General features: G+C 41.2%; 2 protein-coding genes across 2 annotated transcripts; both read left to right on the top strand.

Moving 5' to 3' along the window:
- The first annotated feature begins 33,857 nt into the window (after positions 1-33,857).
- Positions 33,858-37,024, top strand: LOC113016404 (uncharacterized). Its single transcript, XM_026159219.1, has one exon. The coding sequence runs from the start codon at positions 34,016-34,018 to the stop codon at positions 36,221-36,223; it is 2,208 nt and encodes a 735-aa protein (XP_026015004.1). The 5' UTR covers positions 33,858-34,015; the 3' UTR covers positions 36,224-37,024.
- On the top strand, positions 36,959-40,483 carry LOC113016549 (uncharacterized). The gene has a single exon (XM_026159449.1). It carries the CDS (start codon positions 36,959-36,961, stop codon positions 40,370-40,372), a length of 3,414 nt encoding a protein of 1,137 aa, XP_026015234.1. The 3' UTR covers positions 40,373-40,483.
- The last annotated feature ends 31,606 nt before the right edge of the window (positions 40,484-72,089 follow it).

Raw genomic sequence — 72,089 nt, 5'->3', positions numbered from 1 at the left:
AAGGCAGAGTAAGCCTTTTCATTACAGTTTGACACCTCACTGATGGCAGTAAGACCTTCCTTTTTTTCCTAAATGTGTAAGAATTCAATTCAATTCAATTCAATTTTATTTATATAGCGCCAAATCACAACAAAAGTCGCCTCAAGGCGCTTCATAGATACAGAGAAAAACCCAACAATCATATGACCCCCTATGAGCAAGCACTTTGGCGACAGTGGGAAGCAAAAACTCCCTTTTAACAGGAAGAAACCTCCGGCAGAACCAGGCTCAGGGAGGGGCGGCCATCTGCTGCGACCGGTTGGGGTGAGAGAAGGAAGACAGGATAAAGACATGCTGTGGAAGAGAGACAGAGGTTAATAACAGACATGATTCAATGCAGAGAGGTCTATTAATACATAGTGAGTGAGAAAGGTGACTGGAAAGGAAAAACTCAATGCATCATGGGAATCCCCCGGCAGCCTACATCTATTGCAGCATAACTAAGGGAGGATTCAGGGTCACCTGGTCCAGCCCTAACTATATGCTTTAGCAAAAAGGAAAGTTTTAAGCCTAATCTTAAAAGTAGAGATAGTGTCTGTCTCCTGAATCCAAACTGGAAGCTGGTTCCACAGAAGAGGGGCCTGAAAACTGAAGGCTCTGCCTCCCATTCTACTTTTAAATACTCTAGGAACAACAAGTAGGCCTGCAGAGCGAGAGCGAAGTGCTCTAATAGGGTGATATGGTACTACAAGGTCATTAAGATAAGATGGGGCCTGATTATTTAAGACCTTGTATGTGTAGAACTTGTGTAGAACTCTTAACTGGTTTAATTGTTTAGTTTTCGTTTACATGTGCACAGCTATTAACACGATGGTAAAGTGCAAATTATGAGGGCTTTAAGAAAAGATTTCTACTGCTGAATAAATTAACTTCCTAGGCTGTAGTTCAATGCAACTTTCATCCACTTTCGGCTTATTGTCCGTATCTCACTGATCCATCATTATAAAGACCAAAAGCAGCTACCCTCAGTAAAACCACAAGCTGATTGTACAGTGGTGAAAGAACTGAACAATCAAGCAAGCTAAAATTGGGTAATTTTCTCAGGAAATGCTGGAGAAAAAATGTATAAAGATTAGAATAAGCATTCACACAAAGATCTTCAATAGTACAACCAATAGAGTGTGGAAGGACACAGTCGCTTGCTGCGTTATTAGTCATAACAACTTTCCATCTTCACCAAAGCACAGGTCAGGTTTAACTTTTCAACAGTTGCCTTTCCAAGAAGAAGCAACATCAATGGAGGATCACTGCACCTGTGAGTCTTCCAGTGTGGATCAGAGAGCTTTTTAACGGTAGCTTGCCCTGCAGGTCAGCTTGATGAGCAAGTATTTGTGATGTATTCAAGAGTGCACCATGTCGTAGTCAGATATAACGAGATACTGTACACTGCCTGCAGAGTTTTGCCTCACTCTGTCATGGCATGTGGATATATTTAGCATATTAATAACTTAGGGATAACAGACACATTAAGCATGCTAATAGGATGCAGATAATATTTGTCTGCGGGCTTAAGGGACTGGCTTCACAGAAACGTGAGCAGATTTTTTTTAGTTGCTTAGGACCTAATGAAACTAGCTGACAATTCAAAGTGACAAACATATTCATGTTCCAGAGTAGAAAAGGCTGCTGAGTGCAATGGGGAGCTGTTTGGCCTTTGTCAGACAAGTTGTCAGCATCCAAGCCTGCACCATTAAAAAGGTTGTAGAAGAAATAGTTCAAGCGAACATGTAACATCTGTTAGAAAACATAATGCAAAATCGACAAGCTAGGCCAAAACAAGATCAAAAGTGGTCTAAAGTACTCACATATATGCGAGTGTGTTTTTCGTCTGGAAACTCATAGTGAAAATTTCCGTAGAAAAAAAAAAAATAAATTGCAATTGTTAATATCCAACAAGTGACAACATAGTGGCATCTTCACTAGATTTAAGTCTATACAAGATTTATTTACTTACTTATGCCTAACACCCCTCCAAGCGTCCTCCAAAATGCTCAAGCTGGAAGCATCGTCCCCATCCGATAACAGGTGTATCCCAACTTTGACACCATGTATTCTTTATTTTTTCTTTTCTTGTGGGTTCCATGTCAGGGCATGTCTTGTTAAGTTGTTGCCTGGCTTCCACAGCATATGTCTTATCCATCTGCATCTTCTCTTTCTCTACAGGTAACTGCTTCCCTTTTTCCCCATAGGTTCTGATCTTGTTAGGCCAGGAGACGTTCAAAATTTTTCTTTGGCACCTACTGATGAATATCTGTATCTTATTGATACATATTGATACATAGTTATAGAATATTCACAACATACTTCATACCGTGTACATTATAACATACCATAATAGACCCATTTCTGTAATATACTCACATATCTATATTATTGCTAATATATATTGTAATATATCTATATCACTAAAGCACTTCTGGATGGATGCAAACTGCATTTCGTTGCCCTGTACCTGTGCATGTGCAATGACAATAAAGTTGAATTCTAATTCTATTCTATATTGGTGGCCTTTGTTATCCTTTAAGATTCTACACTAATTTCACATTCGCAGATTCTGATCTGGGTGTGTTGCCCAAGTATTCTTGTGTTCCAGATGCGCATCATCAGGACTGAACTGCCAGGCATGCAGGATCTCTTCAGACAACGCTGCATGAGGAAGACGCAGCGGATCCTCTCTGATCCCAGCCACCCCAACCACAGACTTTTCACACTCCTGCCGTCTGGCAGGTGGTTCAGGAGCATTCAGACCCGCACTAGAAGACACAGGGATAGTGTAATAGGGATAGGAATAGGGATAGGGTAACCCACAAACCATCAGGCTTTTGAACTACTGACATTCTGTACACACCATTACGGGACTCTACATGCTGTCACTCCAACAAACGCCACTTAAATGTTCATTGCACAAGTTTTTTGCGCAAACTGTAAATACCAACAATTATCTTAAATTCTCTAAATATTTAATACTTTAGTATTTTTTTTGTTTGTTTTATATATTTTTATTATTATTAGCATTATTATTACTGTTATTTTTATTGTTATTTGAGCAAGGTACCGTCCCTACACACTGCTCTCTGGGCGCTGGATTGGCTGCCCACTGCTTCACTAGAGTGAATAAATAAAGTATACGTTATTATTTTCTTGTTATTTTCATCTTAAATATAACTGCACACTTTCTATATGCTCATGTAAAGCTGAGGAGCAGGAGCCAAAGAATCTCATTATGGATAAATGTGGCTACACTGTTTCTCTGTATATTACAATAAAACTTGAAACTTGTTTAGGCTATTCTCACCTTTACATCAGCATCTATTCCAAGGAGAAAAGCAACTGGACTTCTTTAAATTGCTCGAAGACATTTCACCTGTCATCCGAGAAGCTTCTTCAGTTCTAAGGTCAAATGGTGGAGAGTCCCAGATTTAAGCCCTATGGGAGTGTCCCCAAGAGGGGCATGGACTCCCTGTTGATCCTCTACCTAATCACACAAGCCAAGCTGTGGAAACGGGTGTAGGTCACAATCAGCCAAGGTTTTGGGTGAACTCATTGTCCTATCGTCTGTGAAGGTTCTCAGTCATCCAGGTCATCGTAGTCAAAGGAGCTTGCAAAGAAAAGCGTCTGGACTTCTTTAAGTTACTTGAAGACATTTCACCTCGATTAGAGGATCATCAGGGGGTCCTTTTGTCCCTCTGTGGGGGGTTACTCCCACTAGGTTTATATCTGGGACTCTCCACCATTTGACCTTAGAACTGAAGAAGCTTCTCGGATGAGAGGTGAAACGTTTTCAAGTAACTTAAAGAAGTCCAGACGCTTTTCTTTGCAAGCTCCTTTGACTCATTGTCCTATCATGTGATTTATTCATTGGCTTTATGATTATTTGCTATTTTAACATTGCATTCTCCATATCATAACACCAGGTATTTGCTGCAATAATTACATTATAGCTGTATAATGACTACAGCAGTGTACTTTTTACTTACACGGTCTAGACCCCTGGAAAAACAGACATTACAGACCCTTCTGTTTGAAATTCAGTAAATGCATACAGTGGTGAAGCCATTAGCCTATTAACCTTTTTGATATTTGGAGTCTAGCATTTAAGAAATAGGTCTATATAATGGTAAACAACAGAAATTGTGAATGCTAAAATAGAAAATAATAACCAACAGCACCAGTGAAAATCAATAAGAAAAACAGTTTTGTTTGTAATTCTGCTTTTGCCACGGGGCTCTTGCTGTTTCTCAGCAGAAATTCACATTCTTGTTATTTCTATTCCGTGAATTTCTACAATGGAAAAAGTTGAGCCTAATAATTATATTTAGAGCTATGAAAGGCAAAAGCTGATCCATAATGAGGTGTTCTGTGTTTCTGATGCCCCATTTGAACTTTTGGCTGCTTCGTTATTTCCCAAGTGGTCACCACAGCAGATGGATCCACATGTTGATTTGGCACAGATTTTATACAAGATGCTCTTCCTAACACAACCTTCCCATTTACCCCTGCCTAGGAACAGCACTAGCTTGTGAGTTTGTATCTCCTCCCAGTCTCAAACTAGAGATCCTTCTCATGTAAGGCAAATATGTTAATGACTAGACCATGGAGCTATGAGCCCAAACGTGGAGCAGAAAAAGAGATCATTTTATATTTTATAACTTTTTCTCTTTATGAATAGCAGAGGTAATCCTAAAGTGTTATTTGACACCATTAGTGATATTGTTCCTCCTGCTCCACCTCTTCTTCAAATGAAGATTACAAAAATTTTCCTTCTTTCTTGGTTGAAAAAAAAAATCCCTAACGTCAGAAGTGCTATTTCTCCATCTGCATCTACACTGTCTTTTCCTGCTACAGCGCGGCCTCATAGTTTAGTACGTTTTTCATCTGTTTCTTTTCCCAAGCTGGTAAAATTAGTTGACTCAATGAATGCATCCTTCTGTTCTTTCAACAATTACGTTTTGAGAGATTCTGCCTTAAAAGGACAGCTGGAGCGCATCCTCCTTTGTCCCTGCACCACTACTTCACACAGACTGCATCACAGACTGGCTGGCCTTTCCCCTCTTGTCTGCCCTATGGGTGTTGCTATTTGAGCATTTTAATCAGAATTTCAGCTGTGGATGAATTTTCATTTAAAAAAAGATGTCATTTTGTTCTGTGATTTACTTTTCCTGTAAATTAATCTCGATTTGGTGTCTCAAAAAACAGGAGGAAAAGTCTCGGCACGTCTTTTGTAAATATTAGCAAAACCAAGTAAATTGATGCTGTTAGACACACTTATGCAGTCTGATGCCATGTGGCTTTTTGTGCTAATGTTTGTTCCTTAATTTCATATATTAGGAGCAGGACTCTAAGGGAGGAAAAAATAAAGTAGAGGCAGAAAAAGGCCTGTTTTTTGTTTTTTTAAGGCTCGCCCAGATGTGATGTTTTGACTTTATCTTGCTGTAACAGCAGCAATTTAGACTCCTACCAGAAAAGAATATGAAAACCAACTGTAAGACTGAAAGCCTGTAAGAGAAAGGCAAAATTGCAGAAGTGATTATGTTCCTAGGTTGAAGATGGAGCGCATCAGCATACATCTGCACTTGCAAGAAGCTAGTGCCATTACTTTTCTTACCAAATGAAGACACAAGTGCTGTACTGGGACTGTGTGGTTATAAAATGTATGAATGCTGGTTCCCAGTGCTTCATATTAGTGACACTGTGACTTTGCTGTGGCACCAGAATAACCAGATAATCTGTTGTTGCTATGTGCCAACCTCTAGGGCTGAAAAATGAAGCCAGTGTGAAAGTGCCAAAAGCTGTACTTCCACTAATCGCCACTTCAGATCCAAAGAGAGTCGATCCACAAAAGACTCGCATGTTTAAATGTCCAGTTCAACAGTATTAAAAAGATTTACAGCTTTTTTGACCCCAGCTTTTTTACAGCTTCTTTTACATATGAATAGTTTCACATGAAGCTGCAAGGTGGATTGAAATTTTTCAGAATTTTTAACAACTCTATTGCTGTAATGAAAAGCTCCTCTAATTTTAATTCTCTGCTGTGTTTGTGGTGTTGGTGCTTTTTGGAAGATTTATTAGAATCATCTGACAAATACTAACCTTCAGAAAGTTTGTGCTTTAGTTTTTGTGAGTGAAATTCTTTTTTTTTTTAGTATCTTAATAAGCACTAATCAGCAGATGGCTCTGTGCTTTGTTCTGTATAATTTATGAATGCAGTTTGCTAACTATTAAAGTAAACCTCATATAGTGCACACTATTTGGAAATGCTTTGTAGTATGATCTGTGAGTAGGGGTGTAATTTCCTTGTGATTAAAAGGAATTTCAATTTTTTTTATTTGAAATTAAAATGTAATTATATGTACATATAAATACTTAATGTAGATACAAGAATAAGGAAGTAACAAGTCAGGAAACAGAAACAGTTATACTGTAATTTTACTGTAAATGAGTAGTGCAGTTTATTTAATTTTAAGTAGTGTAAAAACGACCTGGTAATTTTGCAGAAAAAGAAAAAAGTGTGCTGTACTTTTTGGGGTGTGGAATGGAAGAAGCTTCTCGGATGAGAGATGAAACGTCTTCAAGCAACTTAAAGAAGTCCAGATGCTTTTCTTTGCAAGCTCCTTTGACTACGATGACCTGGATGACTGAGAAACTTCACAGATATATTGGAATAGAATGACTTAACCTTCCCCAACTTCGGAGTATTTTGTGGGAACGGAGACTCACGTTATACTTTAAAAAGTTGTAAGTACAGTGTAAGTTAAAAAGAATAATAGTATAATCAAATACCATCATCCACATGAACATAATAATTAGTAAATAATGATGTAAAAAAAATAATAAAGCTGCATACATCTGCAAGCTGCTTAGCAACCCACCTCTACCCCAGCTCCACCTTTCAGGGTAACAATCATTCTTATCCTCGTTGTTATTGATATCTGCTCTGTTCTGTGCTGGTCTTGATGCTGCTGGTCTTGCTTCTAGCTTTTAACTTGTAATGGTAGGGAGATTCTAGAACATGCTACCAACTAATACACATATGTGTAAGTTCAACAGATTTAATGAAGCTTATGCCTAAATTCAGTAAGGAAAATCTGTAATCACTCATCTGCCTGCTTTCCTGGGCATTTGTCTGCTAGTGCGTTCTTTACATCACTTCCACTTTTCCACCCTGTCAAACTCAGGGCTGACAACATTTATCCATTTAAACCAATCAGCCTCCGCTCAGCCCACCTCCTCTCCATCTCTGCTTCACCTGAGTCACTCAGAACTCCGTCCAAGCATCCATTTTCATCTTCACCACCACCACCGTCTAGACTCCTATCACTGCTGGGATTCTGTTCTGCCACAATGGGTCATCGGAGTGTAATTGCCAAATAGATTAAATAATCATTCTACCTAAATAAATCATGTTCAATTCTCCCAAATGAGTTCTCCTTATTGAATTGAAGATCAACAGTCTCCTTTTCACTGTCTTTGACCTGAGTGGAATTCATTTTGGTAAGAGAACATTTTTGAATGATCCTTTGAAGACTAAACCATTTTTAAGATCAAACACCCGTGAGGCACTTTCATTTTCAGGTGAATTGAACTGAAGAAACAAAGAGGAAAGCACAACCGGTGTTATAGAGTAAGGCATATTTTCAGAGAAATCTATAGTAAAAACAAGACTGTTAAATGACAAAGAACTGATCTCAACTTTGGTGGAGGTTTCATTCAAACACATTAAAAAATGTTTCAAATTTGACTGAAAAGTGGAATTCATCACTCTTAACAGTGGCCCGAGGGAGTGCAAAGTGAGGCCGCACTTTGGCACTTTACTGCAAATGAGCCGCTCCACTCGAGTGGCCACCTGCTGAATACTGATGACGGTTATTGTGTTGTTTGACTTTCCACATGTTGTGGTTTTTAAGCAGGTGCATCATATTTTTAGCAATCACTGTAACGTGATCTCGTCTTGGAATTCACTACCACCATCATTCATGGTTTTTATTTGTATTTTTTCATCCCTGCTACCAAGTCCGATAAGGGGGAAAAGGTACTATTTCTTCCCGAGACTTTCCAGGTACACAATGATCAAATATTGCTCTAACTCACCCCGGTTTTCACAGCCTTCAAATTGTAGCACTACTGTTCACCCTTACTTCAGCCAGATCTCGACCAGAAGCTTTTCTAGGCTGCTATGATTTATATATTCTTGTTTTTCTCTTCGGTAATGTATACATTCACTAGCTGGTTCCATCACTTTGCACCGAACAGGTACTTTCAGCAACACAAATTTTACAACATAATCCAAGTCTCTCTCCTCTCAAAATATCTTTTTCCTGCTTCTACCTCAGTTGGATGTCATATATGCACTGTGTAGAATAATTTATGTACCGTGGATGGCTGTGTTCAAAGTCATCAGCAGAAGGGGAAAGTTTTGCTGTGCTCACATTAAACAGGACTTTAAAATGTGCGTATGCGTGAATTGGAAATTGGCATCAGATGTGGGAGTCCTATGTGCCCATACAGTGAAAATAATAGAACATCCAAAATGCAAAAAGTCAGGACCACAGTAGTTAAAACAAGATTTATTTCTATTTGCAGTAATGTCCAGTTGGTGGTTTTGTCTCCATTCTGGGACCTCCCTTCGTGCGACTGTAGCCTATAGAAAAGATCCACATAACTACAATGACACCATCAGTTGGTTTTGGACTTTGTATTTTGACATATTAGCATTAATGTTTTGGCTGCTGCCATGTTGGTTTTCTGGAGCCAGAGAGAAATAAGTGAAAGATTGCTAACAAAGCTTGCTAGTGTTAACTAACTGTATTTTTAAACTGTATGGTTGAAACACACTGACATGTATGTATTTAAAGCCTCAAGATTTTGTATTATCAGCTGTCATGTCATTTAAAGCCAGTCATTTAAGCCATGTCATTTAAAGCCAGAAGTTACTGTATTTGGATGAGGGGAACAAGTGATCAGCTAACGCTAACAAGCTTTGTTGGCAGACTGTATTTTTAAACTATATTGGTGAAACACGATGACACGACTATTTGAAACCTCATTGTTAGCATGCTACTCTATCATCCAAGTAAGTAACTTCAGGCACAAAAGATATCAACATGGCAGAAGCCAATGCTAAGTCAAGTCATGCTAGCAGGCTTGGTTTAATAATTGTAGTGCAGTGCAGTAGCCAAACAGACATATCTGCTAATTAATATTAAGTATTAGATTAATAAAGCCACTGAATTCCAGTCTCCAAAACTGAAGCAGAGGCTTCTATTAAATATGATCCAAAAGAAACTACTGCCCCAAACATTTCATGACTTAATTTAGTAGAGGTAAAGCCTGGCAGACAGCTATCAACAGCAGACAGCTATGTAAGTGACATCTGTCAGCCAAAGTTGGCATATCAAAAAATTGAAGCTTTACCAGGATTTGAATTGATGAGTTGCTGCAAACTTCACCCACTGTATTTTTTTTATCAATGGGAAAAACATTCACTATTATTATAGGACAAAACAAACTTTTTCATACAAGGCTGTAAACTGTCTTTTTGAAGCTCTAAAATTGAGCCTTTTAACACGGGAGTCTAAGGGACTGACTCTTTCTTTGAAGCCAGGCTGAAGTGGCCATTAGAGGAACTGCAATTTTGGCACTTCTATGTTTGCTTCATTTTTCAGTCCTAGAGGTTTCCACTTGGCACATTCATTTGAAAGTGGAGGCAGTGTTTACCCCATACAAAGCAGAACAGCCATCAGTCACAACAGACACGACACTGGATAAGTAACATGAAACAAAATGGAAATAGGAGGCTGGGGTGAAGGTGGGTGTAGGGGTATAGGGGGTCTTATGCATGAAAACTATTAAAATATTAGTTGTCATTTTGTGGACTTTTTTACTAAAATAACTGCATAATAAGTCTTTTAAACTTATTTTGATGATGTTTTGTCAGATTTTCACAGCAGGACTTTAGAATTAAAGAGAAAACTGTATGGACACACACTCAGTTGTTAAAACTGCCTAAGGTAACTGGCAACGTTACAATCAACCAATAAAATCCATTTAAATGTGGATGTTATTTTTCCTTAAAAGGATAAAAATATGTTCTGTATTGCTATCGTAGCACAACTGTAGTTTGTTCAAACATATTTTCCATTGTTTCCTACAATTCAGACATCGGACTCAGTTATAATTCAAGATCAATAGTGAAGTGTTTTTAGATCATTTGGGTAAAAGCAAAGGAAAAGCAGGAAATGGAGGGACCAAAACATTGGCTGGAAAGAATAAAGCACAGAAAAAGAGTAAGGATGCTTTTATGACAATGCCACCATTTCAACAATTCTATCACTGGTAAAAGGAAAAGTGAACTTGACATTTCTCAGACAGCACAAATTGAAACATCAACGCTGTTGGACCTCCTGCGAGGCACAGACCAGCTTCACAGCATCGCTCTAGCAGTGCATTTGTTTATCCGGAGACTCCCAGGAAGCTAAAGGTCATGTGTTTCTGAATCAACATTAGAAAATGGATTTGTGGGCTTGGGTATAGTTTTCCACAGTGCACCCCATTACATTTGCAGTATCCACTGCAGTTTGATCCTACTGACAGAACAAGTCACTTACTGGGTCAGCAAAGCAAACTCCATCAATTTCTTTTGTTGTTTTGTTTTTTTCTTGCCATCTACATTTATGTTATCGTATATCCAGCATGAAATTTTCATTTTCTGGTGTCTTTTCAAGCAGACGTCATTGCATATCATGGGTTTTACTGCTGTGTTTATGTTTTAAAGTTAAGCACAGCTCTCTGTTGATCTCCTTTGGCTTTTAATAAGACCCGATATTAACAGAAAATACTGTAGAACCATGAGCTGGATGATGTATAATCGTCATGGGACAATCCATGCCTTTGGATTGATTTTTTATTTATACATCCATCTACTTCTCTGCTTCTTTAATCCCATCTCAATTCCTATGTCTCTGTTTTGAAAGTATATATATAAAAACATTTCCTTGTCAGTCGTTGCAGAGCTGATTTTCTTCTTCACAGAGCATTTTTTATTTATGGCAACATAACTTGATTTATATATCTCATAGCAACAATAATTTGGGATTTCACACTTTCCTATTCATGGTTTCTGTGCCTCATGTACAGTTTTGTACCAAAATTCTGAATTTTTGTTGATAGTCTCGAGCAATCATTCTGAAGTTCTTGGACATTTGGCTGTTTTTTTATTTAATTTACAATTCAGTCCTACCTGAACATTTCCAGAGAAATATTTTTTTGTTTTTTAAGCCACTTAACACTGACCTATGAATTATTTAAGACAAGGATGTCAAACTCATTTTTAAATATCGAGGGACACTTTGACCTTAAGTGGGCCAGACCAGTAAAAACCAGTATTTTAATGTTAAAAATAGTTCAATTTCAATAGTAATGCTGCTGCAGCCCAAGTCTTTGGGCTGAGAGTGCAAGAAATAACCATGTAACTAGCTCATTGACTTTCCTGTAATAATGAAATAGAAAGTTTTTGTCAATTCACAGAAAATGTCTGACTTTTCTGTCTTTTAATTCTTTATCTATTGGTGTAGTATGAACAGCTGTGGGGAGGTATTTATCAATAGAAAATTGTCAAACTGTCAAAATACAGTTAAAAGTTCAAGATCTCTGCACTCGGTCATATTTAAAGCCATCCACTGATCCAGCAAAGGCCCAACTCAAAGGATGAAACACTGTGGTGTTTTACAAATAACAGCTAGCTTAGCAAAGAACCAGTTTTAAGTTATTTTGCAGCCTGTCACAGAAACATATCATTTGCTCCGATTTTTTTAGCAGAATCTATCAAACAAGTCAAAGAAGGTTTTAACTTCAGGACAGGCTGTCCCAGAAGGTCTGTGGTGTGTTTTGGGTGTGTGAGATGCTAGCATTATATTAGCCGATAACGTCACCCTCTCACTTAAACATATTCACTTGCGACGTTAAACTCAAATGGCAACACCCCTTAAGCCATAAAGCTAAAATAAAGTTTAGAAGCTTATTGCTCACTCACTGTTTGTTCGGTCCATTGTTTATATAAAGTCTATGATCTGGAAAGAAGCAGTGAAGATGAAACCATGGCCAATGGAGAAAAGAGCATCACAGGTCTTAAGAGCTTAGAGGATCTTGCATTCCTTTTTGTCTGTTTTCTTGTTGTTTTGCTGATTAAAGATCTTTTGGTAACTTTACTTTCAGATCTGCATTTTACTTCCGTAAAGGTTGGGTAAGCAGGTCTGTGCCCACAAGGTCAGCAGTTCAAATCCCTGAAGCAGCTTTGGGAGAAGAAAAAAAATCTGCAGGAAAAAAGTGAAAGCGTGAGTAATTCTCACCTCCCCAGTGGTCTTGCTAAGTGTTTTCTGTCAGGGCTTAAGCCCTGAATGTTTTGAGATTAGCCCCAAACAGCTTTTGATCTGGGAATTTAAATAAGTTTTACATAATTCTCACCATTTCACCTCGCACCGTCCCTGTCTTTTTTCTTTTCTTTTTTTTTTATGAGCACTGCCTGCAGAATTTCCACTGCATAAAATTGCAGGTGAAGTAAGAATCAGCACCATGGACATGGCAGCTTTTTTAAATCAGCTTTAAACCCGTCAGAGAGCAAGTTCAAATAGTTTATGTGTCAGTGTGTGCACCTTGTACACTGAAAAAAATATGTTGTTGGATTTACTTAATTCAATGGTGGACATTTGTTGCACACAGATGTTTTGCTTTGGCAGCAACTTAAACAATTGAGTTAAATTAACACAATTTATTCATGTTCAATAAACTTGTGCAATTTGTGTTGATAAAATGTGACTTAAACATGTTTTGATGAAGTAATTTGAGCTCTTGGAATATTTTAATCCTTCACAATTTTCTCACGTTATCCCAACACGATTCAATAACTTTTACCCAATACTACTTGGTCACTTAAATACTACATGTTATCTTCAAATTACATTTTGCTATTATATTCTAGTATCAAATACACAATTTTCAAATGGAGGCCTTATAACAGATTGTATTGTTCTCTTCCAAGATGGTTGCTGGCATCCACCAGTAACCTTTCAAAACAAAATGTCTAATTTCACTGCATTGACAGTAGGTAAAGAATTAAACTGACATTACTCCTCTACTGAATCTATATAAATCAACAGTTAAATAATGTCAGTTCTTCCGTGTTCTCTGGAATCAATCACAGCAAAGAAATTGGACTGTTTCTTTTGAAAAATGTTGGGAAAGAACAATACAAAACATTCTATTTAAGGCCTCTAACGTCAAGATTCAGTTAAACAACAATTATGACTAAACAATTTGAGGTAATGTTAGTTTCCATTAACATTAAATTAGGTTACTGAATTGGCAAACACCTTCCTATTAACACTACCCATTTTACCCCAATAACTAAAGAAATTAGCACTTGCAGGTCAAAACCTTTATTCAAGAGACGCAAAAATAACATTGATACAGTGACTGTCAAAAATTACAGCACTGATCATACTGTGACATCTTGGTTCAAAACAGCACACTTAGAAATATTCAACGTTCTTTACTTCAACTGAATGAAACTGAAAATACCATTTCACACGACCCATATGGGATATTTAGACTGTATAACTGTTCACGCTACATCTCTTCACTAGTAAAAGAAAGAAAAAATACAAAGAGAAATTTAAAAATGCTGCCAAACAGACAAACAGAACTTGTACAGAGCAAAAGGAAAAACAAACAACAACAAAAAACGGCTCGTCCTCATGGCAGTTGCAGTGTATATAAAAATGAACCCTGCGATCCGTTCCTGGAATTGAGCTTCAAAAATGCAGCAGAACAAGTGTGAGATTTAAATGTCCTCTCACCTAGAGCTGGTCACCTCACATGCATAACAGTGAGCTTTGTTGCAGGAGCAGTTTTGTCTTAGTTGTGAGCTTTTCTTGAGAGCTGAGTTGCATCCAACTCCATTACCACCCATTGAATCACCTCAAAAGTGTAGCAGAGTTGTGATGGGTAACTCATGTTGAAGGAATAAAAAAGGTCCAAACAGCATGGCTACTGCAAAGGTCACGTTATCCAGATCTTGAAGAACAACATCAGAAAAGTCATTGCCTGGTGCATCCTCTGGAGACAGATGTTCATTGTGGTTTTCTCAATCTGTGCAGTGGCCTCAGTCAAGTCCTGGTTAAACACAAAACATTTCTTTAAGATTCCTTTTTAAACTCATCTCTTTTGAATCTACCAGTTCTAATGTTAGAGTAATTTAAACCAATGCAAGCAACATAGTAAATAGCTATAGCCAAAGAGTGGCCTGCCATGCTGCCATTCATGGTCTAACAGAGTTTCTAAGAGAGGGTGAAAAACATAATAATTTCAAATGCTTTACATTAGTTTTTGTTAGAAAGACACCGGCCCATCAGAAATCCAGGTTATGTCACTCAGAAGATGTTAGAATTTAGACTTTCAGCCCCACAATTTGGTTAGCTGTTGGTCAGTTGGTCATTTTTTCAAACAAAAGCTAATATAAATATTGGTGGGATTTTCCTTTGTTCATTAGAATGACAAATTTAAAGTTTTTTCACACTGATGTGACCCCTAATACAGGGGTGGGGATGGGGCCTCAAGGGCCGGCGGCCGAGTTCACTACCAGGCCTCATGTGAACTTCAAATTATTAAAGAGGACTACTGGTCCTAACCAGTCCAATGAGGATCAAGTGGATAACTAAATGCATTTTTAAATGTTGCAAAGCCACAATCTACTCATAAAACACTCACCATGAACTCCTGCACCAAGATGTTGCAATTGTCTTTCACACAGATGCGGAGCACTTTGATGAGGGACTCCGAGCATTAATGTCATCCTTGACTATTATAACAAAGAAAACAGAGATTTGTGAACTTTTCAGTAGCACAGAAGAAAATGATCCCAGACAAAAACTCTTGACTTTTTAAACCAGTCAACATGCAACACCAGCATCTACAAAGCAATATCAAAAGTTCCTGTTTGACATCAACTTTATGGATATATAGTTTCCAGAACATTTATTTTTAAAAAAAGATAATTTTTTCTCAGTGGGCCAGTAAATGCATGACGAAAATTATGGCATCCTTTTAGTGGAATCATTACTCACAGGTAATAGTTGACTGTTTCAATGGATGTAGCATAAAAATCTTTTACTGACCTAATGCAATACATATACACTTTGTAGTTAAAGAATTTTAAAGTTCTTACTGTCATTATGGCCGCTACATCCTTTAGCTTTGTGCCCTGTTCCCCCGATCACTTTGCAAACACTTTCAGCAGACTGTCAGAGAGAAACTCAGCTCCGTCAGAAACCTTGACTGTAAAGGCATGGTGGGGATGCACTGGAATGCTGCATTTTATCTGAAATGACATAAAATTATTTTGAAATAACAGCAGGCACTGTGCTTGGTTAATCAGTAATGTTTTGTTGAATAAAAACTGTGTTTCCAGATCTTATGGGATTAAAAAAAATCCAAAGATGTTTGTTTCTGATTTGCAACCCAACAACCCACAAGTTACAACCTCATTTCAGTTCAAGTGTGCATTAATGCGAGTCCAGTAATCACCTTTCTGGCAATACATACAGGTATAAGTTAAACCTATGGCAGATTTTGGATCTCTCAGTTGTATTAATAGGGTGAGTATGCATGCACCTAATAATTATAAAAAACCTATTATAATTAAGTTACAGAAACGAAAATAGAATATACTTTCTTACCATAACACCTTGAACCCACAATCCATCAGCTGACTCCTGGTGAAATGCAGAATAGAGGTCATCTCTCAATGTGCAGCAAAAAAAACAAAAACAAAAGGACAGCAGGTGAGGGCAGGAGGGGTAGGGATGTAAGCTAGCATAATGCCGCTGATGATATTAGCTAAAGCTGTTCAATGTCCAAAATCTCACTAACACCACGGTGCAGTAAATACACAATGTAACTGAAGAGTCAGTTGACAAATCTATTCACACAGAAAACCAAATTATGTTATGAGTGCCTCGTAATTAGGTTTAATGTGATATTACGGCTCTTGTGCCAAAGACAAATTCAAATGAAAAAGCGCCAATTCTTTGACAACAGATAAAACAGCAAATAAGCTAACGGCTCTTTTTTAGCATGTTACATGGCGACACTCTAGACGTTTAACTACATTTGGCTGAATTATGGTAAAAATGAATTCAAAAAATCAAGACATACCAAAAACGTAGAGTTGGCTGCTCGACTTGACTGAGATGGATGCCTTTTTTAAACCACGATCCAAAGCCCGCGAGATGAAATCACGCGTGGTTTCACGAGATTTAACGTTGCTATCTTATTGACTTACGTCACCTGAACATGATATGAACAATTTAATACACCCTTTCTGCATATCATGTAGTTTTTACACTATATAGTTACATTTAACTTTAAAACATGAGGCAATTGTGTTAAATGCATGCAAGATGCTTACATAAATCCAAGAGATGGCCAGTCCCTTTTTTTCAGTGTACAGTCATCTTTTACTACATCTGAGGGAAGATGATCAGTTTAAGAAAAAACTAGTGTGCAAATCAGGAGCCATCCCTCGTTTTTTAAAATATAAACTAATTTTTAATATCTGTCGGAAAAACATCACCTGTTCTCTTGTTTAGTTAAAAACAATGGAAAATTCTAAAGATAACATAGTTTGACAAGCATATTTTTAAATACTAAACTTCACATATTCGCACGGTGTGTATTGTGTTCTTAAAAAAAACTGAACTAAAAAATACTATTTACAGCAAATAAAAAGTATCTGATACTCATGTTCTTTTAAGAAGCAGGAAAAAAATCAAGCAAATACTGCAAGACACTGGACACTCCAGAGATGTCTATGATGTCCATCAAAAAGCTTGGAGAACTATTCTTGAAGACCACTTAAAGCAGGGGTGTCCAACTCCAGGCATCAAGGGCTGGTATCCTGCAGGTTTTGATGTGTTCCTGATCCAACACAGCTGATTTAAATAGCTAAATGACCTCCTCAAAATGTCTTGAAGTCCTCCAGAGGCCTGGTAATGAACTAATCATTTGATTCACGTGTTGACCCAGGGTGATATCTAAAACCTGCAGGACACCGGCCCTTGAGGCCTGGAGTTGGACACACCTGACTTAAAGAAATGACAAGAATTTTTGCCTCAGAAAGTTCAGGTCATGATGAAGAATAAAGACGGTCACTTATATATTGTACTTGCACATATGTTTTCATATGTTTCAATACATCACTGTGCCTGTATTCAATTTTCTTAGCAAAACCTAAAGAAATTAGGGCTGGCTCAAAACCTTTAGACGTGAGTGTATGTATACAAAGTCATATTAACAGTAAATCACTTTTTTTCAGCCAGTTTCTTGCATCCTTGGTTATTATCTTGACTCTGCACACAAAGTATATTTTAGGCCTGGGTGAAGCATAATTTTAGATGCGATGTATTGATTTTTATCCATTTTAGACATTTATTGACGTATCACATGTCATTTTCTGTTAGAGTCTATAGATTAGATGCACACATTTTTTACAACAGAGAGCAGATGAAGGAGCAGATTATTCAAAGTCATAAAACATTCATGTCGTGCGTATATTTTTTGCCTGTGAGCTGGTGAGCTGGTGATATTTGCTTTGTGACAGCAAAATTCTGAGGAAAGATCTGACACAGCACCGCATTTTTTATTTCAGTATGCACCTTAAGCATGTAGAAGTGATGTCATATGATCTAAATGGTATTTGCCACATTTACATGGATGCAGGGATGATGGTTTTCTTTGGAGGATGAATGAAGGTTAAGGAATTTCAATCTTTGGATCCAGACTATTCAAAAACCCCTCCGCAGCACCGGAGTGACACTTCAAAGGCAGGAATATTATTTTTGGTTCTCTTTATTTAATCTCAGAGATATTATGACACAGTACCCTCCCAGTTATATCCTGTGTGTAACATCTCCCCCGAAAGACATTCACGTGACTGAATTATATAACAAATCTTTGTTGTCATCGTCATCATCATCATCATGGCAGGCTGCTGCCGCCCCAGAGAAAACTTTGAAACCTCTGAAATTTAGTCGGACATGTTCTGGGTTAGAGCTCCACAAATAGAGCTCTTTTGCATAGGCTTGAGGAGAGGGCTATGGGCAAATTGCTTAGGTTAATGACTTTATGAATTATTCATGGTCAGGTCTAAGTGAAATGAGCGAGTCTGAGTAATCTGGCCGACAGTGGTAGTCATGATTCATTTTTTTTCTTCTCCTTTTTGCTTTTCGTACTAAGAGTCTCACCTACTTGATGATCTGAAACAAATACTCCGTCTTGTCTTAACCCTACTCAATACATCAGTTTTGTTCTTTGGTTTAAATTTGATTTTTTGGGGATTCAACCTGGGCTTTGTTAAACAAACTATTCAGTGATAGAATGCAAACAGATATTCCTAAATTTGTCTTGAATTTAAGTGTAAAATAAATACAAAGGCTATGTCTGTCAATCTGAATCGGTTTAAATCTATCTAAAGAGCCATTTAGAACCTGAGTAGGTAAATGCTGTACCGCTGCTTTCTTAAGATCCTACCACAGCATTTCAGTTGAGCTGAGGTCTGGACTTTGATAGAGTCACTGCAACACTTTTCTATTTCAGCCAACTTTGTTGTAGATTTGCTGCGGTGCTTGGGATGATTGTTCTGGTCCATGAAGCAATTTGGGCCAAGGTATAGTTGTCAGACAGATGGCACCACATCTGACTCTGGAATACTTTGGTATACAGCAGAGTTTGTGATTGATTCGGTGACTGCAAGGTGCCCAGATCATGTGGCTGCAAAATAAAAACCCAAAATCATAGCCCCTCCACCACCATGCTTGATAGTTAGTTTAAAGTGTTTGTGCTGATATGCTGTGTTTGCTCATGATGCACAGCACAACGTTTGGAGAAAACCAAACATCTCTGTTTTGTTCTCATCCAAAGGACAGATGTTGTTTGTTCAGAGTCAACTTTGTAAATCTAATCTGTGCTGCCATATTCTTTTTATTAGAAGAGGCTTTCTCCTGGTGACTCTTCCAAACAATCCATACTTGTTCGGTTTATGGAGTCTGAAATGCAGAATTTGTATTATTTTGCAGTTTCTCTGAGGACTGGATGTTCTGACCTTGAGGTGAATTTGCAGGGACATGCACTCCTGGGAGGATTGGCAATTGTCTTGAACACTTTGTACTTGCGAATAATCTCTCAGTGTAGAACGATAGACTTCAGATTGCTTGGAAATGGCCTTTGAACCCTTCATAGATTTGATGGTTAGTAACAATTGCTTCTCTAAGATCATTGGTAATGGTTTTATTCCTTAGCATTATGTAACACACACCTGAAAGCCACAGACCAGAAAACTGTCAACATGTTTGCTTTATGTTATCAGCTGGTGACTGTTTGAAATATACTTCTTTCATGGTCCAGTTTATGAGACCAAACAAGTCCTACAAGATACATAGTTTTAACCAAGTGGCTTTTGATGCCTTATTTAGGTGGAGTTCAAGTGGGTGGAATTTCCCTTTTCTAACGATGCCTGATCTGAAGAGAAGTCAGTTCACAAAAGTATAAAGATAATTTGTTTTGTAGAGGTTTTATATTGGTGCTCGGTTGAATATAAATTGGCATTCCTATTGTGTGGTGTTCAGTGGCGTGTCCAGCGGGGTGGCCTGGGGGGGCACAGGCCACCCCCCCAACCAGACTGGCCACCCCAGGCGCCACCCCGAAGCTAAAACAATAAAATTTAATGAAATATCAAATGTACGATTATGGTTTCACAGTGAAGCTCAGATATCCGAGGGTAAGTGAATGCAGCACCGGCTTCTGCATCATGTTAGCAAAGGTAGGAGAGCCAAGCACGAAAGACGGCACCGCAGAAAACATTTTTTCGGCGAAAGGTTAACAAGTTAACATAGCTGGACTAGCCATCGGACATTTGCATGGTGGGCTGATGACTTATTTATTTCTTTTTTGTAACGGCATGAACAATGAGAGGTGGTGGATTGGCCAGATGCTGGCCGATGTGTAAAAATAACTCAGTTGTTTGGTGGTGGCTATGGCGGAGCTTCCACAGAGGCAACAGGTGGATGAGGGAAGGTGAGGCAGGAGGAGAGACCCGAGGTGGCCGCCGGTCCGAGTGTCAGGTGAACTGAACTTCAGGTAAGAAGTTATGACCTGCAGTCTATCTGGGTCAGACATAAACCAAGTTTAGGTTGAGTTTATTTTCGTTGTGCTGACTTTTTACAGTCAGTTACAATACCTCATACTGCGTGAGCTAGCATGACGAGTTTCTATACAGCTGTTCGGTTGCTATGATGTTACTGATAGTGAACTTTATTTTATTCATAAGGTTAGTTAGTAGAGTTGCCAACAGCTCCTTAAAAAATGGAATGGTCCCTCATTCAGAGAAAATATTACGCATTTCGTATTGAGCTGAGAAGAGACGCAGTTTGTCCCGTACTTTAGCTAGAATGGAACAAGACACAAAGCTGGATTTATTCTGTCTTTACAGCTGCCTCTTCTCTTATCTCCCCTCCCTCTTCTATTGCTACTTCAATCATGAAACTGATCAATGATCAGCTGATCGTCTCTCTTGTTTGTTTATCGCCCACTTTGCGCCAGAAACAGGAAACCAGCGGATGTTTAAACAACAGCAGCACTTTTAAGCTTGATCAGCTGTTGTTAGAATTTATTTAATATTAATTTCTAGTATCAGCCGATGTTTGCTGGAGCCACAGCTGTAAAGCTGCTGGTCATGATGTCGGTTTGGATATGTGGTGAGAGGGAAACATGAAGATGAAACCAGGAGATGTCCTTACTGAATCATCAGAGCTGTGATGGAGAAACAGGTTTACCTTTAAGGTGACATGAATGAGTTGAAGGGAAGTTATGAACTGTTTCTGAGAGACAAATAACACCAGGATCCTTTTCTAAGTAGCTGACAGCTGGTAACTGTGCAGGGGCGGGTCTAGCAAAGTGTTGCCAGGGGGCCAGGTAGGGCATTAACAGGGAGAGGGGGGCACAAAGAAATACTTTTCTTTTTTATTCTCAATTCAAATATTTAGCTTTTATTAAATAATTATCTGAATCTTGCTAACAAAGTTTTTATCTGATGTAAAATGTATAGAAATCATACATATACCAAAAAGACAGTGTACATCACAACAGCATTTGTTTTCATTCAAAGGCTTTATGGCTTTAATATCTGGTGGGCCGGTCTGTAGTCAAAATGCCCGATTTTTTGTCCCAGTCCAGCCCTGCAGGTTAATACTGGCAGTGTCACCATGCCAGCTGACTGGATTTCATCATCAGCCAGTGTTGTTCTTTATACATCAATATTACCAAAGTTTACCATAAGGCAGCATATAAAGTATTTACTTGCTTTCAGGTTTTATTCAAATTTTAGTCTTTTCATTTGTTTCCCCACTTTTTTCCTGTTTCAAAATCAAACACCAGTTTGTGAGAAGATTATCTTCTTTTTTTTTAACAGGCATTGGTTTTGCATTGGCATTGGCTAATTTGCCAATTGTATGTTAAAAATGTTCGTATTTTAATATTCAAAAATGTTTTTGCCCAAAACATGTGCACTACATAAAGTGAGTAAAAATACTATGCAAATATTGATGTCCTTGACTGCTGAATAAACACTGACTGATTGTATCTCTTGTACTTTATCAACGCAGTATCTAAAAACTTTGCACCGTAGAGGTTAAAATCTCATTCTAATAAGAGTTAAAAGCACATTCGGTTATTAGGTTTACAGGGTTATTGAATTATGGTTAACGGTTGGTAGAATTGTTTTTAACATTATCTGCCAATTACATCTGCCACCCTTCTCCAAATCTGTGCCCCTACCTGCCCCCCCCAACAAAAATTTTCTAGACACGCCACTGGTGGTGTTGTGACAAAAGAAAAGGTTTCAGTCATCGTTCTAATATCAGGCTGATTTCCACCCACACAAGAAAGCATTAGCGTGTCATGTAAGTTGCATCACCTGATGATTTTTTTCTTAACTTTGACTTTTCCAAAGATCAAACATATGTTTGCAGATTTACCTCAACAGGAGTCTGAATCTTTTCTCATCTTTTCTTGAATGCAACCCCCCCCCCCCTCCCCCCCTTTCTTCTCCAAAACCAACCACCCACATCATACACACATGCAGTTGATCATCCGCTCTGGCACAAATCACCTTTTCAGAGACTGCCTCCTCCCTTGTGCAGTTTTAACTTCAATGGGGTTAGCAACACAATTACCTCATCTACTCTTGAAATATAATCTGGGACTGTAAAGAAAAATGAAAAGGGGGAGAGCGAGAGACGTCGGCAGAGGGAAGGAAGCTGAAATGAGGGCAGGTGTAAGAGAGATAAGGAACGTTAGCTGTGCTCATAAGATGATGATTCAGAAAAGGAACGGTGGGGAACAGAGTTCAAATGGGCTGAGCTTTCAAACAGCGCCTTAATCATTCCCACCGTGTATAGCCTCTTATGGTGTGCCAAAACCTCTGCAGGAGCAAAGGATGATTCCTGCATATAAAACTGAGGAATGGAGATCAGAACAGCTTTATATCACTGTGGGAAGATGCCGTGCAGACATGACTGTATAACGTGTGAAAATATCGCACTTTGTATGGCAACCAATGTGTAATATACAGTAAAATATGAAGTGGTAGTTTTAGCATATTGCCAGGGAAAGAATTCATTTCACATCAGGGTCATGCCAGAGTGAAAAAATAAATAAATGAAAAACCATCTCAGCTATCAGTGAGAATAAACGCAACCTGTCGCAAAACACTGAGGTTTTCTTCTTGAGGCTTATAAAATCTAATTACATAGCATTCAAACCTGCCGAGCTTTTAATTGCACAATAAAAGGTTTAGAAATCCATCTATTTGATAACACACTGTCATGGTGCTGGGTCGTTGACCCAGCATTTTGTATTTTATGATTATTTTCCTCTGTTCTAGTTATTCTGTGTCTCCCCCCCTTGTGTCCGGTTCGGGTTCTAGATTTCCTGTTTTGTTCTGAAGGTCTCTGTCTGTTGTCATTGGGTTCAGCTTGTCTCCTCCGGTCATCATGTGTATTGGGTTCAGCTGTTCTTCCCTCCTGTGTGTGATTACCCAATTACCTTGTGTGTGTATATTTAGTGGGTGTCGGCTCGTCTGTGTTTCATGGTGTCCTGTTCCTTGTCTGTGTCTCTCTGCCTCCCCCGTTCGTATAATCTCCGGTTTGTTATTTAGTTTTCCCAGTTTAGATTTCCGTTAGTATTTCTCATGCTTCGTTGTCTGTTTCTGCCACTGTCACCTGTAAATAAACCCTCACTCATATCATCAGTCGGCTGCCTGCATTTTGGGTCCTCCTTTCATTCCACAACACGACTGCTGCCCCAGCCGTGACAGTACGAGCCGACCAAACATGGACCCAGCAGCTTCCGCACCTTCCCAGGAGTTTCGGGAGGAATTGATTGACTCCGTTTCTAACCTGTGGCTCGAACGTGAGGGAGAGGAATTTCACCGCGCTGTAGAAGCCAGGCTACAACAATTAATCTCTGCTCACTCCTGGCTACTGGACTCTCTTCACCCGCTTGCACAGAATTTGATTCTTAACGAAATTCACCTCCACCCTCCAGCCGCTACCGTTTCCCGACCCAGCCCAGTGGTGAATGTTTTGCACTGCCTGCTGGGGAATCTGCGGCCCGGCCCGCCGGATGTGGAATTACCCGGCCGGTTGGAGCTATCTCCGAGAAGGAAGCGACGTTCACCCCGCCGACGCCCATCGCCACAGCCGGGCCCCAAGAGTTCTGAGTTGCCGGTTGTGGTGCGTGGAAAAGACACTCTTTCTGTTTCGCCAGACCTTGTGACTATTTATACCGGGGCTGTGTTTTTTGAGTCAGCTGCCCAGCCAGTAGCTCAGTTAGCTGCCCAGCCAATAGCTCAGTTAGCTGCCCAGCCAGTAGCCCAGCCTTCACCTCCATCACATTCAGCCTCACTACCCATAGCCCAGTTACAGTCACAGCCAGACTTATTACAAACTATGTTACAGTCCATTGCCCAGTCAATAGCTCAGTTGGTAGAGGAATCATCAGCCTTATCGTCAGCTCAGTCTCCAACTTCACCACCATTATTTTCCCAACCTTTTCTTCACTCGCCCTCAGCTCAGCCACCTGTTCAGCCATCGTCTTCACCTACTCCTCCGGTATTGTCTATTCAACCCATAAAGAACTGTTCTACAACCGCTTTCAGATGGCTTTCAGATGTTTTGAAAGATAAATCAAATTATTTTGTGCTGTATAATTAAAATGGAGAGAATGTTGTCTCCGGGAGTTTAGCTGATTTGATTTAGAGCGGCAAGGTATGGTGGGTGTGTTCCGGTTAAAGAACACAAAGGCAGCTTCCAAGTTTAGGAGATTTATTCAGCTGTGGTCTGCAGTAACGATACATAAAGCAGCTATCAGTACAGCACACATAAAACATTCAAAATGCCCAGACATTATTCTAGCACAGAGATAGCAAAAAGGAACTGTATTCAACACTCACATCTATAACAACTTCAACAATTACACAAGATTTATAATTAGCATTAACTAGCTTAGTAGCTTTCATAGCGTATTAGCATAGGATAATATTAGCATAGTCGCGAGGGAACAAATACACACAATAGCATCTGAAATACACAACATCATGTAAACAGAACCCACCTTCTGGCATTCACACACAGCAATAAACCAAAACCCACGAGATGCTGATGAGAGGACACAAGGAACAATGGGGCGATCGTGGCTCAAGAGTTGGGAGTTCGCCTTGTAATCGGAAGGTTGCCGGTTCGAGCCCCGGCTGGGAAAGTCTCGGTCGTTGTGTCCTTGGGCACGACACTTCACCCATTGCCTACTGGTGGTGGTCAGAGGGCCCGGTGGCGCCAGTGTCCGGCAGCCTCGCCTCTGTCAGTGCGCCCCAGGGTGGCTGTGGCTACAATGTAGCTTGCCATCACCAATGTGTGTGTGAATGGGTGGATGACTGGATATGTAAAGCGCTTTGGGGTCCTTAGGGGCTAGTAAAGCGCTATATAAATACAGGCCATTTACCATAACAATGCTGGCTATCAGCAGCTATAAGGGCAGACTAGCAGCACATGGCACAGAGTGGTGCATTCAAGGAGCGTCAACATAGATATGGTGAGTTCCTTCCCTCCCCATCTCCAGCTGCCTCCCTCTTCCCGCTCCTCCACAACCACCCACACATGCAGGGCCTTGGAGTGGGGGTATGTCACCAGGGTGCAGAGGAGGCTACCCCCCCCCCCCCCCCCCGTCCCCTTCTGGCTGCCTCTGCCTCAATTTTATCCCACAACTTAGACATTCACATTATTCACACTCTCATTACACATACATATAGGATCTTGGGGGTGGGCACAATCACGGAGTCCAAATTACCATCAGGGTGTATACCTCACCCCTGACGTCGTTGCCCACCTCTCAATTTTAAATACACTTAGTCATTGAGGGCTAGCAGGAGGGACTATGCGCTTACCTGCTGCTCCTTGGCAGGTAGCTCCATGCCCTCCTGGGTTTTAATTGCACCTTAGAACACATATGCATCAACACTACAATGAGCGGGTGGAGGGAGGTTTGGAGTCTTCTCCCACCCCCATTCTCTGCGGCCTGCTGGAGCGGGAGGGCTAGTAGGAGGAGTTGGCCGTCCGACTGCGGTCTGGGGTGTGGGGCCTCCCTGCTGCTGCGGAGTCGGGGTGGTCTGCCTCTCCCCACCGCAGGGAAAAGGGTAACACCACCTGGGTCTGGGTGCAATTCCCCCCTCCAGGGGCAAGGGTACCTAGACCCGGTTTGTAGAGTACGCTTGGGGAGTGTGATTGTGTGTACAGCGTCTCTTTATGTCTGTCTCCACGTTGGTTGAGTGTGGAGTGAGTGCATATGAGAGCATGAGGGTGGGAATGGATGTTTGTGTCTGTGTGTGCCTGTATGTCTGTGTCTATATGTCAGGTTGGGTATCAGACGCCACCTCTCTGGGGACACCTCAGGCCCTCCAAGGTTTGGAGGCCTATCTCCACCCACCACCACTTCCCCTGCCGGTGGCGGACTCCCTCAGGTGTCGGTGTGTTGGTGGTTCTTTGTGTCTGGGGGTGGGCGTCCGGGTACACACCGGCTCACTCCTTGGCGGCCGCTTGTCGGGGCCTGGGGCTCGCTCGGGCCCCTTTGGAGGTGGGGTGCCCCCGGCCTCTCGGCCTGGGGCTCGGTCACTCAGGCACAGCTGGGGGCTGGCGGAGCTCACGGGCGCGTCACTGCAACTCCCCCTGACTTCTGCTCCGCGGCTGCTGGGCGAGCCCTCATCTGGGACTCTCACTGGAACAGTGGCGCGGCTGCCCCTCTGTTGGTCTTCCATGGTCTCTTGTGTTCTGGGGGCCTCTGGATGTCTGGAGTTTTGATCTCCTCCATACCCGCTTCACACCCTGGAGGACGGGGCTGTGGCCCCCCCACACTCCCTAGCAGATCATTACATGGAGAAACCTTTGGAATGCAAGCATGCTGATCCACACAGGTATGCACACATGGGTATTCACAGACGCGGACTAAAGCTTTCTTGGCTGCTGCCTCAAAGCACACTGTGCGCTGTCTATCTTGCGTGCTGCACAATATCGTTTATTATTTAGTAAATATTGATATCTATGACTAGCTAGTTTATTGTGATGGTGCTTTGTTTTCTCTATTATTATGTTGCTCTTTGTTGTTTGCTGTCTCCTCTGTTTGTTTTTTTTGTTTGTTTTTTTTTTTTTCTCCATACAGGTGACCCAGGAGTTCTTTTTTTTCTTTTCTCTCTCTTCCCCCCCCTTCTCACCGTCTCTTCTCCCCTTTGGTTTTCTTTCTTTCTCTCCCCCTCTTTCTCTCATTCATTCCCCCTGTCCTATTTATTAAAAAAAAAAAAAAAAAAATGACAAAGGATGAACTGAAGCTCTGCCATCACGTAATGTCGCATACTGCTGTTTCTGATGTCATTTAAAAAAAAAAAAAAAAAAAAAAGATATGGTGAGTTCAATGACGTAGGACATATCAATTTCCACAGCGCATGCACTATCTATAAACAAACCACAACACTTCAACCAAGCAAATAACATGTAAACAGTGGGCTTTCTAACAATAATGTAGTATTACATCAAATATAACTGAATATACAACCTTTTTTTCTTACATCAAATGATGTTATTTAACCCAACTGTTAACTGTATATTTCTGTAAATTTAAGCATTAGTATTCATATTGCCACATTCATTGACCTTGTTTGTAGGTAATTTCATTTTTTAATCATGTTAAAATGTTCCTAATTTAATGTTTAGAAGCACTTGAAAACGGCAAAATCCCATGTAAAATTAGGGCAACAAATTGTATTTTCATTACTGACAATAACCGTATTTTTATGAGAAAGTTATTTTCTGTTATTTCACGGTATTATTTTTGGTGCCCCAGCTGCCGGAATATTACTGGGGGGTTTTTTTGATGTTTTTTTAACAGTGCATGTAAAGAAAATAATAATCAAAATGGAAAAGAAAATAGCATCTTTTTCCTGGTCCTGGCAGCACTTTACTATGACTCAGATACACGACTGATGAAAAACAAAAATGGCAGTTGTACTAAATCATTCTGAAGGCTATTTTACCCATTTAAAGGTGTTTCATAGTTTTTATTTCAATTTTAAGCCTTTATTCCTGTTACTGGTGGGACTGGATTGGCGCTGGCAGTTTTGAAAACTCTTAAAAATAGTAAAAGGCGTCAGCTTGATACAAAACATCGGAGTCAAATGATGAAGAATTAAAAGGTTGTGCGTTCTGAAGAAAAGCTTTGAGGACAAACTAATGGGTGTTACTAAGATAAGAGGTGTTGTGTCAAAGAACTTTAAAGCAACACTAAAAACAGCTACAGAAATGTGAAGATAGCTGTCAAATCCAAATTGTGCTGGTTTGGTTGAAAAGTACAGGAGATCTTAGGGCCTCAGTCACGTAGGCATCAGGGCCGCTGGTAACCCCTTGACCTGTTATGATACACCTTGTGGCAGGCAGAGTTGTAGAAGAATGTGTTAAACTGGGAAATTATATGAGAAACACACACACACACAACGGGACGCACAGCAGGAGGGATAAGGGAGATCCCAACAAATGACAAAAGAAGACTGAGACATATATACAGTACACAGGAGGGCCATAAGGGTAGTGGAAACACCTGAGGAACACAACAGGAACAAATTAAGCTTGACAAGACTGGACACGAAAAAGGGAACTTACTAAATCAGAAAAAGAAATAAGAACTAGAATCATGGATAAATAAACTAAGGAGTGCAGGGAAATAATACAAAGCTCTCAGTCTAAGCAAAGTAAAACACATAAATTCAGGAATACATCATGAACCCGTACAAACTCAAAACACTGGGTCAATGACCCATGATCCAACATCTGGTCACTAGAGAAAAATACATGTTCTCTGAGATTGTTAGTGACTGGGGCAATTGAAGGCTTTTGATGCAACACCCTTTTTGCAACTGATTTCACCCAGAGACAGCACTCAGCCTCCAACCACCACAGTACCAACCTGCCAACCAACGGACGGTGGTTTCTGAGCAGTTCCTGGCTGGTCTCTGACTATGTGACTGGGACCTAATGAAATTAATGTGTCAGTATTGCTTTATTAAGCAGTTTTTATCAAGTTGATCTGTGTATCGGTGCACTATGTGTGATGATATAAGGATGAGCAATTAATTTATTTTACCCCCACTACCCCTTTAACCATGGGTGTAAATTACAAGGGGCATGAGGGGCTCCGGATCTCAATTTCCTGGAACATGTATGCTCTCCACAATTCTTCAGTGTGAACATTACTGTGTCTCACAATGGTTTTCTACCATTCGTTAAATGATTAATTTTGCAGAGGTGAACTCAAAATGAATCATGTGTGAGACGCTGTTCTTTTCAACTAATTGCATAAAATGTATTTATGGTGTGAACTAGGTCATGCCAGTAGATAATGTCCTTTTTCAAAGCTTGTTTTTTTCCATTAATGTTTGCAGTCAAGATTACCTTCACTATAAAATTCTCATTAAATTTAATAAGCCCCACTTTAGTTTCATATCAGCATCTGTACATATAATAACACTAGCGAATTTGAAGTGGTCATGCTTGCAGCTCTGCCCACTTTTAAATGAGCGTTTGTGCGGTGAGTGGCTACATCGATCCATCTCAGGAGGAAAAACAGTTGGAGGGTGTTTTGGATTTTTAAATTAGAGTTTAACTGTGGGGTTTTTAGTTTGTTTTATGTTTTTTTTTTGTTTGCACATACAGTCTTTCACTAACAAACATATGAGATGAAAACAAAGCAAAGGGCATGGTGAAGAGCGAGGAGTGAGTCAGGTAGAACAGGTAAAAACAATTTTCTTTCTTTAGGCTTTTTTCATTTTACTACTAAGAAATGTTTTAGCTGTTCAGGTGATATCTGTAAATGTAAGTAACTAATTCTGTTAGGCCAAATTATTACAGTATTACAAATTATTACATTATTACATATACAAGCAATGCTCCTTTGTTGGTGTGGTCTATAGTCTATACTGCTATATTACTGCTCTGCCTTTGTTTTTGGAACCCACAATATGCATTATGAAGAGTGGTTAGCACTAACCTAAGGCTCAGTAGCACAGGCCTAGAGACCAGTCTGCAACCTCTGGCAACCACTCGTCGCTAAGGGGAAATGTTTCAGACCAGTTGGCAAGCTGCTGCTAGTCACTAGGTGGAAGTGCTCACAAAGATAGACAGTGCTGTACCAAAAACTTCTTTGTGTCAGTAATAGGTTGCCACGGTTACCCATAGTTTGCATAGAAGACACTAACCAACTTCTCTGCAACCATTTGCAAACTAGCAGCAGTGGCACTTGACAAAGTTTAATACAATTGCACAATTCTAATACTGGAAATGAACATTTGCATTCAAAATTAAAGTTGTGACTTTTCACTGCAGTGGAGGTATTTCAATGGTAAATGGCAAATGGCCTGTATTTGTATAGCGCTTTTCTAGTCCCTAAGGACCCCAAAGCGCTTTACACGACCTGTCATCCACCCATTCACACACACATTCACACACTGGTGATGGCATGCTACATTGTAGCCACAGCCACCCTGGGGAGCACTGACAGAGGCGATAGGTGGACCATTTGTACTTTGAAGGTTATGTTTGTCTCAAACAGTTTAAAGGTTCACTACTGCACTTAATTAGTCCAACACAAATCAGAAATGGAGAATGTTCAGTTTCAAAGTAAAGGTTATGCCATACCACTACAACAAACAGATTTCTTAAGGTATCTGTCTACTGCTGAGTGTTTGCTGGCATATCAGTGTTTTGGCCTCTCAGCAACCAAAGTAATCTCAAAGAGGTTTTGGTGCAGCACCTCTATGTGACCAGTTTCACCTTGCCACATTCAGCAAACTCCAGCAACCACTTGTCAGCTACCTGAAGATTACACATTTTTCCCTAGTGACTGGTGGTTATCAGTGGGTTTTTGACTGGTCTCTAGACCTGTTAGACTGATGCCTAATGTAGAACTAACCAGCCTCTATGATAAACACCATGATGCCTTTTACAAAGGTAAAAGCAGACAGTCAATATAGATGTACAGACTGTCACAAGCACAGTCTGTACTGCATAAGAGCAGTGCTTACTGTATATGCATCAATGAAAGGTTTAGCCTACCACAATAAGTGAATATAAGGTGAGAAAGTGGAGGTGTGAGCATTTTCTTTTCTTTAGAATGTAGCTGCAGCTGCTGTAAATGCACCTTAGAACACACATGCATCAACACTACATATGAGCGGGCGGAGGGAGGTTTGGAGTCTTCACACACCCCCGTTCTCTGTTGCCTGTTGGGGCGGGGGCTGGGAGGAGGAGTTGGCCATCCGATTGGGGTCTGGAATGTGGGACCTCCCTGCTGCTGCAGAGTCGGGGCGGTCTGCTTCTCTCCACCCCAGTGAAGAGGGTAACATTACCTGGGTCTAGGTGCAGTTTCCCCCTCCAGGCGCAAGGGTACCAAGACCTGGGGTATAGAGTACGCTTGGGGAGTGTGATTGTGTGTACAGTGTCTATTTATGTCTGTCTCCACGTTGGGTGTAGTGATGGGATTTCCGGCTCTTTTTAGAGATCCGGCTCTTTCGGTTCGGCTCACTAAAAAGAGCCGGCTCTTTCGGCTCCGAACCGGCTCTTCAGGTTGTTTTGTTGCTTTAATTAATTTATTATTAACAATAATATAAAATTATGCACAAAAGCAATTACTAACGTAAAAACAAGTGGTTTTATTTATATATGTTTATATATAAATATATGCGGTGGCCCCTAGAGACAAAACACGTACAAACTCCAAAACACATTTCTAGCATGAACTGAACTTCCAAAGCAGAGCTACTAGATCACTTAAATTACACAATTGAAAGCATGTGTGTATTGTTTGTGTATTTATACACAGGCACTCATATATATATTCAAATAATTTAAAAAAAAGTTCATTTACCTGTTATTACCACACACCAAATCCGGTCGTTGGTACTTGCTGGCTTGTGTAGCCACAAGATACCGAAAAGCACCACTGAACGACACAGGAAATCATTCCTGCCTGTGGCCATCTCCCTGTACAACGCATCCACTTAACACACTGTTTACTGCAACAGCTACACATGTTTCTTTTCCAAATATTTATTTATAAGTGACTTATTTATGTATGTATGTATGTATATATATGTATATATTGTACTATTCTTAGTTAGCGTATTGTCTGTCTTGTCTTAATGTTGGTTTAAAATGGAGCACTGTAACAAAAAATAATTTCCCCCAGGGATCAATAAAGTATTCTGATTCTGATTCTGATAACAAAGGCTCAACACTGCGCCCAGCATCCTGGAGCACTTCTGTTGTCTTTTGTACGTGTTTTGAGTTTTTATGTGCTTCTGAGTTTTTATATGCTTCTGAGTTTTTACGTGCTTCGGAGTTTGTACGTGTTTTTACGTGTTTTGGAGTTTGTACATGCTTCAGAGTTCGTACGTGATTTGAAGTTTGTATGTGCTTTGTCTCTAGGGGCCACCGTAAATATACTTTTATTTATGCACTCCACATAAAATGTAATAAATAAATCATATAATACAAAAATCAACTATTCACATTTCAAGTTTTAACTATTTAAATTTTCAGCTTTTTCCTTTCACAAATTTAAAGTGAAAAGAACACAAAACACTGCAAACCACAACACAATTAAATATAAATTATAATATGAAAACTAAAAGAACATGCACATTCTCTGTCATATGGACCTGCATGAATAAACTTTCTCAATCCTTTATCATCTGCAACTGAAGAAAATATAATCTGATCAAACATTATTCAGCTTTAAATATTGTTCAGCTTTAAAGTTACTGTGCAACTGTGTAATAAAAATGTGCTCACGACTTTGGCCTTGAGAGCGATAAGAAGCGATCGCCTCATCCTGCAGGTGCAAGATATCTGCAAGCGAAGAGACTAGAACACCCAAGGCCGCTTTCCTTTTATGGAGTTGTTTTTCTGCTAATGCAGCACTTTCCTCACAACCCCCTCCTGTAAGTTTTAGAGAATATATACCCATCCTCACAGCAAATATGAGGAATCTCCTGATGTGAGCTGTGTTGAGAGGTTGTCTCTGTCTCAATAAAAGTTCACTGATTCCCCATCTGCAGCAGGTGTCCGGTTGTCTTCATTCTCCGCCAGCCTGGTTAAGTCAATTCCTCCTTAACATCTAAAAGAACCTATTTAATGAAGGAAGACGGGTTCACTTTGTGTTTAATATTATTCTATTGCTGTTGTTGTTTTTTTTATACCCTTCAATTGGCGTCACGGAACAGGATCCGCTCCAGGTCAACTGGAACGGAGGGGAGGACATCGGCAGTGGTCTGAGTGAACGGAGTTTGGACAAAAGCTGTGTGCACACAAAAACAAGGTAAGCAGACCTTTTATTTCTGCTATATTGAACATTATAAAAATACTTAGTGTCCAAACTCCTAGTAATTCATAACCAAAATTGTCTGGCTTACTTAAGGCTTGTTGAGAATCAGACAAGTAAATAAGAGATAAGTGAATAAGAAATAAGTGAATAAGTGAATAAAGATAAGAGTGAACTGAGGTCTGACCACGGTTGCAGCCGACGGGTTGCTCTCCGGTGTCGGATAAATACCTCAGTGCAGGTCTGGGACCTTGAAAGGGTTTATTAGTAACGCCTTTCTAAACAAATTAAAAGGTTAAAGGCCTTGAGAATATTTTTTAGTAATATTCTCTAAACTACAGAAGGGTTAGGAAGGCCCAGAGGACTTTATTAGAAAAGATCCTCTAAAACTTAAAAAGGAGAAGTACTGGTTGGAGTCCAAAGGAGGGGTCCCTTTGATCAATAGGAGAAAACGGATCTCTTCTTAAAACCCCGATGATTTTAGTGTTTTAAATGTTTTGATGTTCTGTTTGATATTGGACACACATAAATACACGCTGAATGCTTGCTGTGGAACACTGGGCAGGACAGTTTGGTTCTCCGTTGTTCACAGATTACACAATTAAAGGAACTAGGTTCCTCTTTTGGTTAAAATAATACACCACACATAGAATTTTTTTTTTTTTACACATTTATTACATACATAAGGAGGGTAATGAGTGACTGCAGGTAATGTATGAAGTGTGAATGAGACGTGTGAACAAGGTGACAACCAACTAGCACCCCTATCAGGAAGCTCTAGGCAAGGTTACCCGCCAGACTCCGGTTTGGTAGAAGCTTGGTAACACCTGAAGGGATATTTCAGTGCTGACTCACCTTTAAAGCAGCGCCCCAGCTGTTAGTGCCTAACAGAGGCAGAAACCCAGCTGGCCCAAATTCTCCTTTAAAATCAATAAAAGAACACTCCTCCATTGACAGTAAAATGGATGGAGAATTAGATCGAGAAACTAATGATGATGGTTGGGGTCCCGGTGTTATTCTTAGCACATTGGGAGAACAATTAACATGTGTTGAGACAGTCATCAACTCCACACACCAGCCTAAAGAAGCAAAAAAGCAGAAAGAGTCATTGAGGAAAACAGCTGAAAGGTTAATGAAAGAAAAGGGAAAGGACGAGGGGAGTAGTGGTAACTGGGGAATAATTTGGCAGAATAAGGCTATGCAGGCAAAAGAGAAAGAGGAAGAAGCCAACTCAGCAGCAGCAGGTGCAGGTGTGATGAGCGGGGTGAGACACAGAAAGGAAGCAGATAAGCACGCAGGCCGCAAAGCTAAATTTAATCACTGGGTGTGTTTATGGGAAACTGCAAAACCACACATGAAGAAAAATAGGTCTCAGCCACCTCCCTATTCTGCCTCAACTCCTCCCTCAGCAGGCATATATCCGGTACTTAATATCTCTGGTGGAATAATGACTATTGGAGAAGAACCGCCCGTAGCTCCAACTCCCATAGATACCAAGCATTTTTGCCCAGGAAGCTCCTCTCTGTCGGCGACATCCTCAGCTAGTAGTAGAGCCCCCTCTTCCATGTCCCATTGTTTTGGAACCGGATCTGAGGGCCTAACTGACCCATTTGCGAGCGCACCATTTGCGGTTCGAATGAACAGACAGGAACCCACTGAACAACAATTAACTGATCAAGAAGCAGCATTACGCAGCTGCTTAAATGAACATAGGTCAGTGGTCCAGGTGAAAAATCGTGTTGCGTCAGCCCCTCTTTCCCGGTCCAACCCCTTTGCCAGCACTCCTGTCGCTGTTAAGGGAGATCTGACCGCTACTGCAAAAACTGAGCCTGGCACTTCACCAAATGTCACAGTTACCATGTCTTTGGTGGGCCGTCAGGATCCGGAAACACAGATGAGTTTAGCCCACGTTTTTGCTGACACTGATACCCCACCAGGCGGGGAAGAAACTGAGGATACTGATGATGAACTCAGTGACCTTAACCATACACCCCCCTCTACCCCTCCCAGTTTAGGATATCAGACTAGATCTAAGGGCCCTGTGCCTCAGCCTCCAGGCATGTTTCCCCTGGTCCAGACTAAAGCGCAACGTAGACCAGTGTATCAACCTTATTCATTCGGAGATGTCCAGGCCCTAGTGGACAAACTCCCTGACATAATGGAGGGAGGGAATGCCTGGTTGGCTGGTTTGGATAAATACACAGCTGGACAGGACCTCGCACTGGGAGATTTTAGAGCTATTATAACTAGGTGCACATCCCGATCTCAGGCAGCGGACCTGGAACAAAATGCGGGTACTACCACGCATGAGAACGAGGTGCCACTAATGCAGGCCTTGAGGTTTATTGGACCGGCCCTGCGCAAACAATTCCCACCCAAAAATCAAGGCACCTTACAGAAATTTAAATGGGAGGGAAAGCAAAATCCCACCCATTATCTAAATCAGGCTGTTGAAGACTGGGTGAACCATACAGGTCATCACCCCAGTAGGACTTGTTCACAGAGCATGTGGTTTAGAAGGGCGGTGCTGAGGGGCATTCCGGAGTCAGTAAGCCAGAAAATGGAGGATAATCCTGATTTGCAGGACTGTGACTTTGCAATCTGGAAGAAACATTTGATTTTTAATCTTAACAAAGTGCAGATTAAGTCTGATGATAAAGCGGAGAGCGTCGAAGATTTACAGTTGCAACTGTTGAAGGTTCAGCTGCAGAAAGCTAAAAACGACCTGGGTGGAAAAGGTGACAAGCCTAAAAAGCAGCTTGTGGCCGCTGCAGCTCCCCCTCCTGGTCCAGTTGCCCCTGATTTGTATCCGAACCCATGGCCAACTGATCCACAGCCCCCCCAGTATGGTGCTTATCACTCCCCGGCCCCTTATGGGCAGAGAGGTTCCCCATTTGGAGGAAACAGAGGTGGTTTCAGGGGAAGGGGTCAGATGGGAGGTGGTAGGGGAGGCCAGATGTATGTTTGTTTTCGGTGTGGACAACCTGGACACTGGGCTAAAGCGTGCCCTTTGAACCCGGCTGCTGGAAGAGGCAGGGGAGCCCGTGGTGGGCCCTATCAGCATCCTGGCCACAGAGGTGGACCTCGTGGTGCTTTAGTTGAAGTGCCCCCGGCCCCACAGATGCCTGTGATGGGGTGGGAGTACTACGAGGGTGGTCCCCAGCTATAGGACACCCCACAGACTGCCCAGGACGGTGAAGGGACAACGGCGGACCCTATGCTGTCCATAACTGTAGATAGAAGAAGAAGCAGCTTTTTAGTGGACACTGGAGCTACGTACTCCACCATTAAGGATGTTGCTCGTGAAAGACTTACTGACACAGTGATTACAGTGGTGGGCATATCTGGGGAACCTAAAACTCTGCCTTACACCGTGCCCCTCCCCACAACGGTTGGAGATCAGACCTTGTTACACAGCTATGTTTGTTCAAAACAGGCGCCTGTGAATTTACTGGGAAGAGACTTGTTGATTAAATTAGGAGCCACAATACTCTGCTCTTCACAAGGCCTAACTGTGACTCTCCCTACTGGGGTTGTGCTTCCCTGTTCTAATGGGCCAGAGGGAGGTGGTCAGTTTCTGCTGCAACCCTCCTCCTGTTTGACGGACTCTGCTGACATCTACTGGGCATTATTGGAAGTTGAAACACCTGCTGAACCAGGAGTTTGTACTGCTTTTCAGCAATGGCGGCCGTGGCTCTCACTCCTACATCCTTATGTCCCTCCCCCTGACCCACCTCATGTTACACTGTTTTATGACAGGCATGACACCACCTGGTACCAGCACATGTTCCAAGAGCAGTGTGAGGGGCGGGCTTGGTCTCTGAACATGTCGTGCATTTTTGCGGCACCGGAGGGAGTGGCAGCAGCGGTTACTTTTACAACAGATCAATTACAGTGGTACATGATGTCTGATGAGGCAGCTCCCCATGTGTCACTGGCCTTACATCCTGGACACCAGGCTAAGGAGCTGGGTGGATTGGTTAAACGTTCCCTTGCGGCCACTGACTGGACACCTACAAAACTCCCACAGGTTTTGTTTTCTCCATCTACCAAGACATACCAAATTTTAAATGATTGCTTTAATTCCTCAACACTGCAACATGGAGTGGTCAGCGGGTCACATGGCAGAGAACACACAGACCACTGTGATGCTGCGCCTTTACTCGACTCTCTTCCAGATTGTTTGTGGTCCCTTGGACCCACAGATGTAGGTTTAGTTGATGTGGAGCCAGTCTCTTTTCAACTGTCATCTGCTACCCCTTTGTGGCAGCCTCAGTACCCACACAGACCGGAGGCTGAGGCTGGGATTGCAGAAACAATTTCTGGTTTGGTCACTGCCGGTGTCTTGGAGCCCTCCTGCTCTAAGTGGAACACGCCCATCCTACCCGTTGAGAAAAAAGGCACGGGGAAGTTCAGAATGGCACATGATTTGAGAAGGATTAATGCCTTACTTGGCACTCCTACTTTGCCTGTGCCTAATCCTTATGTTGCCTTGACCAACCTCCCACCATCTCATGCCTGGTTCACCTGCATTGACTTGGCTAATGCCTTTTTCTGCCTCCCACTTCGTGAGTCACTGCGTGACATTTTCTCATTTACATTTAGAGGCCGACAATGGCGTTACACTCGCTTACCACAGGGATTTGCCCTCTCCCCAGGACTGTTTAATCAGTGTTTGAAAGAACTTTTACAAACCAGCCCACTACCATCTGACTGTATGTTAATACAATATGTGGATGACCTTTTGCTGTCTGCCCCCACGGCTGACATCTGTTTGGAGGCCACCAGAGTGGTGCTTCAACACCTGGCCAACACAGGTTTTAAAGTGAGCAAAAACAAACTACAGATTGCAAGAAAACAGGTTTCTTTTCTAGGCCGCATGGTCTCACAGTCCGGTATTTCCTTGTCCCCAGAACACAGGAACTCAATTTTGCACCATCCAAAGCCTCTAACTGTAAAAGACATGTTGTCATTTTTGGGCCTGACTGGTTACAGCAGGACCTATGTCCCAGACTATGTTGGCCTTACTTCCCCTTTGCGCGCTTTGGTAAATGAACAAGGCATGAGAAACCTCTCTGCTCCCCTCTCATGGACTACAGAAACAGAACAGGCGTTTATAAAGTTAAAACAACAGCTTTCTGTCGCCTCTGACCTTGCTGTGCCAGATTATGCTTTGCCTTTTCATCTTGATGTTTCTGGAACTGGAACCCATATCAATGGTATCCTGTTCCAGAAAAAAGGGGGAGAGAGAAAAGTGTTGACATATGTAAGCGTAATGCTTGACAACACTGAAAAACGCCACCCACCGTGCACACAACACGTTTCTGGACTTGCAAAAATCATTCAGAAAACAGCACACATAGTGATGAACCACCCACTAAAAATTTTGACATCACACAGTGTGGTGGCCTACGTCTCCTCACAGGCCTTCACACTCACTTCACTCAGGCAGAGACGCCTCAGTACCATTTTGGAAGCACCACACATCACCTACTCACATGAAGGCATAAACATGGCTGATCACATGGGATCAGGGGAACCACATATGTGTGAAGAGGTTGTGCAGGTACAGGAGAAAATCAGGCCAGATTTGCAGGCAGAACCTCTAATGGATGCAGAAAAAGATTGGTTCACAGATGGATGTTGTTTCAGAACTGAAAGTGGAATGTTGAAGGCTGCATGGGCAATAGTGGAACAGACAGACATGAGATGGAAAACAGTGAAGGCAGAGCAGTTGACAGGACAACAGTCTGCACAGAGAGCTGAACTGAGAGCGGTGATTGAAGCCTTAAGGATGGGAAAGGGACAGAAAGTGAATATATACAGTGATTCAGCTTATGCTGTGGGAGCAGTGCATGTGGAGCTCAAGCAGTGGCTAAGAGCTGGTTTTTTGACAGCCAGCGGAAAGCCTATTAAACATGAGATAGAAATGAGGGAATTAGCGGAAGCACTGTTGTTACCTGTTAAGGTGGCAGTGGTAAAATGCAAAGGACACAGTGCCGGATTGGATTTAGTGGCATTAGGTAACAAACAGGCCGACTTAGTAGCTAAGCAGACAGCTGGTTACTTACCCTCCCTGATTATGGTAATGGACCCAGAAGCCACACCCCCTCCAGAAAGACCACCCATACAACTAGGCCTAGCCACAATCAGAGAGTTACAGGACAAAGCCAGCCCCCAGGAAAAATCATTATGGGTAACAAGAGGGGCCACAAACACAGATGTTTGGCGTGGCCCAGATGGAAGGCCCATTCTACCGCCAGGGGTCAGACAGACAGCAATGGAAGAGGCACATGGAGTGGGGCATGTGGGACCTGCACAAATGATGAGGAACTTAGCCGCCTGGTGGCACCCTTATCTAAAAGACATGACAAAATACATGGTTAAAACCTGTAAGGAGTGCAACCAATTTGGAATCAAGCCCGCCTTCAAGCCAATAGCAGGGTACTTCCCCATCCCACTTTGCCCAGGGAAAGAAATAATCATTGATTACACAGACATGGTGGACAGAGTAGGTAGTTACAGGTACCTGCTGGTGGCTGTGGATGCATTTTCAGGTTGGCCAGAAGCCTGGCCGACAGCAAGTGAAAACAGTAGAACTGTGGTGAAGTGTCTGATTAATCATTATATACCACAGCATGGGTTTCCCGAGGTCATAAGGTCGGACAATGGTTCACATTTCAGGAACCACGATCTGCAGAGGGTTGAAGCCGCATTAGGTTTGAAACATAAGTTTGGCTCAGTTTACCACCCCCAGTCCCAGGGGAAAGTGGAAAGGATGAATCAAACTCTAAAAACTAAATTGGCTAAAATCTGTGCACAGACCAAATTAGATTGGGTTAAGGCATTGCCTCTTGCATTAATGTCCATAAGATGCTCAGTAAATCAAACCTCTGGTTACACTCCATTTGAGTTGGAGCATGGCAGGCCTTTTCCTGGCCCCTCCTCTCGCCTGTTAATGTCGGATGAAGCTGATTCAGACCTCGATCCGAGGACATATTATAACATGCTCCGCAGTTTTGTTGCCCAGTATTCCTCACAGGTCGCTGAAAGAAACCAGCAAGAGCTGAAAGAGGTGGCTACACCTGGAATGGACTACGTCCTCCTGAAAGTCACAAAGAGAAAGTGGGCTGAGCCTCGCTGGACAGGCCCTTACCGCATAACAGAGCGGACCTCCCACGCTGTCAGGCTCGAAGGGAAAGGTGACACTTGGTTTCATTACACACAGTGCGCTGCTGCCACCGAACCAGGAAGAACCTTAAGAGAGGTGCAGAAGGACCTGTCAGAAGGAGCTGCAACAGCATCACCAACCACTTGAGGGAGCCAAAACTCAACCTACAAGCCGGCTGGTTACAAAAGGGGGTGTTCTTCATACTGAACTAAACATTTTTATTTTTCTATTTTTAACATCTTTTATGACTTTGCTTTTATATTGCCTTGAGTTTTTAAGATTTACATTTTACATTGCAATAGTTTTAACCGCTGAAAGCTCATTTAAAGTTGTGTCACTGATACTTTTTGTTGCTCTTTAACTCCTAGAACACGCCCTTGGCGAGGTGGGGGGAACTGGACCACCTTTCTCTGCCCCATCATCCTCTATTAGAAGACATCCAAGCTAAGTAAACATGTCTTGGCCCTTTCCCCCTGAAATGACAGGCAGGCAAAGATGTTGCGTCTTTGTTTGCTTCCTGGCCCTGGGTCTCATTCCCATTGGCATAATCCTGATCTGTGAAGGGCCCCCGACACTTCTGACACTTTCAAGTTCAAAAGCTTCGCCCCCTTCTGACAGTCCCAATCTGACAAATGTAGCCCCTAGGGTCTTGCCCACCACTTCCTCTCCAGTTTTGCCCACGCCCGATCCATTTAGAAAAAAACGACACACGGTTACCTCCTGCACCCCAAGTACGACTAGAATGATTACTCTCTGTGTCCCCAACAATAAAAGTTGGGTAGTCGAAATAGATTTCGCGAGCTTCCCAGTCACTCCCGTCACCAAAGACCAAGGGGGGGATCTTTTTAACCTTGCAGTACATCTCTCCTCCTCAGTGTGGTATATAACCCTGGGAGGTTGGCATCAGTGGAAGTGGTCCAGTTTAGTGTCAGAAACGGACCTCGATTGGTCCAAGCACTCTAGGGGTCAGGCTTTGCACTGGAGAAACCAAAATATGCTCAGAATAGCAAAAAAACCGGATCTTTCAGGCTTAATTTTTACCCTAAAGGATCTGGCCTTGACCTCCTGTCAACAATTTATACTTGCCCCTTGGACTGATCGCACCGCCCTGTATTGGCAAATGGAAATATGCCCTAGCGTTGGTGCAGCTCCAAGCTCTGTAGTTAAAGATGATAACCCCACCTTTAATGGCCCTCCGGTGACATATACAAACGGGGGGAGAAACGGCCGAATACGCATTGTAGACACAAATAAAATGTCTAAAGATGACCTCTTCCAAATTCTAACCGGTATTTCTGGAGCAACAAACAACTGGTTACTACTAGCTGAACAAGCTGCTGACAAGACGGCTTCCGACTGCATAGTTTGTATGGGAGCCCGCCCCACTTTACGGGTGGTACCGGCGCCAGTCAATAGTGCATGCCTCCTGCATCTTATGAACAATACAAAACGAGGTCATTGCTCATATCTGGAAAACCACTTTCCTAAAACTCAACGCTCGGTCTCTAATAAACCACCTTTCTTTTCTTCAGATGTAGCTGTGAACAATTTCACTTGTATTAACCTGACTGGCAATGCAGTAAAACTAGGTAGCTTGAACTCTTCTTGGTGCACTGAGAAGACGGTTATGAAACCAAACTTCCGACCTACGGCTAGGGCTGATTTGTGGTGGTGGTGTGGCAATAACAAGTTATATGATGGTTTCCCTCGGGATGCGTCAGGTCTTTGCGCTCTTATAACTCTTATTTTACCTGTTTTAGTCACTCCAGTAGATCTCTCTATAAAAGTACACGAAGTTGGCCTCCCATCCTCCTCTGAACGCCGCTCTAAACGTTCTCTAATCCCAGGTTCAGCTCATAATCCAACCTATATTGATGCTGTAGGTATACCCCGTGGGGTCCCCGATGAATATAAACTGCGAGACCAGGTTAAAGCAGGATGGGCCTCGATACTTTGGATGGTTGAAATAAATGCGAATGTAGACAGAATTAACTACATTCACTTTAATGTGCAACTGCTGGCTAATTACACTCGAGATGGTTTTGAAGCTGTGCATGCACAGTTATCTGCCACTTCCCTAATGGCTTTCCAAAACAGGGTCGCAACGGATTTTCTCCTCGCAGAAAGAGGCGGAGGCTGCAGCCTTTTTGGTCAGGAGTGCTGTACCTATATCCCCAATAACACAGCTCCTGATGGTTCCCTCACTAAAGCTATTACTGGTCTCACAGCTCTTACTGTTAAAATGAAGGAACACTCGGGCGTTGATACTGCCATGTGGGACTCTTGGCTTAACATGTTTGGCAAATATAAGGCCCTTGTAGCTTCCATCCTAGTTTCCATCTCAGTTTTTGTTGCTATCCTAGTCACCTGCGGTTGCTGTTGTATTCCATGCATTCGATCCCTCATCCACAGACTGATTGTTACAGCTCTCACTCCTGAGGATAGGGATCTCGCCCGGCAGATGCCTTTATTGGCTAGTCAACTTCCCACCTCCTCGCCAACGGATGATGAAAACTCTGATCGTGAGGGTGACGAACATTATCGTCTTTCTCTTGTTTAAATTCTTCTAGAATGGTTGTTTCTCTGTGGTGTTTTGTATTAGGCTTGTTATTAATTGTTTCCCTCACCCACTTCCTCTTGAAGGATATATCTGGTTGAACTGTGTCTGGTCGGGTTGTGAGGGTTAAGCGATGTTCTCAGGGTCTCCGCACTTAAGCCTGAGCGAATGTGTACTCCCACCACTGGATATAAATTGTTTTATTCCACACCCCTTCCTCACTTTTTAACATATTCACTTTTGAATGTCCTTAGCAGTTACCGTTCTGAGTTTATTTTACGGTTGATTTATTCTTTCACATTTTCACGTTTATATCTCTCATTATTATAGTATACTCTGTACTCTCCACATTTTTATCATTACTTATGCTTTTTGGTTGCTGAGTTACAGGAACTGTTAATTTTGTGTCACTACCCTGGTTGCACTAACTCGTTGTATCCTTGTGTGCAGGACAGCTGTTACTGCTTTCGTCGGGAACCGAGACTGCTTGCAGCCGACCCCTGGGCAGGGTGGTGCCTGGACTCTTTTCTCCTCATCTGCAATGACAGATAAAGACAAATGATAAGACCCGAGGAGTTTTTCGAGCCAGGCTTCGACACGTCTCTGTGTTCCTTTGAATGTTACTTATGTTTGTGTGTTGACCCATTTAAGATGGGTCAAAAGGGGGATTTGAAGAAAATATAATCTGATCAAACATTATTCAGCTTTAAATATTGTTCAGCTTTAAAGTTACTGTGCAACTGTGTAATAAAAATGTGCTCACGACTTTGGCCTTGAGAGCGATAAGAAGCGATCGCCTCATCCTGCAGGTGCAAGATATCTGCAAGCGAAGAGACTAGAACACCCAAGGCCGCTTTCCTTTTATGGAGTTGTTTTTCTGCTAATGCAGCACTTTCCTCACAACCACCTCCTGTAAGTTTTAGAGAATATATACCCATCCTCACAGCAAATATGAGGAATCTCCTGATGTGAGCTGTGTTGAGAGGTTGTCTCTGTCTCAATAAAAGTTCACTGATTCCCCATCTGCAGCAGGTGTCCGGTTGTCTTCATTCTCCGCCAGCCTGGTTAAGTCAATTCCTCCTTAACATCTAAAAGAACCTATTTAATGAAGGAAGACGGGTTCACTTTGTGTTTAATATTATTCTATTGCTGTTGTTGTTTATAGTTGTGGATGATTACTATACCTTTCTAATGTTGTTGTCCCTGCCTCTCTTTCTCTCTCTCTGGCTCTGTTCCTGTGCTACTGAGTGTAACTACCGCCCCTCCCCCCTCTGCCCAGCGTAAAGCACAAGGCTCGCGTGCAGAGTGAAGCGGAAAAAAAGTGCGAGAGAGAGGCTGAGAGAAAGAAAAAAAAAAAAAACCCACGTGACGGCTCGCGATAAGGAGCCGGCTCGCGTCGTTCACGTCAAAGAGCCGGCTCTAAGAGCCATTTCGTTCGCGAACGACCCATCACTAGTTGGGTGAGTGCTGAGTAATTGCATATGAGACCATAAGGGTGGGACTGGATGATTTTATCTGTGTGTGCCTGTTTGTCTGTGTCCATATGTCAGGTCGGATATCAGACGCCACCTCTCTAGGGACATCTCAGGACCTCCAAGGTATGGAGGCCTATCTCCCCCCACCACTCCCCCTGCCAGTGGCAGACGCCCTCAGACATCGGTGCATTGGTGGTACTTGGTGTCCAGGGATGGGCGTCCAGGTACGTACCGGGTCACTCCTGGTGGCTGCTTGTCGGGGCCTGAATCCTGGGGCTCGCTCGGGCCCCTTCGGGGGATGAGGTGCCCTCGGCCTGGGGCTCGGTCACTCTAACACAGCTGGCTCACGGGCACGTCACTGCAACCCCCCGGCTTCTGCTCTGCGGCTGCTGAGTGACCCCTCATCTGGGACTCTCCTCAGCTCTTTCTGGGACAGTGGCGCGGCTGCCCCTCTGTTAGTCTTCCTTGGTCTCTTGTGCTCTGAGGGCTTCTGGATGTCTGGAGCCTGAATCTCCTTCATACCTGCTTCATGCCCTGGAGGACGGGGCTGTGGCTCCCCACACCCTTTAGCAGATCATTACATGAAGGAACCTTTTAAATACAAGCGTGCTCATGCTCACAGGTGTACACACGGGTGCTCACACACACAAACTACACCCTTTTTTTTGGCTCCTACCTCAAAGCACACTGTGCGCTGTCGATCCTACACAATAATATTCAATATTTAGTATTTACTGTTATATTCACATAGATTATCGATGATGTTGTTTATTATATTGCTCTTTTTGCTTGTTTTCTCTTTTTTCTTTCTCAACAGGTGAGCCAAATGATTGATATATGTATTTTTTGTCTGTTTGTTTTGTTGGTTTTTGTTTTTTGCCCTTTATCACCAATCCTCTTCCCCACTGTTTTTCTTTCCCTTCCTCCCTCTTCTTTCCCCCTGTCAAGTCTGTCCCATGTGTAGCAAGTGAAAATAAAATAAAATAAACAATAAAAACAAAGGTGAATCAAATAGACCAATACGGCAAGGCTGGGATGGTCCATTTGGTAAAGTAAATCCATTGGGCATCTTTCTTTGCCTTTAGACAATAATTCTGATGGCAAAAGAACCAAACAGGACAGGCGGGAAAAGAAAAAAAATAGAATGTAACTGCTGTAAAAAAAATCTGAAAGTAAGATTTGAATTATATGGAAAAACGATTGTTTGGAGTAAAAGACACTTCATTCATACAAGTGACTGTTGAAAATTAACAAGTTGGGAGTGAAAATATTGGCTCCTTAGTGTCTTTATGACACTTTTCCCTCTTCCCCAAAATGACATCTAAAATGGCGAGTGTTTTGAAATCCAAAAGCAAATGCATTAGAAGACAACCTTGAATGGAACATGGGCAAATTTAAATCCTGAAACTTTTTGATCGTATATCTTCTCTGTGACTAACGGTGTGTTCACACCGAACGCGATAGAAGCAGGCGGAGCGTCAGGCTTACATGTAAAGTCAATGGAAAGGCGCGCTGACCCGCGATTGCGGCTCCCGCGAAAATTCGGAAGCAGATTTGCGTCGCGAAAACGCCTGAAACGCGCGTGAGTGTAGCGCGTTTCAGGCGTTTGACTCGCGAAAAAAAAACCACGCGCGTGAGTTTATGTGTTGCATTTTGTGCATACACGCGTTTCGCGTCCCCCGCTCGAGTTGGAAAAATCTGAACTCCAGCGTAAAATCGCGCCGCGACAACCAATCAGGAGCCTGGTGACGTGGCTGTTACCTAGTTCAAAGGGGCAGATCCAGCCAAAGCCCTTTATTCTTCAATAGAAGGAAGGCTAATCAATGCCGTAGCAAACAACCCGGAGCCGTACGACACCAGCTGCTTTCTGGACCGAGACAGGAATATAAAGGACCGAGCTTGGAGGAAGATATGTAAAGACATCGGGCAACCTGGTAAGTCCATTCATTTCTCTTAAGTTTTCTCTAAAGTTTTCACTGACCCGGGGAAGCCGCACAAAAGCTAGCAAGCCACCGCTATTTTCCCACTGATGTACAAATACCGTTCTGCTTTTAGGCATGTTGTCATTTAAGAATATATTTTATTGTTTATTAATAAACAGCACACAGTGGTCCCGCTGTTCATCCGTCACTGCCTCTTTTTTATTTATTTTGATTTTCTTTTTTTTGCACCGGACAGCATTGCATTCTGCAGCCTGATTGACAAATCTCCTGCGCTTGCCAAATTTATCATGTTTGGTTTTGATAACCATCACGTCCAATAGAAAAAACAGCACAAAAACACCCATAACTATGAGCCTCATTTGGAAATAGACACCTGCACCGCGAGGGAAAAAGGCGCACGAAAGTGGCAGGCAGATGAAGACAAACCGCGGCATATTAATACTTTTACGTTTTGCAATCTACAAAGGTTTCCACTTTGAGAATCAATTGTGAGAACTGTGACCATTGGTCATGTGTGTGTGTGGAAAACAGTGTATAAAGTGTGTGGCCAGGGGATAGTTATTCTGAGAACCCCTGCTGCAATAAATGAGGGACCACTGTCTACTCTATGATTATTATATTCAACCTGTTAACATTTAATACTGTATTGATAGAACCAACTGATTCTGAAGCAGAGCATCCCCTGTTGCTTCTCCTGGCTGCCCAGTCCCTGAGCTCCTGCTGCTGCACCCACAGTTATGTACAGCAAGCACTGATACCTTTTTAGTCGGTGGGATTGCCTGTGATCACCTTTACTAAAGATCTACAACCAATCTGATTATATCCTGTTTTTGGTTTGTTTGTTTTTTTCAATGTTGAAATTAAAATCTAGTAGCAGCCTTCTCATTTCTTTGTGTTTTGTGCTGTTTTACAGGCCCACAGGGGAGGACGGCTCCGAGGCAGATGAGGGACGGGTCCCAGGACGGTCCATCGGTGGTGGAGCTGGAGCCACACCAGTCTCCAATGGAGCATTTCCTCCTCAGCCTGGTTCCTGCTCTGGAGAGCAGCTGGGTCCTTTTTATTCCTGTCTCTCTGTAAATACTAGTGATGGGTCGTTCGCGAACGAAATGGCTCTTAGAGCCGGCTCTTTGACGTGAACGACGCGAGCCGTCACGTGGGTTTTTTTTTTTTTCTTTCTTTCTCTCAGCCTCTCTCTCGCACCTTTTTTCCGCTTCACTCTGCACGCGAGCCTTGTGCTTTACGCTGGGCAGAGGGGGGAGGGGCGGTAGTTACACTCAGTAGCACAGGAACAGAGCCAGAGAGAGAGAAAGAGAGGCAGGGACAACAACATTAGAAAGGTATAGTAATCATCCACAACTATTTTCGGTTGCAGATGATAAAGGATTGAGAAAGTTTATTCATGCAGGTCCATATGACAGAGAATGTGCATGTTCTTTTAGTTTTCATATTATAATTTATATTTAATTGTGTTGTGGTTTGCAGTGTTTTGTGTTCTTTTCACTTTAAATTTGTGAAAGGAAAAAGCTGAAAATTTAAATAGTTAAAACTTGAAATGTGAATAGTTGATTTTTGTATTATATGATTTATTTATTACATTTTATGTGGAGTGCATAAATAAAAGTATATTTACGGTGGCCCCTAGAGACAAAGCACATACAAACTTCAAATCACGTACGAACTCTGAAGCATGTACAAACTCCAAAACACGTACAAACTCCAAAACACGTAAAAACACGTACAAACTCCGAAGCACGTAAAAACTCAGAAGCATATAAAAACTCAGAAGCACATAAAAACTCAAAACACGTACAAAAGACAACAGAAGTGCTCCAGGATGCTGGGTGCAGTGTTGAGCCTTTGTTATCTTGTGGCTACACAAGCCAGCAAGTACCAACGACCGGATTTGGTGTGTGGTAATAACAGGTAAATGAACTTTTTTTTAAATTATTTGAATATATATATAAGTGCCTGTGTATAAATACACAAACAATACACACATGCTTTCAATTGTGTAATTTAAGTGATCTAGTAGCTCTGCTTTGGAAGTTCAGTTCATGCTAGAAATGTGTTTTGGAGTTTGTACGTGTTTTGTCTCTAGGGGCCACCGCATATATTTATATATAAACATATATAAATAAAACCACTTGTTTTTACGTTAGTAATTGCTTTTGTGCATAATTTTATATTATTGTTAATAATAAATTAATTAAAGCAACAAAACAACCTGAAGAGCCGGTTCGGAGCCGAAAGAGCCGGCTCTTTTTAGTGAGCCGAACCGAAAGAGCCGGATCTCTAAAAAGAGCCGGAAATCCCATCACTAGTAAATACTTATATTTTATATATTTATGTTTAATGTATTTCTGTGTGAGAATTTTAATATTATTTCAAATAAATTTTTATAATGACTAATGTCTCAGTTCTACTACACAGCAAATGTTGGCACACGACTTGACACATGTAGAATTTATTTCATATTATACTAATGACAAAATATACTGATACAGTGGGATGCAGAAGCTTGGGCAACCTTGTTAATAGACATCATTTTCCTGTATAAATCGTTGGTTGTTACAATAAAAAAATGTCAGTTAAATATCATACAGGAGACACACACAGTGATATTTGAGAAGTGAAAAGAAGTTTACTGGATTTACAAAAAGTGTGCAATAATTATTTAAACAAAATCAAGCAGGTGCATAAATTTGGGCACCACAAAAAAGAAATGAAATAAATATTTAGTGTATATCAATGTGTGTGTCTCCTATATGATATATGGGGTGCCTTTGTCTGGACGTGCTTCCCATCCAGAGCTGCACAGCACAGAGGGAAGTTCCAGCGCTCCTGGAGTCCCTCTGTGATGGACCGCCAGTCTCCAGGTGAAGGCACAGCCATGAAGTCGTCCACTAGACAGTCCCAGATGGCCGTCGCTGCCTGGGGGGTGATCTGACACACCGACTCTGTAACTGAACGCTTGGTGCTGAAGCAGTCCGCGGTGACAAGGAACCTGGACAAAATTGTTCAAAATCAGTATTATGTGTACTGCAGTTACAAAATACATTATTCAAATTCCAAAACACTTTTGTGATGTCAGATTTAATCACAAAACTTAAATCTTACATAAAACATTTTGTAATTATAAGGATAATTACAAAATGTATATTAGATAATATCTAAAACAGTTGTGTTTTATTTTAACTTTAACATATCATAATTTGATTGGTAGCAACTTTCACAACTACAGTGAGCCAATCACTCATAATTCCTAAACATGTCAATCAGGTAGGAATGAAGTGAGACATTAATAGAAATAAAGAGTTGTATGTTGACATGTAGCCCTTTCCTTGCTTAAATCATTAATATTTTTGAAAAATTAATCTGTGATAAGACAGCTTATCAAGATAGAACCATGTAACTAGAGATGAACCAAACTGTTCACAGTTTTATCTAACTCTGTTTTAATAAAGGCTGGTGACGCCTGCTATAGAGTCTGACAGCTGCAGGGATTATATACAAACATTCAACTATCCCAGAATTAAACCAGGTCTAAATAAAAAGGAGTGAGTATCACTACAAGGTTAACTCAGTGGTGCTAATGCTACAGTTTGATATCAGCAAACACCGAGCGCATACATTGATGTGACACCACAGCCATGCTATCATCGCAAACACTGATAACAGCATAAATCGAATTAAATCGGACTTGATGAGAGCTTCTGAGTATCACTAGAAATATTATAAACAGTCGTCTTTGTACCACAGGTTGCTTTCAGTAAACACCGAGAGCATTCACTGTTAGCATAGCACATCCATGTTAGCAGTGTATAAATGGATGGTTTAGCATATTAGCACAGGTATCAATAAAGGACTACCGTATTAAACACTTTTACTAACCTCAGGCAGACGGACAGGCGCTCTGCAGGTGGGATTGAGCGTCTGTAGTTGGTGTCTAGGCGGGCGATTCTGGGACCGACGCGGGACAGCAGGTCCTCAAACTGGCCGAGTGAATGACGGTGATAGCGCTGGAATCGGCCGTCATCCAGGCGCAGCTCCTGGAGCAAGTGGTGAAACTCACCAAACTGCTCACGCCTCTGGAGGACCTGATGGACCCAGGTATGGCAAGGATGTCCTTTACGCCGCTACTCTGCTCTCCACAGTAAATAGAGAAGGGAGACTCTCTCTTCAAGTGCTAGCTTGACAGCTGCCATCTTGCAAAGATACCGGTCTTGCAAAACTTCCTCCCACATCCCTCCCACATTTCCGGTTCACGCGCGTTAAAATATGATATTTTGGGGCGCGATGGATTTTTCTTGCACACGCGTAGAGGTGCGAATGTGCACGCGTCAAGTTAGGGGCGTTTGGGGCTTTTTTCACGCGCCCATCGCGTTCGGTGTGAACACACCGTAAGGCTGTTGTCTATTACAGCGGTCCCCAACCTTATTTGCGCCACGGACCGGTTTATGCCCGACAATATTTTCACAGACCGGCCTTTAAGGAGTCGCGGAAAAATACAACAAAATAAAACTAGTACCGGTACCGAAAAAAAGAAGATTTATTCATAACACACGTGAAAAGACCCAGGAAAACCGAGTAAACGATAAAAACGATAACAAAATAACGCTGAAAACCGATAAAAACCCTGAAAACCATACATTTCACACCTGAGCCTCAACTCTCGCGGCCCGGTACCAAACGACTCACGGACCTGTACCGGGCCGAGGCCCGGGGGTTTGGGACTGCTGGTCTATTACACAAAAGATCCCTCGTTCAGAACCATGGGGAGATGCAAATATATTTGGGGTTGTGTCATGAATGGGTGTCCGGTGTTAAGATCTAGCAAATCAAATACATGGAGCTGTCTGCTGTGGCAACCCACTGGGAATATGGGAGCAGCCGAAAAAAGAGGCTTTGTGTGCAGAGGAAGGGAAAAAAAGTCATTTCAGTTATTTCAAATGATGACATGTATTTATGCCATCAAATGTCTATCAAAGATTAACTGGCTTGCATGTCTGAAAAGTGAAGCCAACATGGGAATTCTTTAAACTAACATTCTTTGTAATTGTCAGCAGCATGTGACTGGTGGTACAAAGAAGTTTTATTGTTTGGAAACCTGCTGGAGGACAGCTATAAATGCTTTCCTGAGGATTTAATGTTCTAGTACCAAGGCTTATAATACAATGATTTTGATTTTGTAAACATAGCCCCATCAGCGTAAAAAAGGAAGGATAAACTATTGTTAACTATTGATTGACAAATCACTACAGTGTGTGATCCTTTCACTTCATTGTCAGATTTCAAAACAGTGAAATGGTAATGGCAGAAGCACCCAGCTCGCGGCTTCATAACAGGATTACACTAATGTTACAATCAGGTTAGTGAAAACAATAGTTAAAGACTATGGTGTGACCAAAATTAATGTGACCATGTGCAATGAACCTGTTATTTTATTGCATTTGAAATGGTTGCTTGAAGAACTGGACCAGGTTGCAGTCGCTGTCTTCAAAGTGACTTTGAATCAGAAGTTCTAAAATTTCCTCACAAACTGGTGACTGCAAAATGGCATAGGTGCTTGGCAACCTTGCTCTTATATAGGAACATGAATGGAAACCATGTAAATACATGGTTCCTGTGTAGGAGTCCTCAAGTAGTTTACTGATTTTCACATTCCGCTGCTCTAATCTTCAGCAGCTTATAACAGACAGTTTAAAAACTATAAAAAAAATTTAAAAGCAGAATAAGAGGTAAAGTTTTTTCTAACAATTACATTTTTCTAGTTTAGTCTTTCCAAAATACTATATTTCATCTATTTTTACAGGGAACAGTCAGGCAAACATTTGACGCACGCGTTTTCTTTATCAACGGCCTTTCTCTTATGCTATTTTGAGAACAGAGAAGAAGTGGCAATACAAAACTGATTTTATACATACCTCAGCTTGCTGTAGTTTAAAGTTATACAATTCTGACCTACAATCTAAAAAAAGATAACTCTGTGACTGAAGGTAAGCTGGGAGAGAGTTCTCTGCCTCAAGTTTATCCTCTCTTGACAGTATCTACTCCCTAGCTGCAAAACTTTGCTGCTATGGGTTTTCTTTTTAAGCACAGTTCACATCTGCTGAGAGACCTTCACCTAGTTTTTTGGTTTTTTGTTGTTGGTGGTGGTTTTTTTTGCAGGACCTACAGACTTAACCCACTTCACATTTCTGTGAGAGTTAGAGTGCAGGGAAGATATCAAACTGTACCTCAACGCCATAAAGAATGGCACGTATTAGAGTGGTAAGTGAATTAAAACCAACATATCATGTCTGTTGTAGTGATGGGTCGGTCGCAAACGAAATGGCTCTTAGAGCCGGATCTTTGAAGTGAACGATGCGAAGGAGCCATGTTTTTTTTTTCTTCTTTCTCCTGCCCTCTCTTTCACTTTTTTTCGCTTCACGCTGCAAGTCACCCTTGCGTTTGCGCCCCTCCCCCTCTGCTCAGCGCTGAGCTGAGGGGGTGGGGCGGTAGTTACACTCAAACAGCAGTAGCACACAACAAGAGCAGGAGAGAGAGGGAAAGAAAGAGAGCCAGGAGCAACAACAAGAGACAACACCGTCACATTGGAAAGGTACAGTAAAGAAAATGAGTGACACCAAGAAAAGAAGCAAAGTCTGGAGCCATTTCAATCTTATTGACAAAACAAAGGCAGAGTGTAGAGTCTACAAGAAAAGGATATCATATAGAGCCGGCTCCACAAACAACATGCACAGGCACCTAAGAACTGTCCACCCATCAGTGCAATGGGAAGATAAAACGCAGTCAGTTGAGTGTGATATTAATAGTTCTAAATGCCAACCTTTCCCTTAATTAAAGATCTGGGCGTTCTTTTCCCCCCCCTTTTTTTCCATATTTTCATTTATATTTTATTGTGTTGTGGTTTGCAGTGTTTTGTGTTGTTTCACTTTAAATTTGTTTAAAAGGAAAAAGCTGAAAATTTAAGTAGTTAAAAGTTGAAATGTAAATAGTTGGTTTCTGTATTTTATACTTTATTTATTACATTTTATGTGGAGTGAATAAATAAAAGTATATTTACAGTGGCAGCACGGTGGCACGGTGGTTAGCACTGTTGCCGCACAGCAAGAAGGTCCTGAGTTCAATTCCACCATCAGGCCGGGGTCTTTCTGTGTGGAGTTTGCATGTTCTCCCCGTGTTTGCGTGGGTTCTCTCCGGGTACTCCGGCTTCCTCCCACCGTCCAAAGACATGCAGCTTGTGGGGATAGGTTAATTGGATAATCCAAATTGCCACTAGGTGTGAATGTGTGAATGAATGTGAGTGTGAATGGTTGTCTGTCCCTGTGTGTTAGCCCTGCGACAGACTGGCGACCTGTCCAGGGTGTACCCTGCCTCTCGCCCTGTGACAGCTGGGATAGGCTCCAGCGCCCCCCGCGACCCTGAAAAGGATAAGCGAATGGATGGATGGATGGATATTTACAGTGGCCCCTAGAGACAAAGCACGTACAAACTCCGGAGCACGTACGAACTCCAAAACACAACGGAAGTGCTCCAGGATGCTAGGGGCCGTGTTGAGCTTTTGTTACCTAGTGGCTACACAAGCCAGGAAGTACCAACAATCGGATTGGCTGTGTGGTAGTAACAGGTAAATGAAGTTTTGTTTTTTTAACTATTTGAATATATATATATATATATATGAGTGTTTGTGTATTAATACAAAAACTATAGACATATGAATTCGATTGTGTAATTTAAGTGATCTATGTAGCTCTGTTTTGGAAGTTCAGTTAACGCTAGAAATGTGTTTTGGAGTTTGTACGTGCTTTGGAGTTTCTAAGTGCTTTGGAGTTTGTACGTGTTTCGTCTTTAGGGGCCCCATAAATATTTATATATAAACAGACATAAAGAAAAGCGTGTTTTTTTACATTACTAATTCCTTTTGTGCATAATTTTATATTGTTGTTGATAATTAATTAATTAAAGCAACAAAACAACCTGAAGAGCAAGTTGGGAGCCGAAAGAGCCGGCTCTTTTTAGTGAACCGAGCTGAAAGAGCCGGAAATCCCATCACTAGTCTGTTGGATACTCGTGTTCAAACCATGTGCTATTAATTTAGGGCACAAAATCATGGCTAAAGAATATTTTCCCATAGAGTTTTATGCTAATCCAGCCTGTCACAACCCAGACTGGAGCACATATTTAATACATGTTCGTCTATAGGAGCCCCCACACGCTTCAAAGTGTGTCACAAGGACGCGTCGCAATCCCCTCTACGCCAACATCTACCAGCAGGTCTCCTCATCACTGTTACAGAATGACTCACACAGCTGGCGACTAAAAATAGCTTATAAGTCTCCTTCCTTGGCTCACAATCTCTCCCTCTTATCTCTTTACCCGCTCTCCGCTTCTCCTTTTCTCTTAATTTGTCTCTCACTATTCCCTCTCTCCACATCTTCCACACAAATACCCCAAACTGGTGAATTAGAGTATGAATCATCAGTGTCCTCTGGAAAAAACAAAACAAAACAGAATTACACAGGATTGGGAGGGGAGGGGATGATGTAGCACAGCTGGAAAATGATGAACTCAGAATATAGGTCATAGCGAGATGATGTTATCAAAGCTTAAATCAGACAAAAGGAAATGATATGGCTCAGGTCCATGTTTGCTATTACGCAAACGTAACCTACTTTCCCACCTGCCTGTGCTGTGATATGGTATTATTTTTTATTTTGTCCACACAAAAAAATCATCCAAATGAACATTGTTCTGTTGTAAAATACACTCTTCCACAAGGCAACCAGAGCTTTACACTCAATCACAGATTTTCACTTGGGATCTGCAGAGTACAACCACAGCCTTGTAGAGATGGTCACTGAGCTGTTCCACTGGAGCGGCTGGAGGGTTAGGTGCTTGACTCGAAAACATCTTGACAGTAGTTGCTGATGCAGGGCGGCGTGTTCCCTGCTAGCTAATGCTTTTATGTTGACACACAGAGCTCATGCCAACCTTTTATGAAATGTTATCAATCAGCCAGGTAGGGTTTTCCCTCATTGTGCATGAAACCTGCAATTAACTGCAATGAAAATGGCTGTGCCGTAAAAGGCTATATTTAAGGTGGCTCAAGAGCAAATTAAATAAGAGGGTTGTGGCTTTGGTTCAATATGTATTTACAAAATAAATAAAGCAGCCAATATTCCCATTTTACAACTGTTAAATATTGATATTTTAATGACACTAGAAGGAATATACTGATATGGTACTGGATAATTACGGTGGCCCCTAGAGACAAAGCACGTACAAACTCCAAAACACTTGCAAACTCCAAAACACTTGCAAAATCCAAATCACTTGCAAACTCAAAAACACTTGCAAACTCCAAAACACTTGCAAAATCCAAAACACATGCAAATTTCCAAAACACAATGGAAGTGCTCCAGGACGCTAGGGGCAGTGTTGAGCTTTTGTTACCTAGTAACTACACAAGCCAGGAAGTACCAATGACCGGATTTGGGCTGTATCCCAATTCAGGGTCTGCAGCCTTAAAGGCCGCATTTTAAGGCCGATTACGGCACAGCAACACGACGAAGGCTGTCCCAATTCAAAGGCTGCTCGAAATGCGGCCCTCAAATGCTTCCTTAATTTCCCTGAATTTTAAGGATGGGCCAAACATATCCCAGATTTCACAGCGCGGCGGTGGTGTGGATAATTTTACCGAAAAAAACGGCGGAAGCAGAGCCGCCGAAGAGTAAACTTTCAGAAGTAAGTACTGAATATTATGTCACTTATTTATGCACAAATGTTGTTATAATGAAGAACATTAAAACATTACTGTTGGCCACATATCGGGAAAGTTATGTGACATTAGCGATGTTTGTACTAACTTGGTTTTAAAGCCTTTACTTCAAAATATACGCCGTTCAATAGTTGACTTTAATCTTACTGAGAATGTGATGATTTTATGGATAATTAAAGTCAGTCATATATCCACAAACACAACAGGCTGAAAGTCAGTGATGCTGCTCGGTTTGCAGTCCTGAGTATCACGGCACAAGCAGGATTCACTGCACTGTTAATGTTAGCTATGTTAAATTGTTGCCTCTATTCGGTGGTGTCGAGCCAAACGGACTTTAACGTGTGTTTGAACGAGCTGACGGTTCACTCGTTAAGCTGAAAGAAAGATGCTTTAATCACAGGAGTCACACATGTGTCCACTGTACCATCTGGGAACTCTTTTTGTTTCGTAATGACACAAACACTAAATCCTCCTTCTTTTGTGCTGTTTTGCAGCAGTGTATACACCTGAGACTGTCACCTGTCTGTCTGTCCTTCACTCTCTCTCTCTGTTTCTTTCTCTCTGATTGTGTAATAAAAGTATGAACATTCATTTATAAGTTACACTTGTGTTTGAATCCTGCAGCTTATCACACATTTGATTTCCATGTGTGACAACTGCAAGTGTCCAGAGTGAGGACAGACTGAGGGACCCACTGCTGCACATCATCTGTGAGGCTTTGTACCCCTGATGATCCACCAGGACAAACTCATCAGTGTGTGAGGAAGAGGAGGAGGAAGAGCCAGCAGCAGCTGACAGACGGAGAGAATAGACAGACTGTTCCCTGTTTGTGAAGGACTGCTAGAAAAAGTTTAACATAACTAATTGTCTGTCCTGAATCAGTCTTATTAAGTAATGTTCAAATAATTTTATCCTCCCAGTGTTTTCAGTGTGGGAGAAAGTACTCAGGGCCTTCAAGTTACACACTATGAAAGGCAGCAACAAGTTTAACATTCAGAAACCTAAAGTATGTATCAGCAGCAGAATGGACCTAAAAATAAATGTTTGTTTCAGTTCTATGAAGCTTTGAGTATTTTGGATTAGTAGTACTGCTGTGTTTGTTGCATCATATTGCTGTAATTGTTTATATGCTTTATATATTCTGAGGTAAGTTGATCTATAGGGTTACATCATATTCTATAAGGATGTTATGTGTTTGTATACTTTCTGCCCAGTTTGACCCATTTAGCAGAAGTCAGCCTGTTTAAGGCTCTGATATCTATTCTGTATGACTTAAAGCAGTTATGACATGGTCTGATTTTCTCACCCAATAAAGGAATATTCAATATATCAGTCTACTCTTCATTTTATCAGAAACATTTATCACAGCTTGTACATTTTCTTTTTATAAATATATGTAAGCAATGAGCCAAATTTAGTAATGCCAACATACTGAAGGAACAACATTTGTCTCTTATATATGATACACCTATATATACACTGTCAAAGACACTTGTCTTTGAGTGAAGATTTAAGGTGATAAGACATATAAATAACTGCAACTTGAATCTGTACTGAAGCTCAGTATTTGACACAGAGTTCATGTTCACTGCTGTAATAGCTAATAATGATTAATATAATAACCATAATATTGGCCATATTATATTTACATTACCAAAGTGATATGACTTTAGTCTCATGAACAACATTAGCTAATTCTTATTTACTAGCTAATCTTAAATGACTGTTCAGTACAGAAATGAAGCCCAAAAATCATGTTTTACTGTCCTGTGGTCTCAGCCTCAGATACTTATCAAATCACACAAAGCTCTTGTAGAAACAAACAAACAAATTAACAAAATATGTTCTCCTTCATTTCTGTCAAACAAAGTTGTATGACACGTTTCCAGCGGTTAGTATCATGGTTGCTAGGCAACCTGGGAAGCGCGACGGAGACTAGACCGTCCCATACAGACAAACTTGCCGTTTATTTTGCAAATCGAGCTCAACACTGCCCCTAGCGTCCTGGAGCACTTCCGTTGTGTTTTGGAATTTGCAAGTGTTTTGGAATTTGCAAGTGTTTTGGAATTTGCATGTGTTTTGGAGTTTGCAAGTGTTTTGGATTTTGCAAGTGTTTTGGAGTTTGCAAGTGTTTTGGAGTTTGCAAGTGTTTGGAGTTTGTACGTGCTTTGTCTCTAGGGGCCACCGTAGATAATATTCGCATAAAGTCAAATATAATATGACATATGATGTGTTACCTTAGAATATGAATAAAAGTAAGAACAAAATAAAAAGACTGAAATATAATTAGTTGCTGCTGGTCATATTGCTTTAAGCAATGGTATTATTTCAGAATTTTACAATCAGTGTAAATCCTCTCACATGGAAACACTGGTACTTTATTTTATGTTTGTGGGCAAAAAACTACCAAAAGCAGTTTTGTTTATAGAATTCATGCCAAGATATATTTACAAATGAGTCTAAAACTGGACCCAAAGAAAAAGAGTGAAAAGTCAAATGCTAAAAACTGCACTTCCTGTAATGGCCACTTGAGCCTGGCACCAAAAGTGAGTAAGTCCTCATAGACTCGCACGTTAAAATGCACAAATTGACAGCAGAACAAAAATGCTTTTGGTGACTACAGCTAATTTCTTCCTTTGTCTTCCTTTGTACGGGGAGAATTTGTGTACAATTCTGTAGTCTACACCATTTAAGTCTAACAGTCAGACATTGTATTGGGCCGCACGTCTTGATCTTTGAATTCAGGTGTTTTCAATCCTGTTACTACAGGTGTCTAAATTCAAGCACGTATCCAAGCATGATAGTGTAATAGTGTCACCGTTGGTAGTCAGTGGCGGTGAAATTTCACCGACGGTATAATTGCAAAATGGAAATATATAGGAACCACCACAGCTCAGTTATGAAGTCGCAAAGGCACAGATTGGGGTTCACTGAGTGCTGACTTATAATCTGGACCACTTGACTGTGCTACAGTAGTAATGTTGGTGCATTTGGAGCATTTTAATGCGTTTATCCGATAAGTAAAAGGGGCTGTGTGGTTAATCTTACTAACAGCCCACCCTAGAAGTCGCTGCTCTGGTTTTGGTGAGCTACAGCCTGCTATACACATTTATTAGCTGATTTATTACCGTTTACCATATGTTGTTGAATTTAAAGTGGAAGTTTGAAGAGCAATGTGTCATCACAGTGGCTACTTGCATTTCTTAAATACAGCTTATGGTGCAAAGTAGGTTACCAAGTCACTACATATAGATTATTTCTATACTTTGCCATTTCAAGCATTTGATTAAATATGTTTATTGTCCCAAAAATCCCCAAATGTACTTGTAAATAGTTTGCTTTCTGGTTACTGAGTCATATCAGTCAGCCAACTACTATGGAGAGGATTAATATGTGACTCTAGAATGCATTTAGGTTAAAACCTTGACCACTGAGTTTTTGCATCCAGCCCTGACCAGTTTTAATTGTAGAAACAGCAGCTCAACACTATCAAAAGAAAGATTTAAAGGCTTGATACAGCTTTGGGAAGCCTAGTTTATCATATATTTTTGGAGGATTTGTTGACTCTCTGTAGTATTTTATCCAGTTTCACTCCTGTAATCCAATTTTTATGTTTGGACATGAAACATGTAATGAAATGTATATTTAATAAATACTTTTTCAACTGTAGTCTGGCAAAACAAACATCTGAATCTATAACATACCATAATTCAGCCTTATTTTCTACAGTTGACAGGCTAACAAACCCTCCTGTGTCAGTGGCAGCTGAACTTCATTCGACCATGGCCTGCAATGACTTTGCCAAATTCTTCACTGAAAAAATCCAAAAAATTAGACAAGCAATTGGTACATCAACAGCAGATCCAGGATATGTACTGTGTCCACCAAAAAACTGTTTAAACACCATGAAACAGTTTCAACCTATTAACAGCAAAGACCTGGAGGACATCTTAGGTCAACTGAACTTCTCCTCCTGCTGTTTAGATGTCCTGCCAACAAGTTTTTTCAAAAAGGTCTCAAAGACTTTAGAGTCAGACCTGTTACAGATCGTCAACTTTTCTTTATTATCAGGTGTGTTTCCAGAATCACTAAAAACTGCTGTAATCAAACCTATACTGAAAAAGGACAATCTTGACAAGACACAAATGAACAACTACAGGCCGATCTCAAATCTCCCGTTTTTAAGTAAGATCATTGAAAAAGCAGTTTCTCAACAGCTCAGTTACTTCTTAAAACAGAATAATTGCTACGATGCCTTCCAGTCAGGTTTTAGACAGAACCACAGCACTGAAACCGCTCTGACCAAAGTGTTTAATGACATATGTCTGAATACAGACAGTGGAAAAATGTCAGTCCTAGTTTTACTGGATCTCAGTGCAGCATTTGATACAGTTGACCACAACATATTACTCAAACGACTGGAGAACTGGACAGGTCTTTCAGGAACTGTACTAAACTGGTTCAAAACATACGTAGAAAACAGGAAATACTTTGTATCAATAGGTAACTTCACATCTGAGCAGACAAGTATCACATGTGGAGTTCCCCAAGGTTCCATCTTGGGACCCCTTCTGTTTAACATCTACATGCTCCCACTGGCACAGATTATAAACAACAACAAAATAAACTATCACAGCTATGCAGATGACACACAAATATATATCACAATGTCACCAGGAGACCGAGGCCCTGTACAGGCTCTTGGTAAATGCATTGAGGAAATTAATGACTGGTTGTGCCACAATTTTCTCCAGCTAAACAAAAACAAAACTGAGGTAATAGTCTTTGGCGCCAAAGAAAAACGATTACAGGTCACCAGAGAACTTCAATCTATACATCTAAAAACCACAAACCAGGCGAGAAATTTGGGTGTAGTGATGGATGCAGACCTAAACTTAGAAAAACACATTAAGACAATAACAAAGTCAGCTTACTATCACCTCAAGAATATATCAAGGATAAAAGATCTGATGTCTCAACAGGACCTGGAAAAACTAGTCCATGCATTCATCTTTAGTAGGCTTGATTACTGTAACAGCATCTTTACAGGTCTACCTAAAAAATCAGTCAGACAACTACAGCTCATTCAGAACTCTGCTGCTCGAGTCCTCACTAAGACCAAAAAAGTGGACCACATCAGTCCAGCTCTGAGGTCTTTACACTGGCTGCCTGTCCGTCAGAGGATAGACTTTAAAGTTCTGATGCTGGCCTATAAAGCTCTGAATGGTTTAGGACCAAAATACATCAATGACCTCCTGACCCAGTATGAACCATCCAGATCCCTCAGGTCATCTGCATCCGATCTTTTATCAGTTCCCAGAGTCAGAACCAGACACGGAGAAGCTGCATTCAGCTTTTATGCTCCTTATATCTGGAACAAACTCCCAGAAAGCCTCAGATCAGCTGAAACACTCAGTTTATTTAAATCCAGGTTGAAGACTCACCTGTTCTCAGCTGCATTTGAATAAAGCACCAAATCCACACTTTAAGCTTAAAATTCAAAACTTACATTTAACTACTGATTTTATCTACTGTTCTGATTTTATCTGTTTTGATTTTATATACTGTTTTGTTTGTTTGTTTGTTAATTAGTTAGTTAGTTTATTTGCTTGTTTTAATCAATTTTAAATCATGCTTTTTATTTGTTCTTGTTTCTAATGTCTCTGTAAAGCACTTTGAATCGCCTTGTTGTTGAATTGTGCTATACAAATAAACTTGCCTTGCCTTGCCTTGCCTTCCTGCTACAGGCCCGTTCCTTTAGCACATGCTGTGCGTATTGTACCTGATATTTCAACAGTGCCTTGTTTTTGATCTACCATGTACTCCATCATTTAACAGCAGCTGATTAAAGTTCAGAATCTAACCAGCGGCCCTCATATACACCCTTGCCAGCTAACTTTCCCCTTACCAGTTTTTGGTGAGGAACATTTGTTCATTAGTAAAACCAACAGCTCACTCCCACCAGACTTTCATCCCTGTATCCAAATACTTGGCATATTCCAAAATATTAGCAAGCGTTTCTTGGCAAGAGCAGGAAGCAGGGATTTAATTTGGTGAACTTTGTGTATTTTAATGGTTTTGATACTAGCAGTGTTAATGTAGAGAGCTATAGCAGCTAGTAACAGGCACGGCTCCATATGACTCAAAGCTGGCGTCTGCACTGTTTGAGTGGTAACGCAGACACTGCACCATGATATCAAAGCAACCAGTTCTGCTGTGTGAAGGCACAGTTTGCTTATAGTACACTGTAATCACTAATGACTTAAAGAGCATTTTAACACCCACTCCAACGCATAGATTGATATTACACCTGACAGTCAATCAGAATTAATAGAATTATTACAAACAGCTTGGATTCTCTTGTATGACTTGAAGCATGTTATCCCTGAGTTTGAGCTTTGTTTCATAATTTGAGGGCCTATACGAGAAGTTAGCACGAGAAAATGCTAACTTCCTGGTTTGAGACCAGATGTAGGGTTGTACATTTCCGGTAGCTTTACTTTGCGGTCAATCGCTACTGCGAAGATATACTCCAAAATCATGTCCAAAACTCGAAAACGGAAAGATCGCGTTAAGTTACAAAGAGCAGAAGGTGGGAACACTCACCACTGTTGTGTCATAAAAAAATCTAATGATCAATTTTGACGTTTAAAGAGTTTAGATCAATCAGTTGTTTACATCACTCAACACAGGCAGAACTGCATTACTGCAGCAGAAGACACATCATCCACATTCAGAAGCACATCTCTGTATAGTGACAGTTATTATGATTTAAACAGGCAAATGTTCAGCATTCAAACCACAGGTGAAGAATAGTCAAACCAGATGTTTCCCTGTTATGTCGAGATCAGCTAGTCAAGTACACACCTACACAGCATGTTAACAAACCGTGAAAAAAAGCCACACAAAAAATGAACGATTGCTGGTAACGTTTTCTATGCATTAGTATTTACGAAGGGTATGTTGTGACTTACCTTCAAAATTACAGTGGTCCCTCGCTATAACGCGGTTCACCTTTCACCTCGCTGTTTCGCAGATTTTTTAGTGCAAGTTTGCATGTTTATTTATTTTTTTTTACATCACATTGTGTCCTGATCGCTGCAGACGATCTCCTCCGTGATGTCTCTCCTGTACAGTACAGAATCGCTGCATCGATCGCTAGCAGTGTGACTCTGAAGTGCAGTACTGTATGTCTACGATGTCGACGAAACGTTTTTAAAAAATAAAATTGGCTACTTGATTTCACCTATCGCTGGTTATTTTTAGAACATAACACCCGCGATAAACGAGGGACCGCTGTTTACAGATACTGAGAAATATAAAATTTGAATCCCTTTTCTCTTTTGCTCTGAGACGCGGGGGAAAAATATCGACAAGTCGATGAACATCATTTACAGATATATTGGATAAATGCCCAAAACATCTACAGAAATGTAAATCGCCGCTTGAGTCATTCATTTGCTAAACTTGTTTTGGACCGTAAACAAGGCGTGAATAGGACACCGGAAACAAAGCTCCCCACAGGAGTTTCCGCACCGGAAGTAGCATATGCTAACGTGCACATAGTCTATAGTACCACAAAACATTACAGATTTTTCAACAATTTTTTTTTTTTTCTTCTTGACGACAGAACTACAGAAGCGAGCGGTCTCTGTATCTCAAAGTAAAGATATGGCCAAATGTAATTTTGGCATGTGTGGATAATTTCCCCCTTCATAACAATTCTAAGAGGTTACTTTTTTTACAGCTCTAGCATGTTACTGAAGTTAGGAGTGTGGGTGCTTTCACTGACAGGTGTGGCAAACAGCTATAGCCAATAGCTGTTTGAACTAGACCTGCCAAGCTTGTTTGTGCTGTTTGCTTTGATGTAAAGTACAGGGTATCCAGGAATTTGGGGCATCAGTATTATTTAGCAGAATTCTAGCATTTTATATCACTGTTGCGTAGGATTTGGGGTGTGCTGCACAGATGCAGATACTGGCTAATTACAGCAGTTCACTAGCCTATGCCTTGACTCCGCTGACTTAATAAGCTCTTTCACACAATCCAGCAAACTATACTGCTGCTTCTGAAGTCTCATCTCTTCAGAGAGAAACTGGGCCTACCTCCAAAGGCCACCAATCTGAACCACGGTGCATCTTTAGCTTCCATGTTAACATAAGCCAACTGCTAGTGTGGGGTGGCGCAATCTAAAGCAGAGATATGGAGTTCAAACTGCCTCTAGGACAGAAATGACTGAATTTTAGTTTGCTCTTTGCAAACATCTACAAAGGCAACATCACAAGAGTGATCTTAAAGCTAAGTGTATGCTGACCCTAACCCAGAAATCAGAGCCTGATCTCCAACAGATAACAACAGCAGTGATGAGTAGTCAAGTTTGGAACCTACAGTAAAATCACTGTGGTCATCACTGAATGCTCTTTGGGTTGATTTTCATCATTGCTTTGTGTTGTGGGCTTTGTGTTCATACATAAATACTGAAAAAAATATCCTATGTGTGTCCTCTTTAGCAAAGGGATTTGTATAATATAAGTGTGCTGGACTATAGCCTCAGGTTTATGTTGTTAACTGGTAAATATGAGACAGTGCATTTCGGGTAATTTTGCAGAGTAACCCAAAAGTAATGTAATGAGTAGTGTAAAAAAACTATATGTTCTGGTGAGTAACTACAGACACATAAGTAAGTTACCTTTTAGAAAAATAATGAAGGACTGGCTCCAATACTGTCCTATAACAGCTGATACCTGTGAGGCTGATGTCTATTGCCAATCCATCTCAAGCCATAAGGAAGATATCAGGCTTTTCTTTAGGTGATATAGTCAGTGGTGGTCTTAGCCTATTTGGTGCCCTGGGCGAACACCCCTCTGGCAGGGGGAGTGTTTAATTTTGCACTCCAGATCACCCATCCCCCAACCCGAGGATCACCACAACATAACCTAATGGACCTACACCTTTGTAACGGTCTTTTGCATTTGATGTTTGTTGCATTTGATGTTTGTTGCATTTAATATTTGTTAAGCTGTATGTCTGGATTTTGTTCCTTTGCGCCCTCTGGTGGTGAACTGTGTAGGGTACAGCTTTGCTGTTTGGGTCTCCACCCAGCCACTTTTCTTTTGCTAGCGCACATGGTGTCCGCATGCTGCAACTCACAGTTAGCTCCACACATGGAGAAAATATCGTTTAAAGAGTGGAAATAATTGACAAAGAAGATGGAAGATAAGGCAATAAGGCCATAAAGGAGTATTTAGCACCTCCTGGATGTCAGCTCACGAGGTTTGTGTATTTTAAATGGTTTATTTTCTGTAATTAAGGATTTTTTGATTGATTGACACTACGTACAAGAGCGCATTTTGATGTGATGTTTTTGTTTTATTGTTTTGTCTGTGAGCAGTTCTCACGGGTTGCCAAGACCAGAATAAACCCTGTTTTATAACTACATCGAGCGTACGTCAATCCTTGAGGGTGCTACAACCTTAGTTTACAGATTAGCTTTGTCTAGGGTTTATTTCTGGGATTTCGCACAACTCAGGACTCAGATGAGGAATACAAAATGGGCTTGGATTTACAACATTACGAATGAAATGTGCTCTAATTGGAAGCAGCCGGCCCTCCTCCCCTTTCAACGGGTTGTGTGTGAGACTTTAAATCATCAAACTGTAAATTATACATTTTAAATTGTTTTTGATCCCTTTACCCCTAGTCCTAAAGTGTATATTTATTTTCTCACTCTTCTTATATTTATTGTTTGTTTACTTGCACTGCTGTAACTGGTGCCTCATCATCTCATCTCTCTATATACTGTACTGTATATAGCGAAGATGACAATGAAGTTTGCTTTGACTTCAGCACAGCAGCAAGCAGGTGCACCGAGGGCTCTTGCGCTCACTTTATAGAATTTTGAAAAAACATTGGTACAAATTACAAATGTCTGTATCATAATGTCTTATTTTGTTTTATTTTGTGAGTTGGTTATTAGATGCTGGTCCAGCCAGCCAGAGAATCCCCTGCCGCCCTGCCCTCTCCTCCCTGTGTCGCAAGCAGCAGTCGCACCTCGCAAATGGAGGGCGCCCTCGCTCCCAGGAAATGGGTGGCAGAAAACCAATCAGTGCCTTTTCCATCTCCAAAATGCGCTGGCTGATGTTGGGGCAGCATGAGTACGAGCAACTTTTCTTTTGGAGATGTCCATGATGCCGCCCCCCCCACCACGATGCCGCCACGGGCAACTGCCCGTGTTGCCCCTATCAAAAACCGCTACTGGATATAGTCATCTGCTATGGTGGTTATATGTGGTTAGCTGCTCCACATATGAACATGTCTGACTTTTCTGTCATAAAACCTCTAACAATTCACTCAGAACTTCCTGAGCTGTTCTGCATTGCAGCAATAATGTCTGAATGTCACAAAATCCCATGGCGCACCATTTGGAAGCCACTGCTCTAGATAAAGGAAAATACCTTTTATTGGAGCAAACACCATAAAATAAATTCAACACATTACATGTAAAGTCATTTTATTACACTTACCCATGAATTTGGAATTAAATCACTCTTTAAACCGGTTCCTTTAATAACCTTTTTTTTTTCCTTTTTACCCATGGGAGAGAGAAAGTTAAGCAGGAAGGTATCCAGCGAGTGTATTTGATTCTGATTTGGATGCATTACTATTCATGCAATTTGCCAGGCCCAGACACCAAAAGCAGAAAAAAAGTGTGCAGAGAAAGCTGCTCTAAATTAGTTCAAAGACCAAAAATAGAAGCTTTTTGGAAATAAGTATGTAGTAACTAGCTAATATGACTGTCAGTGTGATAAATGACATACTGTATTTATTATTCAGTTCCATATAATGGCATGGGATACTCATCTCTTTTCTTTTTTTTACTGCAGTGCCCTTGCTTTTAACTCATTGTACAGCCATCTAGAAGTGGACCTAAGGAAGCATTGCAAAGTCCACAGGATGGCCTTTCAAAGTGTGAAAAATTAATTTAATTACACATTAATTTCAAAAGAATGCACTGCTGTTCCATTTGTGTCGATCCCAGATGTGATGAAATTAATGTTTTTTGATCCTTCTCCTGTCATTGTGAAGCAGAATCTAATGCTGGATTGTTCACATACTAAATGACAAGAGATTAAACCCATGTTTCCTGACAGGTTAGTTCGACCCTACTGATGATGTCTTGTTGCTATAGCAATACTGTTCAGTATGAGAGGAACTGCAGGTTCACACATTTGATTTATGTGCCTGGCTGATGAGCCAGTGGTGCAAAGCTACTACCTGAATGCCACCAAGTCAGAATCCTGTCTAGATGAAGTGATACCAGACTGATGTGCATCTTTGGAGCTTGCTCCATGGCCAAAAGCAACGAGAGTTGAAAATGAAGTCAATGCAGAAGTGACATAAACTGCAGTGCTGCTAGGTGTCAGTTGAGGCTGCAAAAGGGAGTCAGTGTCTTAGAAAGTGCTCAACTTTCCAGCATCACAAAGGATGTTTGCAGGCTGAACTAGACCTCTCCTCCACTTTTGTGCTGTTGGTATTTTTTGGGCATTTTTAATGGAATTATCTAACAAAGACCTGCTGGGGGTGACAAATTATCCAAGAAATTTGTGCTTCAGTTCTGGTGGGTGGAATTCTAGTATTTTATCAGGCGGCTAACGGCAACATTTTAAATGAAGAGTCCAAAAGAAATGGTGACGTCACAGTGGGTACCTCCATCGTTGACTGGTGAAGGAGAGCTGCTTTTTTCCTGCCTCCCTTTCCTCACCCCGACTCGATCGCCGCCGCTCCCTGAGCCTGATTCTGCTAGAGGTTTCTTCATGTTAAAAGGGAGTTTTTCCTTTCCACTGCTGCCAAGTGCTTGCTCATAAAGGTTCATCTGATTGTTGGGGTTCTTTCTCTATTACTAAAATGTATTTAACGTACAATGTCAAGCATCTTGCGGCAGCTGTTGTGGGTGATTTAAGTTTTAAAAAAGGCAATATAAATAAAATTAAATTTAACTGAACTGCATGTTTGTAAAGAAAAGAAGAAGAAACTCTCAGCTGTTGCCTTATTTTACATGGAGTCACTTCAGCGGATGGATTCACATGTTTCAATTGGCACAACCCTCCTGTTTATCTAGGCTTAGAATTGGCACTGTGAGTACACTAGCATTGTGACACCCTGAGACTAGATGAACATGTTAACCATGACGATACAGAGTCATTATTAACCCCTTTTCTGCTATTAGCTATTTGGCTCGATTTGACTCGGTTTGGGTCATTTTTCAATTAAAATCGAGCACCACTGAATGCGTGTGGCTTTGTTACACATGTTAGGCACAGCACAGAAGCATGTTGAGGTGAAGGTAAACCTGCTGCTAAGTGTATGGCTTTTCGTCAGAGTCTGGAATCCTGGTGTTGTTTTTTTGTGTAGCCATTTCAATCATGATTCTACTGACTAACCAATTGGTAGCATGCACTCTGCTGAAATCACATTTTTTGGATTGCCTCAGATTGCTTGGAAACCCAGCTAAATAGGTACTAAAAAAGTGGCAGGTACTACCTTTAAATGGAAAGTCCTAAAAACCGAGCTGACCCGAGTAGGTACTAGTGGAAAATGGCTATTAGTTTATTAAGAACCCAGTGAACAACTTTTCAATAACACTGCTATCTCTGTGTTAGCTGCCCTAAATTAGTTCAAAGACCAAAAATAACAGCTTTTTGGAAACAAGTATGTAGTAACTAGCTAATATGACTGTCACATCTTGAAGAAGCTCCATCCCTCCCACAACTCCCCCATTATGGTTAAAAAATCAATGGATAACACAGTTAATCACCACAGTTCATCAAAGGGCTCAGGAAATAAAGCAATGCAGTAATTCGAGCCCTACTTTCTCCAGCACACATGTGAACAAGGCAGCAAACCCAAATTGTGTGAATATATTTGTAAGAGGTAAAAACATCTAAAGGCAAAGAATAAAACATGGTTTGAATGGGTGACAACAGCTTGTAGTAAAAAGTGCAGCGAGTGCTCTGTAAGAGTAGAAAAGTACTACATAAGTACCAGGCCATTTTAAAAGTATTTAGAGATTGTGACAAGTTGTCTGGGTGAAGATTTTGTGCCTGTGATGTGTAAATAGCAATATCCATATAATAGCACTAGGCTGTAGATATAAACATGGATTTGCTTTTCATCTGTTTTCTGAAAGGAAGTAATCTTGTTGTGTCTCTCTGAAGAAATACACTGCATTAGGTCACTTAAAACAGTAAATATAAAGGTGTTGGGGTTTTTTATGCTTTAATATGTTTTAATGAGACCAAATTTAGATGCATGCGGTCCAAGAATTAAAATAAGCTTGATTGCTTTGCAACAAGGCAAGCTCTTCCTTTGTTGTGTTCTTGATTTTTGAATTGCGTCCATATAAAAAAAAAATGCCACTATCTACTTACTTCGAAAATTTCAGCATCATTGAACTGTCTATTCTTTCCCGAGCTTGTTAATGGCTCCACCCTTGAGGAATTCCAAGCCCAAGTGTGCATTAGGCTCTCCTTCACTCCCAAAATACGATTAGTAGGCAGTCCCGGTTGCTGACTACGTAATTACACTAGCTGCTGCCTTAGTAAATCAGACATTAATTTCACACAGATTGCAAATGCACGCGTCCATGAAAGGCACTGCGAAACATCCATTGCACCTTTTCATGTATGTAAACCTGCCCCCCACCCAGTTCCCCCATTATGCTATTATCACACAGAAGAAAGGAATGACATAATACAACACCTTTTTTTTCTTTTTTCTTTTTTTTTTGGAGTGACTTTTCTAAAACATGTTTGTGATGTGAGGTTGCTGATTGTAAATAAAACACTTACAGTGCCTGTGTCGTGTTTCCTTTATAGTAAAAGGAACAGGAGAGAGCGAGAATGCTCACTAACTAGATCCCTTGCCACTGCAACAGTTGGTGTAGCAATCAATAAAGCATGGACAGCTCAGCCCTGGGAATCATCAGCAGGCCTGGGATACATCTTTGACCAATCAGATGGCTTCAGTGACTGTACCTGTTGCGTAAATTATCCAAAGGCCTAGAGACAGCCGAGTCCAACACCATATGTTATATGGATGATGGATGTGTGTGTGTGTGTGCGTGTGTTCGTATGCAGCACGTGTGGGAATGCTTGCTGCCTGCGCCTCACATCTACAGCCCGACTACTTCACAGGATGCGGCGTCTGTTCTTTGCCGAGGTTTAGACTCAGAGCCACTTCCTATCCATTTTTGATTGCCGCTGTGCTTGTCAGTCATCTGATCTCGAGGCAAACTGCACAGCCGTGTTATTCGTCCCAGAGACAGTTTCACTTGACAGATTCACTCTGAAAGCCTGGAGGAAGAGCTCAGCTCGGTGAGGCGGAAGAATCATCAGGGTATGTCAGGTAAAGACCAGACGAGTACGACTGTCTGATAGGTATTGAGGGAAATTCCATCGTGGCTTCAGTGAAATTTCATCCATGTCTTTTAGCAGGTTTTTTTAGTCATGTTAGTGGCATGGCTGTAGTATTTGACGGTCAAATAATTAATTGATTTAGCACCAGGATGATATTCTTAGCTTTTAGCAGAATTTCTTTGACATAATTTCATTTAAATGGATACGATTGTCCCCGGTCCATACCTGAAACTCAATTTGTTTGACACGTATGCCAAGTAGACTTCTTTCTATCCGTACCTTTCACAATAAAAGCCCTAGCAACTGCACTAAATGACTGCAGTAGTCTTGAAATAGCTTGCGGATAAACAATTAAATAAAATGATATACAGAAATATGTTAGAGCAACTTACAGCAGGAGTGATTCTCATTTTACTGGTGGACTCTAGTGGAGTAGCTCTGCATAATTTACAGTTCAGTATAATCCCTGTTAATCTTACACTGTCTCTTAGTGCAGCCCCTCAGTTCATCCTCTGTCTGAAATGGGACTGTCACACCCATATGGAAAAAAAATATATAAATCTTATAAAGTTTGTATCTGTCTTGTGTGAAACTTGTATGAAAAGCATATAAGAGTGAAAACAGATATAAGATCCCTGGAAAAAATATATAAATAAAACTTGTATGTTTTGGATACTTACTAAAACAATATATGAAAGTGGCCACTTTCATGAGTAAATCATATAAGCCTTATATGATTCACTATATGAAGTTGGCAACATCTGATGCAACTCATTTATAAATTTTTTCTATTTCTTTTCCATATGTGCAATATCACTGTTTCACTTCAGCAAATAGCATGCTCAAAAAACATTCATGATAATGACATTGTTGCTACATCAATAGATTTTTTTTTCAAAGGAAATGATTTGTGTAATTTGTCTAGCTCATGGCTTTAAATAGCAAAGTTACCAAGTGGGGTCTTAAGCAGTACACAGGAAACAGCAATTGGCAGTTCAGAAACTTTATTAACACAACAGAGAGTTTAACTAGCAAATTATACAACAGGGAGGGCTCAGCTGGGTCAACAGGACGAGTGCAGGGAAGGTAGCCACTACTCTGTTTTCAGGGGCAACTCAAAGCCAAAGGAGGGTGAGCAGGCAGGTGAGTATGAGAGTTGAGTGCCCATCCAAGTCCCTCAAGAAGTAGTGGACCAGTCCAAGAACAGCAACAGGATTAGAGTCAGAACCACTCTTCAGATGTACACAAAGCTCAACTCGGAGGCTCACAACAGTCCGGCAAAAACTGGGTGCTGCAGCTGGTCCTTAGGTACTGCTGCTACTGATGATGCTGATGAGAACCAGGCTGTAGGGCAGGATCTAGGAATCTAGCCCTCAGGCGGAGCCTAGGAGACAAAGCCTCCTTAAAAAACAATGCACCGTAGAGACATGTCGAGTTGACCAGATTATTACGCTTATAATGCAAGTGCATTGAGGTTCCAAGAGAATCCTTGATTATTACTATTTTACAAAACAATAGAAAAAGAACAATTACACATTTTTTCAAAGAAATTAAATTAAATTGAAGTTATTAAAAAATGGTCATCATGACATCCACTTGAAACAAGCCAATTTGGCAACCTTGCCCTTTAAGCCAGCTCTCTTCTGATTGGCTGCTCATCTAAACCAGCTTCCGTGTCCACATAATCACCATAT

The sequence above is a fragment of the Astatotilapia calliptera genome, chromosome 23 (genome assembly GCF_900246225.1).
Source record: "Astatotilapia calliptera chromosome 23, fAstCal1.2, whole genome shotgun sequence".
Classification (NCBI taxonomy): Eukaryota; Metazoa; Chordata; class Actinopteri; order Cichliformes; family Cichlidae; genus Astatotilapia; species Astatotilapia calliptera.
Note: the sequence above shows the minus strand (reverse complement) of the source record. Positions and strands in the feature narration are given on the sequence as shown.

Bases quoted from the DNA above. Each gene is read 5' to 3' on its own strand.
- LOC113016404 (XM_026159219.1), top strand. From the start codon at position 34,016: ATGGATGGAGAATTAGATCGAGAAACTAATGATGATGGTTGGGGTCCC.
- LOC113016549 (XM_026159449.1), top strand. From the start codon at position 36,959: ATGTCTGATGAGGCAGCTCCCCATGTGTCACTGGCCTTACATCCTGGA.